The 57,010-nt window shown below is 35.4% G+C and overlaps 4 protein-coding genes across 9 annotated transcripts; 1 reads left to right on the forward strand and 3 right to left on the reverse strand.

The window, feature by feature from the left end:
• Positions 1 to 477: 477 nt before the first annotated feature.
• Positions 478 to 2,936, reverse strand: LOC118345023 (acetyl-CoA carboxylase 1-like). The gene is made up of 5 exons (XM_035686891.1): positions 2,664 to 2,936; positions 1,244 to 1,619; positions 933 to 1,139; positions 686 to 847; positions 478 to 519 (listed from the first exon to the last, which is right to left on the reverse strand). Exons 1-5 carry the CDS (start codon positions 2,717 to 2,719, stop codon positions 478 to 480), a joined length of 843 nt encoding a protein of 280 aa, XP_035542784.1. The 5' UTR covers positions 2,720 to 2,936.
• Positions 2,937 to 11,125: 8,189 nt separating this feature from the next.
• Positions 11,126 to 12,674, reverse strand: LOC108997228 (FCS-Like Zinc finger 6-like). 2 transcript variants are annotated; one of them, XM_035686890.1, is made up of 3 exons: positions 12,553 to 12,674; positions 12,123 to 12,447; positions 11,126 to 11,643 (listed from the first exon to the last, which is right to left on the reverse strand). In XM_035686890.1, the coding sequence occupies exons 2-3, from the start codon at positions 12,437 to 12,439 to the stop codon at positions 11,478 to 11,480; spliced, it is 483 nt and encodes a 160-aa protein (XP_035542783.1). In that variant the 5' UTR covers positions 12,440 to 12,447; positions 12,553 to 12,674; the 3' UTR covers positions 11,126 to 11,477. The 2 variants fall into 2 exon arrangements, with proteins under 2 accessions (XP_035542783.1, XP_018828953.1); XM_018973408.2 differs by lacking the exon at positions 12,553 to 12,674 and having other exon boundaries at positions 12,123 to 12,525.
• Positions 12,675 to 18,675: 6,001 nt separating this feature from the next.
• Positions 18,676 to 31,971, reverse strand: LOC108997206 (rust resistance kinase Lr10-like). Of its 5 annotated transcripts, none has more exons than XM_035686894.1 (7): positions 31,617 to 31,970; positions 31,027 to 31,436; positions 30,736 to 30,792; positions 24,681 to 24,719; positions 20,472 to 20,513; positions 20,273 to 20,305; positions 18,676 to 20,010 (listed from the first exon to the last, which is right to left on the reverse strand). In XM_035686894.1, the coding sequence occupies exons 1-7, from the start codon at positions 31,817 to 31,819 to the stop codon at positions 18,893 to 18,895; spliced, it is 1,902 nt and encodes a 633-aa protein (XP_035542787.1). In that variant the 5' UTR covers positions 31,820 to 31,970; the 3' UTR covers positions 18,676 to 18,892. The 5 variants fall into 5 exon arrangements, with proteins under 5 accessions (XP_035542787.1, XP_035542786.1, XP_035542788.1 ...); XM_035686893.1 differs by having other exon boundaries at positions 31,027 to 31,439; XM_035686895.1 differs by having other exon boundaries at positions 31,027 to 31,082; positions 31,617 to 31,968.
• Positions 31,972 to 55,455: 23,484 nt separating this feature from the next.
• Positions 55,456 to 56,409, forward strand: LOC109021081 (the record flags this gene model as incomplete). The annotated part of the gene is made up of 1 exon (XM_019003619.1): positions 55,456 to 56,409. A coding segment is annotated over exon 1 (954 nt), but the record flags the coding sequence as incomplete, so codon positions are not given.
• Positions 56,410 to 57,010: the final 601 nt, after the last annotated feature.

Raw genomic sequence — 57,010 nt, forward strand, 5'->3', positions numbered from 1 at the left:
ACACAATGACCTTTTGGTCTTGTAGATTCTGCCTTATCAAAATCGAATGGAGTGGCAAGAGTAGATGTTTTCCTCCAAGCATCATATCCTCCACCATATTCCCTTCCATAAAATCGCCTTATCTCTGATTAAAGCACATAAACATAGAAGGTGAAAAACCAAAAAGTTTACAGCGAAGAAAAAGAGCTTAAAGAAACCATAAAATACAATAAGATCATACCAGGAATCTGCCACAGAGGGATACCCATCCCAACTGCAACTTGGGCTGCTGGTAGATTGATTTCAGCTATCCACTCAGTAACAGGGTGCTCCACCTAATCAGGATTAACTCATTAGATATTAGGCTATGCTTGTTAATAACCATTGCAAAGACATCCTGCCCATGATTTAAACATCCAGCTGAACTCTTTGTATGATAAGCAGCTTAGTTCGAAATTGCATTGTTAGCAAGCCAGAGGATTTCAAATTGTTTGGTAACTAACAGAAGGCAAACAGTGTCTCCATATCTACTGCAGGTCTCTGCATCGGATGATTTTTTTCAAAATACAACTCCAATAAACAAACAACCCGCGTCCGTCGTTCTGTACCAGCAAGCCTTGTTTATGATTCATATTGTGTATGCAGAGAAGGTTTACAATTAGATATGTTGTCAGAATAATGCGGTATTGACATGCATGGAGCAAACCTTTCTTATGCCTTTACCACCACCACCCCAAGATGCCTTGATCATTGCAGGGTAACCAACAACTTGGCAGCTTGCAATCGCTTCCTCTGTTGTATAAACACATGCTTCCCTATATATTTCATCTGGAATTGTAACCAAGCAACTTTCTGGTGGAATTTTCACCTGGATAACAAACATTTTGGAGATTAGATGTGTAATGACCTTGCAAATAAATAATAGGGCATCAATTTATAGCGCATAGGTTTACATGAGAGCCACTCCATGATAGGGTGGGCACTTCTGCCGCTTGAGCAATCAATGATGAACCAATCTTGTCCCCCAGTGCTGCCATAGATGTAGCTGGAGGCCCGAGAAATATGATTCCCTTTGCATTCAGTGCATCTGGCAGCTCAGGGTTCTCCGATGCATGGCCCCAACCCGGCCAAACCGCATCAACATGGGTTATCTCTGCTGTCTGGGTAATGAAGAATTACAACGTATCAGGAAAGAAAGGTTACTATCAGTTCATAAATTATTTTACTATTTTTAAATACCAAGACAAGGATTTATGATTCACACCTCTACAATAAGCTGTACATTGGCATAGTTATTATTATTTGTCCCACCAGGAACTTCCACAAACTTATCGGCAATTCTAATATGTTCTGCATTTATTCTCATGTCCTCTGGAGTAGCCATGGCCACCAACAGAATTCCCTTCTCCGTGCCAAATGTTTCATACGCCCAAGTCCTAACACTACGTATAAACTTGACAGCTGCCATTCCATTGTTTGCAATCAATATGCTATGGATTGGCTTCTTTCCTCCAAGAGCATAGCAGAATTTATCGACTTCAGATATTGTAGCAGGGCTCCTGATAGAAATTGCCCCATTGACGTACCCGCTCCCATGCCCAACACCAGCCATTGTGGATATCCTTTGGAATCCAGACACGCTGCCCTGCCAGGGATGTAGAAGCAACAGTTCAAGTGATTGAAAGTTGAACAAAACTAATTGAGTTTCTCTAGCTGTATTCTTCAACAAACAAATGCAGATAAATTTTGAAGAAACTTCAAAAGACACACCAATCCTTACTAGGCATTCCATACTCCCCTTATTTCTTCCAGAGAATTAAACAAGAGTGAACAAATTTATACCAAACTAGAATATTATAGATTACGTTGAATTCAACAGGAAAAAAAAAAATTTAAATAAAGAATTACACAAGTGAGCTAAGGTTGCGTTTGGTTGCAGATAATTGGACTGATAAGGAATTCTTATTTTGCGGCATGAGGAACTCTTCCGTCCACTGATAGCTGTTTCAGCAAACTAGGAATACTGCAGATTTCATCCACTCCCAAATTCATTCCAAAGTCTATTGGTCCATGAATTGTACCATCCAGTCCCTCTTCTGAGCAACCAAACACACCCTAGGAGCACAGTTCCTCGTACGCATTATCGCATAAAACACCAATTGCAACGGAAAGGGCACCACGCAAAAGATAAAGCACGGATTTCTAACAACATAAAACCTCAAAAAGGTGAGAATTTGATTCCCAAATCCCCGCCAAAACAAGTTTCCACAAAAGTACAACCTCCCAAGTTTCCATAACCAATTCTAAACTAAAATTAACTAGCTTTCTCTGCCCAAAACAAAAATACAAAAAACCGATACCCGAACCAGAAACATACAATTCTTAAACGAGACAAAGAAGAAATGGGTTACACACCTTGGAGGGGTGGAAGAAGAGATGGAATAGAGGGAGCCGGGATCAAAATTGCTTCAAATTTCTTTCTGGGGATGAATTATTGTTTATAAACAAACAAGGGGCCGGAATGTGTGGAATTTTGTGTATACACGAATCGTGATCATGCAATAGTGATACAAGGAATTATAGAAAAAGAGAGAAGAGGTAGGTTTGGTTTTGGACAAGGCATGAAGGCAGGGGCTGTCGTCCTTTTAAGTTCTAACGACTTTAATGAAAGCTGCACGTGGTACCTGCCCACTTCCATCGCCACAACGCTCCTTTCATCTCTAGCCGTAGTAGTTCCCATCTACCTACTCTCTCTGTCACTCTTCCCAGATGACAATCTACTAAAACATGCGTCATTTCCTCCCTTCGACTCTTTGAATATATCTCTTAAATCCCACCTGGCGCACAAACCAAACATAAACGAATTTTATGTTTGTTTGGCGTCATCGTGACTGAGTTGGGTGGTGTTGTCGACCAACCCTTCGTCTCCTAATTAAACGAGTCACGCACCAAGCTCTCTCACCCTCAAATTAATTTGTCTTCATTTTACTAAACAGGGAAAACTAAACTATTTTATTACAATTCAAGTAATACACCATTCGCAATATTCTACAACATTCAAAATATCTAGCTTTAATCTGCCTCTATCAAGGGACTATTCTTCATTACAAATTTCTTTTGTAGTCTTATAGATTACATGAGAGAGAGAGAGAGAGAGAGAGAGGGCGGGCGGGCTCAAGAATGATTAATAAATTAAGAATGGGTTGGTGGAGATTTGACTAGTAAAGTAAGGAAATGAGGATATTAGTATTGGGATGGGGTTGGGTTATAGTTGGGAGTTGGGTTCGTCTATTGCCATCCTCACCAGTCACCATCCTGTGGTCTATTTTTAAGCTTAATTAAATGGATACGATTGATTATATATTGTTTCACACCACTCATTCAAGAAACGTTTCTTTTTGTTCTTTCTTTTACACCATAAATTTCGATTAGTTTATGGTTTGGTTTGGATAATGAGATATTTTGTTAATAGTAATAAAAATGTAATTATAGAATATTAAATAATAATAAAAAATATAGAAAAGGTAATAAATAATAGTAAAGTATTTTTAGAATATCTTATAAATGAATTCTTATAAAAATTAGTATCAACATAGATGACTATAAATATTCAATTATGTATATTTTATTTTTATCTAACTTTCTACCTATATTTAAGTATTTTGCTTATGTAATCATTGTAATACAAACAAATTTTCTTTTTTCTTTTTTTTTTTTACAGTTTTTTAGTTTCTTTATCTTTTCAATATTTTAAAAATAAAAATGATAAATATATAATATTTTTTACAATATATTTTATAGTTATATTTTCAAATGAATTGTATTATTATAAAATATCATATAAAAAGAACATTATTTTATAAAATTATTCTCATTTTATATCATATATTATAAAAAAATATCATGAAAAGTACTGTGTATATAGTTATTCTTTAAAAAAAAAATGATTGGTAAACCTGTCAGAAAGAAACACGTGAAGTCAACGCCGCCACAATAAAAGGAGTCTGAAAAAGTAGGTAAATAAAGTGTGTCCAGCTCCTATAAATTAATAATTATTTTATGAGTCTCGAATTTCGTTCCTTCAATTTTTGGGAAAATTCTTTCACTGGTGCTACAGTCACCGAAAATACCTCAAATAGTTGATTTTGTTTTTTTCATTTTTTATGTATTTTTTTAATTATTATAAATATTTAAAAAATAAATTCATAATTCATAATATTATTAAAAAATATTTTTTAATTATTAAATAAAAAAATTTTGAAAGAAATGTTCGAAATTCATTTTCAAAATTCTAAACATTTTTCTGACTATCTTCTTATTCTTCTATGAAATCTCGTGAATTAAAAATATATTTAGATTGAAAAGCTATTTAACAGATGTTTTATTGTAATTTGGAAGAATGGCAAGGTTTATTGAAAATATATTTAAAATTAAATTCTAAAAAAATAGTTTTTTGAAAGTTTCATAAGATTATTATTTTATTCTATAATATTTCAATAATTTAGATTATTTTGATATAACGATATTTAAAATTGAAAAAAAAATAAATTTTCAAAAACATTTTATTCCCAAAAGATCTCATCAATACCATTCTTCTTTCTACCAAGATATCATTCCTCCACCTCTAATTCCACCTAACTCCGCGACACCTACCCCAATTCAATGTCCTGTTATGGGACTTCCTTCCGGTCGTTTAATAGGTGATTGAGACCCCAAGCATGCTCTTTTTTTTTTCAGCCTTTTCTATTGAGTCTTATCTTAATTCATTTTATTTAATTATTATCATTTTTCTAAATTCTTATATAAAATATAATAAATAATTTAATTTTTTTAAATTTTAAAATAATAATAATATTAAAAAATAATATTTTATTATAATAAACATTTTAAAATCTCGAAAATTGTGAACGTCTCATTATTATAAATTAGGTTGAGAAGTGGCATCTTTTACTACTAGCACAAAGTAAAACAATTCTCATTCAAAGAACGCTTATGATGTCTCAATCTCACCCAACTTAACGAGTTCATTAGTTTTACACTAACATGAATTAAACCAATAAATCTTTGGCACATGCCAAAAATTATCTTCAATTGGAAAGAGTAAGCCATATCTAAGAGGTGCAAACACAGCTAATACAACGCAAAGCATGAGCAAAGAACATGAAACAAAACAACAAAGCGGGAAAAACAAAGAGAATGGTTATATAAGAGCCTCTCGGCTATGATCGATGAAGGAGAATGATAGGCTTAGGCCGCTTTTGAAATTTGGATTGAATTGAGATTAACTCAATTCAGTCTTATCTTAAACTAAGTCTAATATTTAAATATCTAACTCTCAAATCAGTAAATTATCTTAATTCAAAATTTATTTACACGTGAGATCCACAACCTTTTTCAACTTCTCATAAATACATCTAATTCATTTTAACATCCAAACATATCTAAATTTATCTTAAGTAGGCTCCATAGAATTCACTTTACTATCTCAACTCATTATTATTTATAAAGAATTCAACTCAATTTAATATCCAAACAGAATCATAATTGTTCCTATCTCTTCGATGATTCACCTTGGGCCTACAAGCCAGTTTGTATGTTCGAAATGGTGTGTTGGGTCGCGAGAATTCTGACTGGACCTGTAGAACTTCAATTCATCATTTTTAATCCGGGCACATGAGTGGGCCATTTGGCAGTTTTCCAACCATTCTCATAACTTCTGTGGCCCATGATGTCCATTTCTAACAGACGAACGCAGAACAAAATATTGGAAATCCAAATAAACGACACGTACGCACTTCTTTTATGCAGGTTGTGTAAAAACCAATTACAAACAACTTTAAAATGGGAAAGGTCGTTATTTTTAAGGTTGATTTTACGGTCAAATTAATAATAGGACATGCATGTCAAGGAAACTTGCTGTCCACAATAAAAAAGGAGGAAACAACACAAATAAATATAGTGGCACTTGCCTAAAAAAAAAAAAAAAATCTAGTGGCACTTGATGACAACATTGACAAATGAGAGTATCGCGTTACAGCTCTTCTTATAACTATTTAAACAACCATATTTTAAAGTATGAGTATGTTTATAGAATGATGGTATTTTTATAAGTAGTTGCAATTGATGAGTCCTATGGACCCTACCATTCATGTTTCATGTTTCATAATTCTCTATAAATTCAATTATGAAAGTACTTTGGGTCCAAAGTCACTAATTATGTCCAAATTATTTAAGTACTCCATTTTTATCCCAATCCTTATACTTATTGATGTGCATTATTGTCCATCAATTATTGGATTTAAATAAATATATAAAGAATTAATAATATGGACTACCATATGTATTCAATGGGGAGGAAATCAGTAGATCTATAATATAACTCTTGCCAAATTTATTATATACAATAGAACTAGTCATGGAATGTGCAAGTGTCATGCAATCATTTTGAAAAAAATAAGTAAATACAGAACCTACATAACAAAAAATTAGATTTTAATAGTGAACCCCACTTTTTTTTAAATGAATTGTGCAGTACTTGTGCACTCCACGACTGTATATAGCATTGCTTGTATTCTAATGCATGATCAAATTATCTCTGGTGGTCTCACATGGATAAAAACTAATAAATTCAATCCCTTCATCAATATTCTAATAATTTCAAATCTTCCATGCATCATTATTTGCTATTGCCCCACTAGAACCTGATCAGCACATGCTTTGCTACAATGACAATGTGGCCTCACATGAAGTGAATAATTGGATACTCGATCTTTAGCATCCATTTAGTAAAAACATTAATATTTAAGCTAGTCATTGTGTTTCCAAAAAATATTCAATTGATATAATCATTAATATTTCATGATTTTAAGTGAAATAAAGATGATCTTATTAAATTAGATTAATGTTAGCTTTAGTCATTTCATAAAATTAAACTCACAAACTAACATAACTAGTTAAATTGATGTAATACGTGATATTGTAAAACAGATCTAACATATCATATATAATGAGATAACGTAACGTCATACGAGAGTTAATTACTTCTATAATTTTATTTTTCGGTGATGACTTTAGTACTTATCATTAAACTATAGACAAAAAAAGGAAAAAGATTACGTACGTTATATCAGAAAATCTCAACTAGAAGAATCAACCGTATGGTAAGAAACCAGGCATTTTCTAGCGGTACTCGGCATGATAGCTAGCTTCTTGTACCAGATCTGTTCCGACAAGAAATAAAATGGTAAGGGACAAATGGACAATCAATGAAAATGGTAGGTACATTAATATAATTTATATGAATATAGAAAATGTTTTAAACATGTGGTAGGCCACGAGCATATATATATATATATATATGCATCCTTCCACTCTTACTTCTTGTTTCTATCTAAAACAACATTAATTGTTTGCACGAAGACAAACGTCTGTAATATTGTCTTTCTCCTGAAACTCTTTTTCTTTTCTATTTTTCCTCCTTCATTAATTCACCTTTGTATAGTTAGCCAACGATGCAATTATATATATATATATATATATATATATATATATATATATATGCAACGATCAACGAATTTCGCAGATAGACAACCACATATATATATATAAGATTTATTTCTATGTGAATTTAAAAATAACTGATCAATCATAAAAGAAATATTCTTTTATACTGTTTCAAGACATTTCTATATTTAAAATTTATATAAATTATTATTCTTCAATTTATTTATTTTTAAATAAATAATAAATATATACCGTGCAACCCAAAAGTAACTTTGGGACACCTTAGCTGTCCCTCATGATCTACTCTCAAGATAAAGGTTCATTAATTAGTTCTAACATTATAATTTAAAATTATGTAATAATGCAACCATTATCGAACTCCACTCGATCGATGTTATGTGGAGCTCTCTATCTTTTAAATTGGGTTTGAATATTGAGATATTTTTTTGGTATTTTTATGAATAATAATAAAAAAATAATAAAAATGTAATGATATAATTTTAAATAGTAGTGAAAAATAATAAATATTTGTGAGATATTTTAAATATCCAAACTAACCTTAGTCATTTTTATAGATCTTATTTAATTATTCAATTAAATTTAAACGGTTAAAAATTGAACTCTTCCCCCAAATAGCAAACTCACATTTATTTATTAAATGATGTGGGTTAAATTAAAGACAGTGGCAAGTGGAGATTAAAAAAATAATCGAAGTTCTTAGATTGGTTGTTGCTGACCCCAATGGTACTAAGTACGTAGAAAATATTAAAGTATTTATGAGTATGTTGAGTTAGTGATACGGCACATGTAATATTTTCTTAATTAAAAGTCAGTACTATTGATGGAAGTACCAAAAATATTTTTAAGTATACTTTTAATAGCACTTGATGCAGACACGTGCCCACAACCCCAAATTGCTTTTAATTTTATGTAGTTCAGACATATATTAATATTATCGAGACAAGTGCATGGTTTAAATAATATAGATCGACTTTAAAAAAAATGTAAGAGTTTTAATAAAGTAAGTAACTTTCAAGCCAAAAGTAGTTAATTATATAGTTTATAAAATTATGAATTAAATGCATGTCTCAGCCCCGTTATATGGTGCCTATGGTTTCCTGATTCTCGACAGAGTGGAATGTACGATTTGGCGCAGCACATGCATCTGATCTAATACAGCCTTGAAAGCAAATCCAAAACTATGCAGTTTTCCAGAAATAATGTTATTTTTAATCTAAGATGTTATCATCTTTAATTAAATTTGTTTATCATTTAAGTGCGTGCATGATATGCCAATGGTCGTTGGCTTAAATGGCATTGGCCCTAGTTTTTAAGTAGGAGAATTAGGGTTCAATCTCCCGCTCTATTATATATTTAATAAAATATGATATATATATAGAGTAATTTTTTTAAAGTATGATATATTTTTTTTATAAAAATTTATATAAAATTTATCTATTTCAGACTTGTAGGTATTTAGAATTATTCAGATTTTAAACCTTAAAAATAATGAACTTAAGAAACGACGACATGATATCCAAAAGCAACCCTCCATTCTCCAGTGTCGACGACTTAGAGCTAGCATGATCTAATGGGTTAATTACATGATATGAAATCATGACAGGAGACATGCCTTGTTACAAATAATACAAATTCTACATTATCGATGTAAGATTTACATTGTTTTGTATGTTAACTTTTATAATTGACAAACGCATATAGATCAGTACTCTATTTAAAAACAATTTCAAATTTATTGAAGCGAGCATATGCACGTGCATGGGCGTGTGCACTAATTAATAAGTGAAACATTGTACAATCATTGAATGCAAAATAAGATAATATACACATATATCTATAAAGAATATTATGTGTACAAGGGAAGCAAAAACAAACACACACTACGTGAAAGACAAATAAATAAAAACCTTCTCGATCTTAGGACTATATGCATCAATGTTTGCGAGTTATGAATAAATCCCACTTTGGCAAAAATAAAAATAAAAATAAAATGATCACGGGTATTCTTGTACTAGCTAGGCCTTTAATTGTATAAAAAATAAGTCGTATTTTTTTATCTACACACTATACATCATATTTATTTTTATTTATTTTTAATTTATTTTTAATTTCTAAACTAATAAAATTTTTCTACTCATCATCTATATACCAAATATTTGAAAAAATAAAAAAATAAAAAAATTATATGTAGTGTGTGAATATGAGTAAAAAATTTCTTGGTCTTGTACCTATGAAGAGAAATTATATTTACAATTATAGAGTACGTAAGTACCGCGTAATCTTTTTGAAAAAAGTGAGTAAATATGAAATTCACATAAAAAATAATAATTTTTTAATAGTAAAATATACTATTTTTTACAATAATTGCATGGTATTTACGCACTTCACGACTGTCTGTAGCATTATTTCCATATGAAACTATAACTTGTCAACAAAAGTTATGTAAAAGAAAGATAAATAAATTTTATTATTTATATATACATATTAACATAGAACGAGTTCAGAAGTTGTTCTTGTCAAATTACTTATTAGGAATCTTATTTATTTTCAACAATAAACGAACCAATTATTCGATCATAAAGTTGATCAAAAGCATATAAAGAAAAAAAAATAAGAAGTAAAAAACATAAAATTTGAGGATTTTTTTTACTTTTCCCCCAAATGAAAGACAAAGTTCAACACATAAGTAGTAATACTACCCGTATGGCTGTGAAAAATATCAAGAGTTGGTAAAAGAAACAAGCAAGATAATAAAAGTAAACCGGTGGTGTTGCTCAACATCAACAACAACTGTGTTTGTCGTGGCCACAGCTAGTGGAAATTGTATATACATATATACATACATCGGGCATTAATATAGCTCTAACATCCTTGTCACCCACTCATTCATCTATACTCCCAAAACACTCTGATTTCTCTCTCTCCACCCACGTGGCGATGTCATGTCAGAAAATAAACTACAATCACGTGGAGCCCGCATGTGGTATAATCATGTGGAGCCCAGCAGTGGGCCCGCATGACAAGAAGAGTGGGGACATTGGTATTCGTAGGAGTGGTCCAAAGTCCCACCTCAAGCATACTCCAACCCCGTCAATCAGTTCAAAATCCCCAACAAAAAAGAAAAGAAAAAGGAAAAAAAATCTAGAATAATAATAATAATTAATTGGAAAAAATTGACTACCCGCAGTCCCATCCAAATGAATATCTTTCCATTTCTTTCACTTGCATGGTGCGAAGTGGGTCCCATTCCATGCAAAGCTGACTCGGCCTCAGATTCCTTCCCCAACCCCCTCACCATTAATTCCTCCCATGGCCGCTAGCAGAATCTTCTTACCTCTCCCAAGTTTTCTTCTCGTTAATTGCTTTATTTATGATACATAAGACATTAGACTTTTTCGTGTATTTTATAAACATATTTATTATATATATATATATATATATTTCTACTTGCTTGTTTTCCTTTCTTTTAATCTTTTTTGTTGGCCATTTAATTAATGAGAAACCAGATAACCTAGAAGGAAAAACGACGGGAATCTCTTGGAAACCAGTGCCATTCCACTCGTGCTTCGATGGATATTGATTTTCTCACCAAAAGTAAGCATCATTCACGTAAAAAAGAGACTGGAACTTGTAAAATATGCAGATTTCTTCCATTACTACAAAAGGCAAAACACAGGAGGGCTGGGCAGAAACTAAACTATATGAAGAATTACAGTCCACGTACAGATCAGTACTTCTTGTTCATGTATGCGTACGTACGTCTGTATCCACATAAAAGTAACTGCTTCAATCCAAAATCTGAAAACCACCCAACCCCTTTCCAAATCGCACAAAAAAAGATATCTGCAACCCCTGCTCTTACTCTCTCGCAACATATAATTAATATTTCTAGTTCTAGCTAGCTTATACGTATATGCAATATCATATGCTGTATATCAGCAGGAACAAGGGTTGTGAAGGGTCGACCGGCGGAGCTACAAAGCGGCGACGGTCTCGCCTTTGGTGGAGATCACTTGGGGACGTGCGGGAATGGACGGCGCTGCTGCTTCTATCTTGGAAACCAATGAACAATTTTCCATTCTCTCATCTTGATTCATCTGTTGCTGCCGGCACTCCAGACTGCAGAAAGCACTGTCACCCCTATAAACAAACATAAAAGGTATCTATATATTAGCATGATCTTCCAGAAGTTTTTCAAGCTAATTATAGATGAACAAGTTTAGGACTTTTGAAGCTTTTGTGGTATATCAAACGTAGACTCCGAATAATTTGGAACATAAAAACTGTAACTTCCACATGAGAGATCGTTATGAAATTTTATCAACAGAAAATCCCGGAAAATTATGGAACAAACCGTCTTTAAACAGAAACTCAATCCCATTTAAGGATCGAATATTGAATTCCAAGCTGTCTGATAACATACATCATACGAAATATGATTCCTCTCTAACGTATAAATACGTACAGTAAGCTAGCAGTCTCCAATCGATATGGGATTACGCGCGCGTCGAAAAAGAAAAAACAAAAGAAGAAAAGATTGAAGAAAAATGAAAAATATCCAAGTAGCAAAATACGCAGACACTAATAACCCAAAAGAGAGGAGCGGGGAGAGAGAATACCTATACATGTAGATGTCGCGACCAGGGACCAAGCGGCGCTTGCAGAGGGAGCAAGACCTTAAGAAGTGAGCCGAGGTGGTCTCGACAAACTCGGCCGAATTGCGCCTAAAGTTTCTGGGTGAGACTGTGGCCGCCAGGAACCGCTGGTGATCTAGCCCATCATGACCGGGCTGTCTCTGGAGATTGAAGGGGTTCTGAGGATCGGACTGTGCAGCAGCAGCAGCAGCGCCGACGCTGGTCGTGTTTAGATCAAAGGTCATCTCCGTCATGCTCGTCGTCCTTTTCACAGGGTGGCGTTGCCTCTTCCCCAGCAACATCTTCTCCTCTGCAAAACTCAGCAATGTTGAAACAAGACGAGAGAGAGTGAGAGAGAGAAGGAGAGTGGAAGGTCCAAATGGGTGGTGCGAGAGATAAAAGAAGAGCCAGAGACCCAGGAGTGAATATGGACCGTTGATTTCCCGCTGATGCTCGATTTTGCATATGATTAAAAGTCACTCCACGTCATTCCTCCAGTTCTTTATTGCTATATATTTACAATCTTACATTTAATGGGTAAATGGGAGCTTTGGATACTTTCAGAGCTCCAATGGCAGGGGTCACTTTGAAGTGAGTGTTATAGGCCACCCAAATGTTGCCACGTCACTGAATAAACAGTCTGCAAAATCTACCGCATTTCGTGCATCAATTTGACAATGTGGCAATTTTTCATTTTTTTTCTAGTCATTTCTTTTTATTTATTTTTAATTTAAATCTCAGTTGCAAGTTGCAAATCAAGTTAAGTAATTTTTGACTCAATATATAGAAAACAATTATGCACAAATGTCGAAGTTTTGATCAATTTCTCTCACGGGAAACATCAATCGAAAAGTATTGAGTCTATTCATATTAAAAAATAATATTTTATTAAATATTTATTTAAAATTATTTCATTTCATTATCTAAACTGCATCTTAAACTTTATTTATTTCAACACTCATTAAAAATAAAAATGAGTTTTCACGTGAGAATATCATATTCTAGATCTAAAATGTCATATTGTGAGGAAAATGACATGCATATTGTAGTTTAAAAACAAATCAATGATTTTGACCTCTCCCGAACAAAAATAAATGAATAATAATATTATTAATGAGAATATAATATTTTTATCGTTTGTATCGAACTCATTTGTCAGCTCTAGTGGAAATTGTAGTTGGTCTTCGTATAAATTCACCAATATGTAAAAAAAAAAAATTAAAAAAAAAATAAAAGTATTATTTATTCACGATCAGGAGACGCATTTGCAGCCAATTTAAGGTCGAAGACAAGGGTTGTAGACCGACCGCCACTTGATTGGCTGTATGATGGGTCGTTCTCAGGTTGCACTGTCTGCCTCAATCATTTATATACATAGTGGGTTCCAGCGGCCTGGTCTGCCCACTTGCACTCCAACCTGTTTGGAATTTTCGAAATTTTCAGATGAAAAAATATGATTAAAAAAAGATTTTTCAAAGTACAACACTTGTGATCATCTTACAAGGTTCAAGTACTGATCTTACTGTTGAAACTGGTTTTATAATTAATTGATTTTTTAAATTAATTTTCTTAATTAATTAATTAATTAATGCTAAATAAATTGTTTTTAAAAACATGTTTGGACAACACATGATTTTAACCTACTCGTCGACACTAGATCATTTGATTATGTATCAGCGATATTAATGTAGAGACAGATTTAACAAGATCAAGAGCAAAAGACACCCCATATAAATTTCTCAATATCAATGTCGGCTAAAAGTAGTGGTCCCTCGCATGAAGTTCTCACCAGTACTTTAGACTTTAACGGCTGCTCTCTTGATTTTCTGTTCACTTTTGTTTCACTATCAGTGATTCGGTATTGACTATTGACCGGTCATTTAATTTCAAGGTTAATTAAATTTAGATAGTAAAAATAATCAGATGAAAGTTGAATAAAATATTATTATTATTTTAAAATTTATAGATTTTATTTTTTTAATAATAAATTTTATTTTCTTTTGAATAGAGTGTCCGAGACTTATACACCATAAGACTGTATCTAATCTTACTTATATTATTGATATAGAATCTTATGGCATTAGTAGTATAAAAAGTATTAATATTTTTGAACTTTTTTATGTATGTTTTAATTCAAGTACTGTAAGCGATGTATTTAAGTACAAATTTAAAGATAAAGAGACAAGATGAGAACGTACATATTGGAACAGATATAGGAATCGAATTAGAAGGGAATATATGCAAATTTGCGTGATTCCAAAAGATTTTGTAAGCATAATTGTGAGTAGCTTTAATCATGGAATTCATATCCATTGGGGATTACTTTTCATTAGATATGGTTCAATACATTCATTCATCAGCTAATTAGCGTCCTAATGCATTCTAGCCCTACAAAATAAGGTTATAGCATTATATAATATTCTTACATAAAGTTCACTGATCTTTGTTTCTCTGTTTGTCTATGAAAGGCAAAATTAAAGAGACACCGAAAGTGGAAAATAAAGAATCACCCATCACTATCATGAGGTGTTCATTTGTTAATCATCCTAATTTCTTTTTCTTTTTTTTAATAAATTTTTATTAATTACAAAGGCAGTTGCCAGTAGAAATGATGAGGGAGAAAATCCCCAAGGAACATGATCTCAAACATTAGTAATATACATTGAAAAATATAATAAAAACTAAAATGGAAAATGATGGCTGAATGGCCCAAATCTAAGTTTTGAAGTCTCTTATAAAACCAAATAAAGAATTAGAAACTTGCTAGAAATAAGTAACATAATTAGCACCAAAGGGGATAGGTAGGAGAGAAAGAAATAAGTGAAAAAACTAGTCATGGTGAGACCAGAGGCCAAAACACTCGGGCCGGATTGTTTTATCTCAACATCTAAACATCATTCAAACATACACTTTTCAATTTTAAATTTTTAACTTTTTATCTAATCATTATTTAATTATTACAAAATTTCCAAAATGTAAAAAATAATTTAATTTTTTCAAACTCTAAATAAAAAATTATATTCTAACATTATTTTAATTTTATAATATTTTTATTTCATTTTTTCCTCACATTTCTCAAAACTCCTTAAACCATCATAACTCAAAATATTTTACTATTATTAAAAAACTATTTCACTATTATCCCTAAATTTTTTTTTATCTCATTTCATTCTCTAAGACTAAACACCTACTCAGCGCGCCTTACTAATATATTGAAAGCATCTACATAATCATTATTTTTATTTTTATTTTGTGGGGGGTTTTAATTAATATTAATGGCTACATGGTGCTCCCCTAATTGATCCAGCTCAATAATGACGACTAAATAGCAATCACTTCAAAGTTATCAGGCCTACTCATGACTAGGACCTTTAAGTTTATCATTTTATTTTTATTTAGTTATACAGATAAAACGATAAAAATTAAAAATTAAATAAAATATTATTAAAAACCGAGAATAATTAATATTAATAGCTATATGGTGCTCTCCTAATTGATCCAGCTCGATAATGACGACTAAATAGCAACCACTTCAAAGTTATGAGGCCTACTCATGACTAGGACCTCTAAGTTTAACACTTCATTTTCGTTTGTTTACATATATGAGATGATAAAAGTTAAAAATTAAATAAAATATTATTAGAATATTATTTTTTTATATTATTTTTAATGTAAAATTTTAAAAATTTGAATTGTTCATTAATATATTTTATGTAAAAATTTAAAAAAATTGTATTAATTATATGAGAAACCAAATAAGGCCTTACCTTAGACTTTGGAATCTAGGCATGTGAACAGGCTTACAGCTTGAAGATGAGATGTCTATTATATATGGGTGCAAGTTGTTTCTTCTCAATAATTTGCCGAGAAAACGTTAAGCAAAGTGGTTGCTTAGGAGCTTCGAATACCCAGCTAGCTAGCTACACATTCACATTCAGAATTGCAGATATATACAAGTTGCTTCTCCTACAAGGACCCGTGAGACCAAGCCAGGTGTGTGTGTGTATATGCACCTACTAATCACAACCAAAATATCTGGCTGTCACCTTAATTTGTTGATATTTGGGCACCCATTTAGCAAGCCAAGCATGTTATAATATATTTTGTTGAAGAAGCTAGCATAACAATATCTTCAATGCTTACACACTATTGGGTCTGATTTTAAGATGGATATAAAATACTAATTTCTATGCATCTGATCTTCAATTTTTTAGGAGGATGGTTGCTGGTTTTCTCTCATGCATGCTGGAAACATATATGATCCAAACTTATACAGGCCTGAAATTCAGGAATGATAATCTGTACTTTGCTAGGCTGATCTTTTGAATTCCTTCGGGTCTGTATATCTTATATATATGTTGAAGATTCTGCAAATATGTTTGGCTGTCTCCAGGATTTGTACGTGTGCAATGTTAAAGTGGAGAAAATTACAAGATGCTCTGGTTTTTGTTGCAGATGTTCCCGCTCTAAGACCTCGGTTTGCATTTGTTCTTTTGATCGATTAATACAATATATATATACTCAGAGAAAGATGAACACACTGGCACTTATTGCACCAAAAGGCTATATCATTATTTGTCAGTTTTTCCAGCTAAATGCTTCTGATGATGTGAAGAGTAAAGTCTTCAATATGGAACTTGGCCTTGAAAAGAAACCCTATAAAAAAAAAGGAAATAATGGAGTAAAGTAAATAAAATATGGCAAGTTTGGTTTAAGTTGCGATCTCATTATGTCAATGACGAGTAATGAAAAAGATCAGAGAGGAATTTTAATTGTAATTTCTTGAGCAATCATTGATGTTTCCCACCAATATGAGCATGGCCAAAACTTTAATGATGTCCTCAAAAAGGATATACGACCACTTCATTTTCTATCAACTCCACTTGGTTTGTTGCTCAAGTATCATGTGTGGGGTAAATTTATGGTAGGTGCGGACAACAAGCGCATCATTGAAAGCAGCTAAAAGCTTCTCTCGTCATTGTGTGATTCACTATCATGAACTTCAAAGCAAGGGGGGCCGGGCCCTTTTAAATTATATTAATTTCTGTTTGGAAACTAGTAAAATTTGGACCCCAAATCGTTTCTCACGAAATTTCTGCTTTCCGCCACCATTATTATTATGTACAATAAATGTCAAATGCAGTAAGCAAATTGGACCTTAATTAGAGGGGCCTACGTACTTTTGAGTAATTAGTGAGTAAATGATCAGCATAATAGGAGAATAGCTTTAGTTACTAAAAATAAAGAAGCCCTACAAATTAACAACTGTGTAAACTAACGGTTGATATAACCATTCCTGATCATCCACTCCAAACTCCAATGGTTGTTCACGTTTCTAAGGGTACAGCCAGTAAGCCCACCCAAATGTTGCTTGTCGATAAACATCAAGTTGGGCCTTGGCAAATCTTTGGTATTCCTCTTTTGATGCTCATATAACTTGCCACTCGGCTACCCATTCACCTGTAACTTAACAACATTAACCAAGTGTTTTTAGACCAAGAAAACATGGCATCCTAATAAGGAATATGGTTTTGTACGTTGGGGAGTATGCATGGGAGACATTTGGACGTCATACCTACAAAAAAAAAAAAAATCAATGTTCGTTACTGGAGAAAAGGTTGTAATAGTGGACATCTATAACAGATCCCATTAAGCCTCTAGCTAGAGGGAAGAGCTCTCTCGGGTCACCTGGTCCTAGCTGGTTAGACAGAACCACATAAGCCTTGGAAGAGTGCTTGCGGACTGCATCTTGACCAGCCTTGTAGTGCTTGTTTAGGCAGTCTAGAGATGCTCCTGGTGCCAGAGGCTCATTAATGAGTTCGACTGCGTAAAGGCTCGGGCTCCTAGTTCACTTGGAAGAGTGCACTTGATCTGGGCAAGAAGTATTGTTACTTTATGCCACAGAATTCCTAGTTCAAAATACGACCTATTAAAGCTGATAGTCTTTCAACACACTTAACATTATTTACAGGGAAAGAAGAGATAATTATTAAAGGGTTGTGGGTTTCACAATATACAATTTAATGAGACAAAATAATTACCAGCTGCTTCATGGGTTTGTCTATAAAGAGTACTCACCAAACTAGCTACCTGAAGATTGAGCAGGTGTTGAGGGTCATAACATTTATAAAATTGTTTAAAAAATCTGTGAGTAGTACTTGATCTTTAGCAAAATGTTGTTGATCAATCTCAATAATCGGATTGCTGTCGATTGCTATGAGTAAATAATTTTGATCTATAAATGAGGTTCGAACTGATTTAAACCATGTAATTGGGCAGCAAGACAGATTAGTGAATTGGAGTGCTTTATTTTTTGACTTTGCAGAACTCAATTCTCACTTTTGTTTTGATACACAGTAGGCATACGATCGAATTTACTTACAATATACCACATAATAAATGTAGCTGGAAATGATAAAAAAATCTAAAATGGGACGTTACGACATTTCTCTCCAGTATATAAAATTGCTCTGTTTTGGATACCACGATGTTGTGCCATCAATTCGAGTAATTATCACGGAGTTTCAGGATATGGATATATGATGTTCGAAATAGTGTCTTTATTGGTTAAAATGCTATTGAGTGCCAAATATAGTACAATCCAATATACCAAAGTGGGGAAAAAATGTCTGATACAAACTGAAGAATAGCATCATAACTTTCTCAAATAAAACTCAATTATAAAAACAGAAACCAAATAGGAGAAGAGTACAGTTGTCCACATGCCTGTCAAGACTTGGATGATAGCTTTTCTTTTAAGAAGTTGATGGCAAAGTTTGACTTGACAGCCAATCTTCACTTGAATTATCTTCACCATCATTGATCACTCTCTCTGGTGATGATAAGGGAGGCCTAGAAGGTATTTGTAAGTGCTCAACTTTTCCTTCAAGCATTTCTATAACTTTGTTCATAGAAGGACGATTACTAGGATTCGTTTGTATACACCATAATGCGACAATGATCATCTTCTTAACAATCTCTTTTTCCTCTTCAGTGGCACAGGATTCTATTTCAATATCTTTTCCATAATTGAATTGATCATACACCCAGGAAGGAAAGTAAATCTGGCTTGAATGTTCTGCAAAAGCATTTATGTTCTTTCTTTTGCCAACCATTTCCATCAATAGCATTCCAAAACTATAAACATCAGCCTTGTATGAAATACCTCCAATGTTTTTGTAGAATAATTCAGGAGCCATGTATCCCAATGTCCCTCTTGCGGCAGTCAAACAAATAGTATTGTCTTCTATCGAATACAATTTTGCTAAGCCAAAGTCAGAAACCTTAGGGGTAAAATTCTCGTCAAGAAGGATGTTGTGAGGTTTGATATCGAAATGCAAAATCTGCATGTCACATCCTCGATGTAAATACTCAATCCCACGAGCCACTCCCAGAGCAATATTATATGTTTTCTCATTGTCTATGAAGAAACTTTCCTCCGATGAAAAAATATATTTATTGAGAGATCCTTTGGGCATGAAGTCATATACAAGAGCACGCTTTGATCCATGAACGCAATAACCAATGAGTTGCACCACATTAATATGATGAATCCTTCCAATAGTTGCCACCTCATTGATAAAATCTTGCCCATCTGTTTTTGACTGGCCTAACATTTTTACTGCCACAAGACATCCACTCCGAAGTGTTCCTTTAAATACTGTGCCATATCCTCCTTCACCCAATTTTTCCCTAAAACCTTTGGTCATCTTCTTAATTTCTGAGTAGGAGTAACTTATTGGCATGAAGTTATTTTGGCTTTGTAGAAATTCTTCAACACCGTTGTACATGGATAAGTGCCTCCTTCGCCATTTATATATCAAAAATGCAATCACAAATGGAGTGCCTAACACGCTAAAAGGCCCACGCCATTCTGGAAAGGAAATCACAAAAGTAATTATAAGAAAGGGATCCTATAATTGCAGTTCTAGTACTCTACCTGTTGTCACCATTGTGTTATATTTAATCTGGAGTGCCTAACACCCTTTTAAATTCTTGTGGTTAGGAACAATACTATTTCTGTTTAATTTCAATTTAATATTATTTCTAACTATTTTCTTGTTAATTTCGTAGTTTAAGGAACGATTTACTGAAACAATTAAAAGAGATAAAAAGTGAGAGATAAAGATTCTTACCGAGTAGTAGTCCAATTATTACTTCTATTACAACTGCAAAAGTTGTTATAAAAAATATTAATCTCTATTAAAATTTAGACAAGAATTTAAGTAAAAGAATTAATGTGCAAACATGCATTCATCATTTGAGATCCACCAAGCAAAATTCATCCAATTATATATTATACATCTCATATCTTTCTGATATATAAAAACTCACCAAAAAATGTTGAATCATGTTCTGTGTTTGGAATGAACCGATCTGGTTTGACAAAAGAAGAAGAAAAAAGTCAGTACTTCAGCATCTGAAATTAATCAACAATTAACAATCAGACCATGCCGCCATAATGTGATATTGTGTCGGATATTCACCAATAATTAAGTTTCATGATCTTAAAGATAAGTTCAACATTAACCCAGAGAAGCTCAATAATGGTACTACTAATTAATCGGAATTGGGCAATAGAGGAACGTGTAACATAGGAGGGAATTAAAATAGGAAAAGATTAAAAGGATAAATTATAGTACGTACAATCATGCATCTTATTTAAGCTCTAATACCATATGAAATCACTATTTGTATATTTTAAAAGGTTAATCTGATAAGAAGATTTATATTTAATTATTTATATTCATTAAAATACTTAGTTTGACATTTGAAACATGTCTTCTTCATATTCGTTAATTGATCATCGATGAGATGATGAAGAAAATAACGTTGGTAATGAAGTGATTGGTAGCCGAAACATCAAACCTGAAGATAGATCAACAATGGCCATTGATAATAGGTCAAAGCCAACAAAGGGCTAATAATAGGGTAAAAGATTGAACCGATAATGGGCTACATATGGCGTTGGTAAACTATAAAATCAGAATTAAAAAAAAATAAAAATGGGGCTAGCTGTGACTTCAAATAAAAAGAGTACTCACAACAGACTAAAATCTAATAAAAAAAATGCCTATAACTAATAAAGATACTTCAACGCATGAATTTGAAATGAAACATGGTTGAATGAAGAAGAAAATCTTGCGAGAGGCACGGCTGACAGAAGAACTTTGAGTTTTTTCTTCTTCAATCTTTTTTTTCCTTGGCTAGAATTTGAGTTCTTTCAATTATGCAGCAAAGAGGAATCAGTACTAGACAGGGTAGAACACTTCTAAACGACTAAAATGGTGACAAGTTATGTTCGATTAATTAAATACATGATGAGTTATATACATTGGAAAGCGTAGGGTGATTTTAATAATATTATATTATTTCAAATTTTTTTTCTCTTGAAATGATCGAGTGCCAGAAAGAATAATTAATAATCTGTCCATTAGTTTATTTCATTAAAAGAAATACTTTAGCCATAAATATTTTCATTAATATTGGTACGTTACTTCAGATGGAGATCACTAACCATGGGTGGAGAACACGGACGCAGAACAGCGTGCTAGCTGTAGCTAGTGAGCATAAAATCTACATAGATTTCATTAGTTTGGAATGCAGATTATTATTTGTGAGCTTGTATTTTTGGGGCGGTATATATATATGGACCGTTACATTTCGAGGCAAGAATTAAATTCTTAATTGAATGTGTGCACAAGTTATAATTTCCTTTTGAATTGTGACCCGACTTGTTAGAATATTGCCATATTTATGTACACGAGAAATATAAGTTGTTCTCTGTTAATTCCTTTTTAACTTGTTATTTATTATGGTATTAGAGTCACCAATTTCTTAGTGTCTTTAACAACATTTCTCCTTCGTTTGTGATAAATCTCATACTCAACATGTTATTTGATAATCTTTTCCGTTCACCACACGCTCTCAAGGCGTTTTCTAAGCATTTAATGGATCGCTACCCTCATTCTCATCATCAATCACATTCATTGGTTTACACTCATGCATTATACCACTTGTATAGTCATCGTATTTTCATAAACTGCCACCATAGATTGATTCCTTGAACTCTTGTCCATTTTTTGGTGCAAAAGCCACTCCATTCTAGCCAAACATGTGCTCTCACGCGCTGTCACAACTTCCAACACCCCCCGAATGCCTCTCCTCTCTCTCTCTCACAGAGCTTGGTTCACTCTTAATCTCTCTCACTCTCACTTCGCTCTCTATCTTCTCCTCCTCGTGTCGCGACCTGTCATGCATAGCCTCTGCCAAGGCCTTGCTCCACAGGCCGCTACCATATTGCCACTGTGACCGGGAGAGGTCGTTGCACCACATGCACAACCGCTCTGGAACACCACATGCACAACCGCTTCACACCAAATCCAGCCGATCAATGTCATAGGTTCAGTAATACACTCTCTTTCTTTATATGTTAAGACAGTGACCAACTTGTTTTGTGGAGTGATTGGACAATTCTAGGAATTTTGTGGAGTTTAATTTGTGTCGCTGGGTGGATTAATGGTTTGGTTGTTGTAATGTTTCAATGAGAATGGATGAGATTTGGTTGTTGACTTGGAGATGGAAGTTAGCGGGTTGAGATGAAGTCTTGGTGAATTCAATTAGAGTACTTGTAAGTCGTTAGGTATAAAACATGGTTTTGAAATTTGATTGGTTGGGTGTGTTATTGCCAAATTGTGAAAACGGATTTTTCTATTGGGAGGTTTGACCAGCTATGAGACCGTGTGTGGAAGTTGGGTCATTAGGTTGGGTTGAAAATTTTGGAGTTAGCATGTTTCTTCTTATTGTAGAGGTGCTTGTTAAATTCTATTAACTTATACATTTTACTAATTTTGTTTAGGTATTTATTGGTTTTGGCTCTATTCTACTGTGAGATAAGTGGGTTGTGCTAAAGTGTCCAGGTAAGCAGTGCTTCTATACTAGATTTTATCTAAAACTGATTGAAGTTGATTTTGTGAAAAACTTACATATTTTGTTATGAAACAACATCGTTTATTTTCTGTACTAGTCTTTGTATCTGAGCATTTAAATGTAACATTTGTAATGACTAGTGTAAACATGAACAATTTGTGTACTCTATTTCTCTACTGCATAAAATATGTATATAAAATATAAAATTTTGGTCTGCTTACATGATATTATTTAGTCGGTATACTATTTATGTTATTGTATTGTTTCTAAAAACCCTGAGGCGTTAAATTGATTTTGTTTTGTTTTGATTTATGGCTCTGCCATAGGATATAATAGTGGCATCTGCCCTGCCATGCCATGAGATGTAATAATGGTCTCTAGCCCTGCCACTAGATAAAATAGTGGCTTTTGTTTTGAGTGTAATCACTTCGGTGACAAATTGATTTATGCATGTTCTTCTTGGTTATCTGCAAAATGCACAACCCTTCCATGGGGTAAACTTGGCCTATGTTTTGAGCGTACTCATTTTGGTGACAAAACAATTATTTATGTTCTGTTTGGCTAATCACAAATATGCACAACCTTGGCATGGTGGTAAAGATGGTCTTTGATTATGTTTCAGATGTTGTTTCAATATCTTGTACCTAAGGTCTTTTGAATATATTATTATTGTAAAGAAATGCTTCTAAAATAACTACAACTATATTTTTGGGAACTCTCTGTTTCTGCATTATATACCTGACTTATGTTTACACACTAGTATAGTTTCGTTGCTTATTGAGTCGGTGGATTCACCCCTTTATTTCCACCATTTTTTTCAGTTGACTTTGATGGTTGTGACAGTTAGAGTAGATGGCATGTGAGGATTATAAGAGAAATGTGAGATAAGTGTCAAGTGATATAAGTGGATTTGTCTAAGTTAAGAAAATTTTTGCGAGTATTTAATTTATTATAAATGGTATAATTTTTGCAACATTTAATTTAGAGGACTTTTTGTATTCAAGTTCTTATTATTATGGACTTTAGGTTAAAGGGTTCACCCCAGATGCAGGGGTGTGATAATTGGCCTTTCAAAGCTTTCGTTTGTATTTATTTATGTTTTTAGCAATTCTATTTCTTGTATTTTATTTTATTATCCTCAATCACATGCAATATGTATTGTGACATGTTTTAAGTGACTGCAGAGAATTTAATCAAAATGAAAAGACAGTTAAAATGTGACATGTTAGCTTGTGTGACTGGAGATATATAACACATCAATAGTTATATATGTATATTATATAAATATATAATACTTTATTTATATAAGTAATGTTAGAAACTTAGATATAAGTCTAAATATTGGGCATGCCATGAGAAAGTAACTTTTTAAAGTTGGGGCCAACTTTTTTCTAAATATATTGCTTTGGGATTGCTCATTTTATGCCTGCAGAAATCATTTTCTATATAAATATATATATATATATATATGTATGTATGCATGCATGCATGCAAGTGCATTCATATATCTTATCTTATCTGCAAGCTTAAACTATTTTCATGTTTCTTCGCTTAAGGAATGATCTGTTACAAGACGAAACAGAAATAGATGCGAGAGATCCATAATATTCTTACCGATGGCCCAGTATCCAGTATAATAAGCTGCCTCAAGTACTGCAGAAAAGAAATAAGGCCGAGTGATCTGTAAATTTATATAGAAATCTAGTTTAACATCCAAATGCATAAATTTCAAATTACTAAACATTACTCAATATAAAATCTATTTATATGTGAAATTCATAATCTTTTTAAACTCAACATCTCTTTACACGCGGGACCGACAATATTTTTCAATTTTTTAAAAATACATTTAAACTCATCTTAACATCTAAACACATAAAAACTCATCTTAAGTGGCTCAAAACTCATTCCATGATTTAAACTCATTACTATTAATAAAAAACTCAACTCATGTCAACTCTACTTAACATCTAAATAGAGCTGAAGTAATCTTCAATTTTCATTGAAGAGGGTAAGCTACTTATTTAATAAATTTGAAATTTGTCCTTTTATTTTATTCATTGTTTCTGAGATGGAAAAGAGATCCAACAGTTTGGGATCACTTATATATGCCCGCGCACAAGGTTATACGTACGCACCTAGCTACCTTGTGTTACTACCAAGGAATCCCCAATCTGAAACTTACACAGCTTAAATGACCCTCTTAACGTGGCACCATTACATAGTGTCACGTGGTTAATTTATTAAAAATAAAAGAAAATACAAAAATAGATTCAAACCAAAAGTTGTGCGTCTGAAAATACAAAAAATGTTAAGAAGTATTGAGAATATTTATGAATAGTAATAAAAAAATAATGAAAAAGTAATAATAAAATATTAAATAATAATAAAAAGTAGATAAAAAGTCATGAATAATAGAAAAGTAGATGAAAAATACTTTTACTTACCAAAGATACCTGACTAGAATTCTAGGTTTGTTTGTCCCTTTTGTGTTTGTATTTTTAATTTTTTTTTAATAAACCAAGTGGCGTACATGGTACTCCACGGCAAGGGCTCAGTCACAATGTAGTGTCCTTTTTAGACGAATTAGTAAATTTTTTAGCTAGTTTCTTAATAAATTTGAAAATTGTCCTTTCATTTTGTTAGTTTTTTTTCTGAGATGTAAAAAAGGTTTAATCCAAGAGTTTGAGATCACCGATGCACGTGCACAAGGAAATAATACGTACCAGCTTGTGTTACCACCAATCAATGCCATGTATATTATACATCATCTAACATCTTATATATGGAGATATATATATAAGGGAAGCATGCGTGGAAACCATTCAAGCAGAAAAGCAGCACAAAAACAGCACATGATCAGCTCAATCTTCTGTCATAAATTCTGTATCAAAACTGATTTTATTTCCTTAGTTGTATATTGTAACAGTAGCTTAATTTCAGCATTCCCGTTACTTAGTTTCCAAAATAGTCTGTCAATTACTCTGTATATATTGGACAATCTCTATCAATGAAAAGTGTGGGAATTTATTCATTGAAATTCATTGCAGTATATTTTCTCTATATGGTATCAGAAGAGCCACCATCCAACGAGTCACCGATCCAAGTTACCACCATGTCTTCCTCCTCAGATCAAAACCCAAACTTCAACCTCAATACCCAACCTCCTTCCGCAGCAGAAAAACCTCTCATTGCTCTTAACATCACTGCACAAATCAATGAAAAGTTGACTCCCTCCACATTTCCTCAATGGCGTGCTCAATTTGAAGCACTCCTTATTGGCTATGCTTTACTAGATTATGTCGAAGGCAACCTTCAGTGCCCCACTTCAGCTGGCACCGCCGCTGATGAGCTGCGCAAGATCCATTGGATCCGACAGGATAAACTTATCCTAAGTGCCCTTCTAGCCTCTACAGCCCCGTCGATCACCCCACTCATTGCTACGGCAAAAACCTCCCATGAAGCTTGGAAAAAGCTCAACAATTTATATGCTAGTCGCTCACGCACTCGTGCTATGCAATTAAAGGAGGAACTCACCTTAATCCAGCGTGGAAATCGATCAATCACGGAGTACCTCCATGCGGTGAAAGCCTTGGCTGATGAAATCGCCATTATTGATCATCCAATTTCGGATGATGACCTAACCCTCTATGTATTAAATGGCTTAGGTCCGGACTTTCGGGAAATCGCAGCACCCATCCGAGCCCGAGAATCCTCTCTCGCCTTTGAAGAGCTGCACGATTTGCTGGTGGGTCATGAAGCGTATCTCAGACGCTTGGAAGCTGCAACGCAGCACCTGGTTGCTTCAGCCAATTTCACGAAGACGAAGCAGTCCGCGCAAGGGGGAAATTCCTCGTGGTCCTCCAAGAAATCTGATTCCTCTCGTGGGCCTCGCGGATCCAGCCCAGGTAATGGCACTCAACGCGATGGACGACGCTCCAACGCAAATTCTGGCAGGCCCAATAACTCCAGTCGCCGTTACCAGCCCAAATGCCAACTTTGTGATCAGTTGGGTCACATTGCCAAAGCCTGTCCACAATTTAATTCTCAGAATGTCTCTATCAATTGTGCCACAACCTCAAACGGAAAGGATAAAAATTGGTTGCTTGATTCGGCTGCCTCTCATAATATTACGGGTGATCTCTCCAATTTATCTCTTCATTCCGAATATGATGGAACTGATGAAGTTCTTCTTGGTGATGGTTCAGGTTTGGCAGTCTCACACATTGGTTCTTTGACCTTACAATCTCCCCATCGCACCTTTATATTGCGTGATACCCTTTGTGTTCCTAATCTTTGCAAAAATTTAATTTCCGTTCATCACCTCACTAAACAAAATAATGTCTTTGTTGAATTTCACCCTTTCTATTTTCTTGTGAAGGACAAGATCACGGGGGCGATTCTACTAAAAGGGGCATGTAACAATGGCATCTATACCTTCCCGGAATCAATGGTGCCGTCACAAAAAGTTGCTAATGTGCATGAACGGACTTCTATTGATGAATGGCACAAGCGTCTTGGGCATCCCTCTCTTAAAATTGTTCATCATCTTGTTAAGAATTTTTCTCTTCCTACTTCATCCAATAAAAAATTGTCGTCATTATGCTCTTCATGTTCTATTAATAAAGCCCATCAACAACCTTTTCGTGACACTAGTCTTCAAAGTAATGAGCCACTTGATCTTATTTACACCGATGTATGGGGTCCCGCTAGTTATACCGGAATTGATGGCTCTCGATATTACCTTATATTTGTTGATCATTATACAAAATATATCTGGTTTTATCCAATGGCCACTAAATCCGGTGTTTCTACTATTTTTCCTCACTTCAAAAAATTTGTTGAAAATCGCTTTCAAAAATCAATCAAAACCTTATACTCCGACAATGGTGGTGAGTTTATTGCTTTAAAATCCTATCTCTCGCTTCATGGCATAACTCACTACACCACGGCTCCCCATACCCCACAACAAAATGGTGTCTCTGAACGTCGTCATCGACATCTTGCTGAAACGGGCCTTACCCTTCTTCATGATGCAAATCTTGATTTCTCGTATTGGCCCTATGCTTTTCAAACAGCTTCTTACCTCATAAATCGACAACCCATGCCTCTTCTTCAAGGAAAATCTCCTTTTGAAGCCCTTTTTGGTCAAACACCAAATTATTTAAAATTAAAAAAATTTGGTTGTATTTGCTATCCTCTCACCCGGGCCTATAATTCAAACAAAATGCAGCCAAAATCAAAAGCATGTCTTTTCCTTGGCTATTCACCAACCCAAAACGCGTACAAGTGCTTTGAACCTCACACAAAAAAATTTTTTTCCTCAAGGCACGTGCTGTTTGACGAGACTCAGACCCTCTCCTCACTCCCTCAACCCGCGTCGTCCGTGCTAGCCCAAACACACCCAGAAAATTCCCAATCCCTAATTCCCCTTTTCGGTACCCAGCACCTTGAAGGCAGTTCATCAATGGAGTCCGGCGCACCTCCATCCTCGTCACCTCCGGAAGGTCCTCCTGCCATTGTTGCGTCCCCCTCAGGTAATTTCGGACCCTCTAGCTCTTCCTTTCACAATTCCTTGCATCATATTGATTCCAATTCCACTGATCCGAATTCTTACTTAGATGAAAATATGATTGCATCTCCATTAAACTTGCCGCCACACTCCACTGATGCTTGCGTCGAACCCATTCAAGAACCAAATCCCTTTTCATCCAACCCGAATGTCATAAATCCTCAACCCAATAATCCCTCCCAACGCACCCATACCATGACCACAAGATCCATGAATCAGATTTTCAAACCCAAACAAATCCATACTGTGTCCAAATATCCTCTCCCTGAGATCATAGAACCAACGAGTGTGAGTCAAGCCGTGTCGCAACCTCACTGGCGTGAGGCCATGTCCAATGAACTCACGGCTTTAATGAAACATGGGACTTGGGATCTTGTTTTACCTCCTTTGAACTGTAAACCAGTGGGCTGTAAGTGGGTTTTCCGTGTAAAAAGAAAAGCCGATGGGTCAGTGGACAGATTTAAGGCTCGCCTAGTTGCCAAGGGCTACAATCAACGTCCTGGTGTTGATTACAAAGAAACTTTTAGCCCTGTTGTTAAACCAGCAACTATTAGAGCTGTGCTATCTATTGCTGTCATGAATGGATGGGATTTGAGACAAATGGATGTCAATAATGCCTTTCTAAATGGTGATTTAACTGAAACAGTTTTTATGACACAACCACCAGGGTTCAAAGACTTGTGCAAACCTCACCATGTTTGCCGTCTGAGAAAGGCTATTTACGGGCTTAAACAAGCCCCACGGGCCTGGTACACAGCACTGAAAAGTGCTATTCTTCAGCTGGGATTTCATAATTCCAAAGCTGATTCCTCTCTCTTTATTTACAACCATGGCTCAAATCTCTGTTATTTCCTGGTTTATGTTGATGATCTTGTTATTACCGGAAATAATTCAATCCTTGTAGACAACATCATTAAACAGCTCGGTGACATGTTTTCTCTCAAGGATATGGGTTCACTTCATTTTTTTCTGGGGATTGAAGTGATTCCTACTCGGGCTGGGTTATTTCTCTCACAACACAAGTATGTTCGTGAGCTTTTAGCCAATACCAGTATGAGTGGTGCAAAGGATGTCTCAACACCTCTCTCTACCACTCAATCTCTCAAGTTGGTCGATGGTACTGCTGCTGTGGACAGCTCAGAATTTCGCCGCGTCATTGGCAGCCTTCAATATCTCTCTCTCACTCGTCCAGATATCTCATTTGCAGTCAACAAACTTTCTCAATTCATGCACAAGCCGACTACAAATCACTGGACAGCAACCAAGAGACTCCTTCGTTACTTAAAACAAACCATTTTCTATGGTATTCAGATTCACAAAGCTGCATCTTCTGTTTTGAAAACATATTCCGATGCCGATTGGGCTGGAAATGTAGATGATCGCACATCCACTTCTGCCTATATTACCTTCTTGGGCTCCAATCCTATTTCTTGGATCTCCAAGAAACAAAGAGCTGTCGCACGATCCACAACAGAAGCTGAATACCGGGCATTAGCTAATGCGGCTTCCGAGACAATGTGGCTGTCCACTCTTCTCAAAGAACTTGCATTTTCAGTAAAAGGACCTCCTCTACTGTTATGTGATAATCTTGGTGCCACCCATCTTAGTTTTAATCCAGTCAATCACTCGCGCATGAAACACATTCAAATCGACCTTCACTTTGTGCGTGACTTAGTGCAAAAAGGGAGTCTCCAAGTTCAGCATGTCCATACTCAAGATCAATTGGCTGATCTGTTAACAAAGCCTTTGTCAAAACAACGCACGGAATGGTTACGTAACAAGATTGGTCTTGCCGATGGAAGCACAATCTTGCGGGGGCGTATAAGGGAAGCATGCGTGGAAACCATTCAAGCAGAAAAACAGCACAAAAACAGCACATGATCAGCTCAATCTTCTGTCATAAATTCTGTATCAAAACTGATTTTATTTCCTTAGTTGTATATTGTAACAGTAGCTTAATTTCAGCATTCCCGTTACTTAGTTTCCAAAATAGTCTGTCAATTACTCTGTATATATTGGACAATCTCTATCAATGAAAAGTGTGGGAATTTATTCATTGAAATTCATTGCAGTATATTTTCTCTATAGAAAACTCACCTGCATATATAACTTCGGATAGATATCCTAAGAAAGTAAGGAAAGTAAATCGGTGGCCTGCATGGTTTGACAAAAAATGGTATAACATTAGCGTCTGGAATCTTCAATTAAAAATCAGGTCATTATATATAATGCTAGCTCATCATCAGAAGAACTCCAACAAATATATTTATATATATATATATATATATATCCCTTTAAGTGGTGAAATATCGAGATCACAATAATGGTGCTAATCAGATGGGAAATGGAAATTAAAATATATATTCTGATCACAAATTTATTACTCACCTTTGCAATGAACTTGATTATCGTAATCACGGAAGTAGCAACTATCGTATCGGCAGCTTCCACAATAAAGTCGGTACCATGAAAGTTCAAAACCATATGAGAATAAATTACGAAGGTCTGTACACGAAATATTATCATAAAATTCTCCGTACGTTGTCATAGACATTTGCTCTATCAAGCACGACTCCTCCACATACATCACATTCCTTCCATAGGAAAAAGTACGATATATGTACCTTTTGGAATATTGAGATAAAGAGGAGTTGGAAGACGACCAAGATCCATTCTTAGTATTAGAATTACAATTCGTTGGAATCACCCTCAAATTGTAAGGATGAGTCGGAGTCATTGGCTTTCCACAATTCACAATAACCACAACTTTTGAGAAAGATGGATCCAAGTGCTGAGGCCTACTGAAATTACCATTGTTTAGAAAATAACGAGGGATGAAGGAGTAATTATCCTCCTGAATACCTGCGTCTACAATTCGGATTTTGTAGTCGGTGTAATTGATTTGCCTTACGTAGTATTTACTACCATTATCGAAAGATAACAACGTATTGTTGTTGTCATCACATGAGAGCTCATACCTTTGATCTCCGCAGTTCGGTGGATCCCCTTTTAGTCGAAACGGATAGCTGATGTTGGGGATATTGCCACAAGAAGAAGGAGCACAGTGGGAATGATTATTCTTAAGTGTAGAAGCTGGAGGAAGAAGCTGGATTAGGACCAGAACAGTTATAAGGACCCTGAGTCCAGCAGGCCGGAATAATGTCATTCCTGATCTTTTCATCAACAATTAACAGAGAGAGCCAGAGAGGGAGATCAGAGAAAGAGAGAGAGGATTAGGAGATCTAGAGGTCGTGGTTTCCTTAGCTGTCTATAGACAAACATTCAGGTACAGGAGGAGGAGGAGTAATAGTAAACAAAAGCCCGCGTTCATGTTCACAAGAAATAGCGAGAATCGCATGGGTTGACGGAGTCAATTGTGATTACTGTGAGAGATGAGTCCAAATGAATTATTATTGGTAGTGGAAAGTGGCTTGTCGGCCAAGTTGTTGACTACGAAATTATATAGATTGCGACTGCTCATGATATTGCAGGCTGCAGCCACTTACCGAATGAAGACGGAAAAGAAAAAGAAAATAGCTGTTAATCGTTTTATACACGCCAACCTTTTTGTTCAGAAATTGGATATGAATCATGCGATCACACAGTTCTCCCAACCCGGATAAAGATAATTACATGATGCCCTCCCTCGTATAGACCAATCCGGCCATGTTTCGCAAATATGAAACTAAATTTTTATAATTTTATTCTTAAACGTCATTTAAACACTTTTAATTTGAATTTTTTAACTAATTATTACCTAATTAATCTTCATTACTCAAATACTAAAATTAATACAACTTTTACAAATTTTAAAATAAAAATAATATACAAACAACTTTTTAAAGTTATTTATTCAATTTTCTGTCTCATAATTTTTAAAAATCTAATCTAACATATTTATATAAAATATTTTTCTACTATTTACAAATCACATCCAAACATATTTCAGAGATTGTTGAGGATAAGTACTTTTGAGAGTTTTTTTTTGTTTATGTTTTTTTTTTCTTTATGACTTTTTGGCATGGTGAAACATCCCAGAAATGTTTATTGTGCACAAACATGATGTCGATTGTGAGAGATGTAGGATTAGTCTCGTGTCGTTTTCTCTTGATCAATATCATTTCTCTCGTATAGTTTGATAATTTAACAATGTTAATATTTGAATTATTTAAAAATAAATATTTGTGATGGATTATGTATAATTAAAATAATTATTTAAGATAAAAATAGATTATTTTAATAAAAAATAATCATTTTATAAAAAAAAAATTAGTCACAAATAAATTTTTTTTAAGAAAAATATATATATATATATATCTATTCTTTTTTGGACAGGACCATCCTATAGATGGATTTTAACGGATACAAATAAAAAACTACCACTTCAATATTTTATATTGAAAGGGGATGCAGGAGGAGGAGGAGGAGGCATTAGTGCGGCGAGGGGGCAAGAAGAAAATCAGAGAGAGAGAGAGAGAAAGGGGCCAGATTGAGAAGAAAGAGAAAAATCCTCTGAAATGCATACGACAAGCCAACCCATGTATGGCATATGTGGCACCTTTTTATTGGACTCTATTATATGATAAAAAATGGATTGATCTGTGTGAAGTTATTCTTTATATATATATATATATAGAAAGAGTTAATTTTATAACCGGTCAATCTGTTTTTCTGCAAATAGTAGCCTTCCAATGGGTGAGTTCCACGTAGCTCCTCACTTTATTTATCATGTATCCCCACTAAATGAGATCAGACATGCTGTCTCTCTCCATTCTCTCCCACGGAACCCAAACGTCAAACCCCTCCCTTTTCGCCACTTTGTCTTTTCCCCCCCTCTTCGCCATGACTGACGACGGCCACCTTTTCCACCACTCTCTCCTCCCTCTTTGTTGATTCTCGCATGAAAATCCCCCTTTCCAGAAACCTCTTCATTGCCAGAGATTTTTTTGAGATTTATGAGGTATAAAAGTCTTCAATTCAGGATTTTTTTACAGAGAAAATTACCTAAATGCAATCTGATAGTGGCACAGAGAGAGAAGAGTTGAGAAAGATAGAGATGAAAGCCATGGAAATGATTATTACTGGAGAATTATCAACTCTGATTCAAAAGATAAAATTTCAAAATTGGAATTATTTTTCCAAAAAAAAATCCAAAGTTAGAAGCTGCTATGTAGGAAGCTGCTGTGTTGAATGGTTGTAATCAAGGAATGCAATGGTTGAAATGAAGCTACGGTGATGAATTAAAAAGGAAGCACGACAAGTGTTTGAAGAAAAGCTCAAGTGAGCCACCAGGTTAATTATTCCCGTAACAAACTTCCTACAACCATGATAAACTTTCACAAGCTGGATTTGGGTATCTGCAAAATAACGGGTTCTTGATCATCTAGGCAATCAAGCTGGGTAATTGCATGGGCTTAAACTTAAAGTGTGGCATGAGTTAGAAAGTACTTTGAAATACTACCCACCGCCCCCAAATCGTTTCGCATATATAAATGATATATGTAGTTATATAATATGCAAACATCATGTATTTAAAAAAAATGAATAAATTTAAAATTTATATAAAAATTAATTAATTTTTAAATAATAAATAACATTTTTTTAAAAAATATGCCGTACTTGCACAACCTTTAACTGTTCAAGCATTACTGATCATAAAAAAATACAAGTTTAGAAAGTACCACAATCAAGACATTTTTTTTTTTGAAAAACAAATCAATTACAATCGTTAATATCTTTCCAGTACACTTTCGTGACTGATATGGTCTAGTCCAGACAGTAAATTTCTAAAAATCTAAATCTTTAGAGAAAATACCACCACTATTCACGACAGAGATTATAAAGATCCATACCCCGACAAACAAGATATTTCTGATCACATGAAATTTTGTAATTGGTCTACAGTAATATTTTTATTTTGAATGTCACGCAGGAAACTGCAGGACATTAATTTGATGTTAAGAGAACGTCCTAGTCGTTAATTAGATTAGTTTGTTAAGCTATTTTAGCCGCTCGTTGTGCCCAAGCTGGTGGCCGCCCACGTGTACGTAAGAATTAACAATAATTCGTTCCAACGCTTTTAAATGGATTTTGACAAATTTCGTTTAGAAAAGCTTATAGTCCTTTTGACACGAAAATTTAGTCCTAAAAGTTAAATTTTGTTGGAGGGGCTCTGTCCAAACAGTTTATGTTTCCAGTTTTATATTCAGGGGCGGCTCAAACATTTCTTTGATCTTTCACTCTTAAGAAGAGAAAAAGTACACAAAGAAAGAAGACCAAATTAAAGTCACAAACAGTTTTATATGTACGTACTCCTTCAACTTCTCCGGCTTCAAGCATTTCAACCACTTTGTTCATTGGTGGACGATCACTCGGCTTCCACAACGCAACTATATATCATCATTTTCTTACATATTTGCTTTTCATCCTTGTGACATCTTCTATTTCTATGACTTTTCCATCATGAAATTGGTCATAAATCCAATTAGGAAAGTAAATTTGACTTAAATGTTCTGAAAATGCATTCGCATTCTTTCTTTTGCTTACCATTTCTATCAATAACATTCCAAAGCTATAAACAATTTCATAGCTTTATATAACAACTCAGGAGTCATACATCTTAACTTTTCTCTTGCAGCAGCAGTCAAAGAAACAATACTATCTTGTACCAGATACACGCCTAGCTACCTTTTGTTCAGAAATTGGATAAGAATCACGCGATCACATGATGTCCTCCCTCGTATAGACCAATCCGGCCATGTTTGGCAAATATGAAACTAAATTTGTAAAGTTTTTCATAATTTTATTCTTAAACGTCATTTAAACACATAAAATACTTTTAATTTGAAATTTTTAACTAATTATTACCTAATTAATCTTCATTACTCAAATACTAAAATTAATACAAATTTTATAAATTTTAAAATAAAAATAATATTAAAAAACTATATATAAACAACTTTTTAACTTTATTTATTTATTTTTACAAATTTCAATTCAATATTTATTTTAAAAAATATTTTATTCATTTTTATCTATGACATCTTTTTTAAAAATCTAATTAAACATATTTTATATAAAATATTTTTCTACCATTTATAAAAGATATCCAAACATATCTCAGAGATTGTTGAGGATCTGTACTTTTTTTTTTTTTTTTTTTTAAATGACTTTTTGGCATGGCCAGACATCCCAGAAATGTTTATTGTGCACAAAGATGATGTTGATTGTGAGAGATGTATGGTTAGCAACGAAGGAGCGAAGAAGAAAAGTCGCACTTTCCTCCCACTTTCTTGAGCCCGTACCTTTCATGAAATTTAAGATTAATTTAGATTTAGTGATAAGATGTGATGAGATGAAATAAGATAATTTTTATAAAAAATAATCCCTCTGAATGAAGGACTTAAATCCAAAAAGATCAAGCTATAAAGACCCTAGGCCTCTTAGACGTAAACCCAAAGCGGGCTTGAAGTCCAGACTGAGAGACCGTGTACCGAGCTCACGACCATAAGCCTATTTAAAAAGGTTTTGGCACCAAGCTCGACTATGCCAAGGATCTTACCTCGTGACTTGGTGACCTACCGAGCCCTATCATAAGATACAGAGCAGACTACCGCCGATGGATGTAGGCAACTGGACATGTTCGATAATGGGCACGTCAGGCCTCCCTCCATTCAATATTTCACAAAATTAAAGTTTATACTTGCTCGCACCCACCCCTCCCTCCCTTCGACGGAAACACAACCCCTTTACGCGTGCATCAAGGAATTCTTCTCAGGAGTGTCAACCACGCGTCATGGACAACCCCTCTACGCGGTCGGATTCACTTTGAAGGAAGTTATTTGAATTTCACTTGCATCTGAGTTTCATTTGGGTGTCATTTCCAGGAAATACTATGAAAGCTTTGAATTTGATTGAAAATGAAAGCAATGAAGGAGCGAAGAAGAAAAGTCACACTTTCCTCCCCCTTTCTTGAGCCTGTACCCTTCATGAAAATTAGGGTTAGTTTAGATTTAGAGATGAGATGAGATGATTTTTATGAAAAAGAATCCATCTTAATGAAGGGCTTAGATCCAAAGAGATCAAGCTACAGAGACCCTAGGCCTCTCAGGCGTAAACCCAAAGCGGGCTTGAAGTCCAGACCGAGAGACCGTGTATCAAGCCCACGACCATAAGCCTATCTAGAAAGGTTTTGGCACCGAGCTCGGCTATGCCAAGGATCTTACCTCGTGACTTGGTGACCTACCGAGCTCTGCCATAAGGTATAGAGCATACTATCGTCGATGGATGTAGGCAACTGGACATGTCCAATAGAGGGCACATTAGGCCCAAGAAACATCGCATTCAATGCGTGTCAATTAACCCAGCACGCAAAGACGTGCTGCCGATGGTACGTAGAACTGCTCGACCATGTCCTAACACCTTGCCACAACAAGAGGGTGGTAGTTGGTCTAACCGAGCATGACCTGACATCCCACAATCTCCCTCAGCTATCTGGGTCGCGTCCTGACACACTGTTTATGATAGGAGGGAGTGGTAGCAGGTTTGATCAAGTACGACCTTTTTTGTTCATAAATTGAATGACAATCACAGGATCACATTCTTTCAACCTAGTTTACACGCTTTCCCTCGTATAGACTTATCACTTATGTTTGCCGTTATGAAAATTCTCAAAATTCTTGAAATTTTTAAAAAAAAATTATAACTTTATTATCAAATATTAGTCGAACATAAAATAAATTTTAATTTTAAAATTTTAATTTTTTTATCTAATTAATCATTACTCAAATACCAAAACCAATACAACTAATTTTATAAATTTTAAAACAAAAATAATATTAAAAAAATAATATTTAAACAATTTTTTAATTTAACTTTTTCATTTTTACAAATACCAATACAATACTTATTTTTAAAAATACTCTCGTTCAATTTTTTCTTCCTAACTTTTCAAAATTCAATAGAAATATATTCTCTCAAATTATTTGATTATTATTCATAAAATTTTAAAATATTTACCAATTCAAAAACGAATCTTTGAAGATCGTGGAGTACTTTTTAGAGACTTTCTCTTGACTTTTTGACATGGCGATTAGAAATGTTAGCACATGCACAGAGATGATGCCGATTGTTGAAGACTGACATTGTGAGAGGAAAAATGGTAGAATGACCCTTATGAAATTGGTACCGGTTTATAGGCCAACTTGTATCCTACGAAATTATATAGACTCGACCCTTATGAAATTGCGGCCAATTACCTTGTCAGGCTGATTCACGATTCACATGAAGGAAAGAAATTAGCTGTTAATGCACTGTTTTATACACGCCTACTTAATTATTTGTTCAGAAATTGGACGCGAAATGCACGATCACATCCTTTCAACCCAGATTACACGCACCCGTATAGATTAGGTTAGATTTGGATAATGAGATAATTTTAAATATTTTTTAAATAGTAGTTAAAAATAATAAAATAAAAAATATTAAAATAATAAAAAATAATAATAATAAAGAAATAATAATTAATAATAGTAGAGGCTAGGACACTTCAGGGTTAGAGTACAACGAATGGGATATTCATTCAAACTTTTTCTTCCTAACTTTTCAAAATTCAATAAAAATATATTCACTCAAAATATTTCATTATATTATTTATAAAATTTTGAAATATTCACGTATTCAAATATGTCTTTGAAGATTGTGGAGCAGTACATTCGAGAGATTTCTCTTAGGGTGAGTTTGATTATCAAACTCATCTCAATTCATCTCAACTAATCATTACAATTTTTTTAAATTTCAATACAAAATATAATAAATAATTTAATTTTTTTAAATTTTAAAATAATAATAATATTAAAAAATAATATTTTAACAATATTTTATCATCTCAACTCAACTCAACTCAATTCACTTCTACGTCCAAACATTTTTTGGCATGGCGAAGCATCCAAGAAAAGTTTGCACATGCACAGAGCATCATGTCGATTGTTGAAGACTGACACTGTGAGAGGAAAAATGGTAGAATGACCGACACTTAGGTCCTCATAATTTTTTTATTTAATGATTAAACAAGGCCGCGTTGAAGAGAAGTTCACAAGAAATGGATGCATGGTTTGACGGAGTCAATTCAATCGTAAGTACTGTTAGAGACGAGGTGAAATGACTATTGGTACATCTCTCACAAATTAGCTGTTAATGCACCGTTCTATTAATTATTTGTTCAGAAATTGGATGCGAAATGCACGATCACATTCTTTCAACCCAGATTACACGCCTCCATATGTACTAAGATTATAGGTTGCGTGTGAATGTTAAAATGAGTTGAGTTGAGATAATAAAATATTATTAAAATATTATTTATTTTTATTATTATTATTTTAAAATTTGAAAAAATTGAATTCTTTATTATATTTTGTGTTGAGATTTAAAAAAGTTGTAATGATGAGTTGAGATGAGTTGAGAGGAATTGTGATTCCAAACAAAGCCGGATTAGTGAAGTAATCTCAAATATTATATGAATAATAATAAAAAAATTATAAAAAAATATTAAATAATTATGAATAATAATAAATAATAGCAAAAAAATAAATATAAATAATAATAAAATAATAAATAATAATAGACTAAACTAGTCCTAAGGTTCGGTTTGGATATACAATCATTTTATTTCATTTCATATCATATCATTTAATCATTATAACCTTTTAAAATTTTTATATAAATATAATAAATAATTTAATTTTTTAAAATTTTAAAATAAATATAACATTAAAAAATTATTTTTTAATTATATTTTATTTAATTTTTAACAAAATATTTTATTTAAAAAAATATTTCATTTAATTTTATTTAAATTATATATCTAAACGAGACCTTTGTATGGTCAGGCACAGATCATGTTTGAGAGTCTTTCTTTTGACTTTTTGGTTGGGGTGGGCTTCGACTCCGACGGAGTCGGAGTTGTCATTTCCGACCTCTGACTCCGATAAAAGTCGGAGCCGAATTTTCCCTCCGACTCCTACTCTGAACGTAGTCGGAATCCGATTCCGATCGGAGGTCGGAGCTCCGAACTCCGATCGGAACTCCGACTGAAGTTCGGAGGGAGTTCCGAACGGAGGTCGGAGCTCCGACTCCGAAAAAATTTTCCGAACTCAATTTCTGAAATTATTATTATTTAAATTTTGTTGTTCAATTTCGTTTCAGATAGTGAGCAATATATATATTTTTTTTAAAAGTGAACCATCTACAAATATTTGGTTTATTCAAGAGTTTTCAATAATTTAAATATTCGTTCTGATTTTGTTACTGAATTTTGATTATATCTTTAATTTGTTTTATGTCCGCCTGAAATTTAGTATTAAAAGTGCTCATGACTCATGAGTTGAAAATTATACAAATTTAAAATTTTATAGAAAAGAATAATGATACGAATTTCTATAATTCGATTAATTTCAATTGGATAATAAATTATAAACGTTTGAGAGAGGATGGATAAGTACTAATAGAAATTATAGAATAAAGAGTGCTTATCCCACGTCTTTGCTCGGGATATAACTACATAAATATAACTATATAAATAGTTTAAAAAGTAAATAACATGTATGATGTAGCCATAAGTTATAACAGTCTCATTTATAACGTAATAACAATATAACTCAGTCTTGAAATATAACTACATAAAAATTAAACATGAATTTCACTCAAATACTTTTTGTTCCATTGGTCATGCCTGAAATGCACGATCACATTCTTTCAACCCAGATTACACGCCTCCGTATGGACTAAGATTATATTTGGGTTAGTGAAGTAATTTTAAATCTTATGTGAATAGTAATAAAAAAATATTAAATAATTACGAATAATAATAAAGAATAGTAAAAAATAAATATAAATAATAATAAAATAATAAATAATAATAGACTAAACTAGTCCTAAGGTTCGGTTTGGATACACAATCATTTTATTTTATTTCATATCATCTCATCTAATCATAATAACTTTTTAAAACTTTCATATAAATATAATAAATAATTCAATTTTTTAAAATTTTAAAATAAATATAATATTAAAAAATTATATTTTATTTAATTTTTAATAAAATATTTCATCTTATTTTATTTAGGTTGTGTTTGGATGTTAAAGTAAGTTGAGTTGACTTGAATTGAGATGATAAAATATTATTAGAATATTATTTTTTAATATTATCATTATTTTGGGATTTGAAAAAGTTAAATTGTTTATTATATTTTGTGTTAAAATTTGAAAAAATTGTAATAATGAATTGAGATGAATTGAGAATAATTAACTAACCAAACGAAGCCTTAAATTATATAACCAAACAAGACCTTTGTTTGGTCAGCACAAATCATGTTTGATAGTCTTTCTTTTGACTTTTTGGCATGGCGAAGCTTCCAAGAAATGTTTGCCCATGCACAGGGATGATGTTTATTAATGGCGAAGCATCCAATAATTCAAGGATCATGCTACGGTTCCGTTTGGCTTAACATATATTTTTATATGTGTATGTTTTTAAGAGAAAATATATTTATAATTATGATTTATTTAATTAGTATATAATTATTTTGAAAAAAATGAAAAAAATATGGGATCCAAATAAAAAAATTATTTTTTTAATAATAGATCTCATTTTTTTTCAAAGCGATTATGTGATATTTACGCACTTCACAGTTATATGTAGAATTACTCTTTTTTTAATTTATTTTTTATATAAATTTCTTTTACACTTTTAAATATTTTTAAAAAATAAAATAAATTTAAAATATCATTAAAAAACACTTCCTTAATCAGAAAGTAAAAATAATTTTTATTCTACTTCGTGATTTGAGAAGTATTTTTTAATAATATTGTATTTTTTATTTTATTTTTTTAAAATATTTAAAATTATTAAAAATATCTATATAAAAAAAACTAAAAAAACACATAAAAAAACACTAGAGCCCAGTGGGAGCCCCCAGCGGGGCATCTAGCATTTTCCATAATTCAAAAAGCATTGTTACGTTCACTGAAAATGGGTCCCGGATAAGGATCCTGAACGGTGAATTTCACTTTTTTATTTTTTATTTTTATGTATTTTTTTAATCATCATAAATATTTAAAAAAAAAATAAAAATTTTACAATATCATTAAAAAACATTTCCTCAATCACTAAGTAAAAAAAATCATTCGGGACACAAATTCGAGACCCATTTTCATAATACAAAGTATTTATCTAACTCAAATGTTTGATTTTTTTGGCTTGGCAAAGCATCCGTGAACTATTTGCTCACAGATAATATTTAAGGTCGATTAATATATTAATAAATTAGAGGTGTATATATATATTTATTTAATATATTAGAGGTGTGTATATATATATATATATTTATATGTATGATTATCCCATTGTGTATATCATGGATTTGTATCTAAACATTACCGGTATATTTTTTTCTAAGCAAATTATGGGTATATTTGAGAGTTATATGGTACAATAATCAACATGAGAGGAGGCCTCAACATACATTTCAAACCAGTAAATATAATACAAGACATAAATAAAAAAAAAAGAGGGATTTGGAGCCAATGATATGACCACCACCCATTGCCCACAAGAGGAAGCTGCTAGAAGTAGTTTTGATACAGAGCAAAAATAGACTGTAATATTGTGACTAGAAGTCGTGGTGAAGTGATGTGTGCTGCATTTCCCTGGTCTGGACTGGCTACTGGAGACTTCCACTATCACTTTTCCACGATCTTTAGTTAGGGGAAGCAAAAACATAAGAAGATAGCAAATTAGAGAAGCACCGAATCATAGGCGAAAGACTTCCACTATCTCTGAGTTAAGATATAATGGGAATTTATTTTCCTGGTGTAACGGGCATCAGAATCTTTCTCGTAGTTGGGCTCAGCTTGATCGTATTCTGTTAAATGTGGTTGGCATGGATGTTATCTCTGATGCAAGCTTCTAGTACCTGTCACGTACTACGTCAGACCATGCTCCGATGGTTATTAACTTGGAGAGGAGTTCAGAGCCTTACGGTTTCCCTTCCTTTAAATCTCAACAAATGTGCAATTTCGCATGAAGGCTTTATGGGTCTTGTTTCTTGGGTATGGATGGAGGAGGCGAATGGCTCGGGTCTTCTCATATTGGCTAGCAAGCTAAAACATTTAAAAGTTGCTCTGAAGGTCTGGAACAAGCAGGTGTTCGGGAAGACACAAGTTCATATTGCTGAACTGGAAGCATGAGTCCAGGGGTTAGAAAATAGTCTGCAAGAATGTTTTTCGCCAGACGTGGAGTTGGATTTATTGGCTTCACAATTGAAGTTAGCGGTTTGGATGGATCGGGAAGAGACACGCCTAGCCCAACGAGTGAAGGAGACGTGGTTGCAAAAAGGTGAGACGCATTTTGGGTTTTTCCGCACTGCGAGTAGGAAGAATAGGTTTTTAATTAAGAAGATGAGGCTTGGAGATGGAACTCTGCTTACCTCTCCCGAGCAGATCCATGCGGGTGTAGTCGATTTTTTTGCCAATTTCTTGGAAGCTCGTTTGGGTACAACTCTTCCAGCCTTGGTTGGTTTGGTTGATCTTGTTATTACCAATGAGGAAAATCATGGATTGTGTCGTATTCCTTTGCAACAAGAGGTCTATGAAGCGCTTTGTTCTATCCCTGTGGATAGCTGTCCGGGGCCGGATGGTTTCAACTCGGGGTTCTTTTGAAGCTGCTTGCACTTTGTCAGCAATGACATGACGGATGTTGTGGCTAAGTTTTTTAGAGAGGGTGTTCTACCTCAGTTTTACACTGCTTACGATTTGGTGCTTATTCCAAAAGTTGAGAATCTGGGGAGCTTTGACAAATTCCGGCCAATTAGATTTTGCTTAGTTATTTATAACGTATGTTAAAAAATCCTTGTAAATCATATCTAACCCTTGCTTGCTCGTATTATTTATCTTGGACAATGTGCCTTTATTCCAGGGCCTAGCATTTATGAGAATATTAGCTTGACTCAATGGTTGATTCATGGGCTTAATAAATCAACTCGTGGGGGAATGTTGTGCTTGAAATTGATATGGTAAAAGTGTATGATAGTATTGATTGAGACTTCCTTCTTCATGTACTGGCTTCCTTTGGGTTTTCTATTTCAGTCTGTGATTTAATAAGTCAGTGTATCTCTACTCCATGGTTCTTTAGTGTTCTCAATGGCATTCCGAAGGGATTCTTCAAGGGTGGTCGTGGGCTACGACAAGGTGATCTTATCTCTCAATACTTATTTATTATTATGGAAGAGATTCTTTCACGGCTGATAAAATCTCATGTTGCAATGGAGAAAATTCAACCTTTCTTTTATCCAAGGAATTTCCCTGTGATATCTCACTTACTATATGCGGATGATATTGTTATATTTTCTAATAGTGAAAAACGTCAATGAGAGCAATTATGAAGATTTTGCAGGATAATGAAGCCTGGTTGGGTCAGATTGTGAACAAGGCTAAATCTTTGGTGATTTTCTCCAATAAAATTATGTTGGCAAGGCATCATGTGCTACTGCACCTAACAGGCTTTATTGAAGGTAAATTACTTTTCACTTACCTGGGGCTTCCTATTATTTATGGGCGATTGTTGACGCACCACTTTGATGATTTAGTTAATAAAATCCGAAGTAGATTATAGGGTTGGAAAGCAAAATTGCTTTCAAATGGTGCTTGGCTCCTATTGCTCAAACATGTGTTGTAAGGTATCCTGATTCAATCTTTATCTATTTTGCCTACGCCAAATACGGTGCTGGATAAGATTAAGAGACTCATGAGTACTTTCTTTTGGAGTGTTCAGGAAGGAAAGCTAAAGAGGAAATGGTGTTCGTGGGATGTGATGTATAAACCAGTTTTGGAAGGGGGTGTGGGTCTTCTAAACCTCCATGAAGTTAGTTAGGTTCGCTTCACTTGTAGACACATCTATCGAGAGTGGAATGCAGTTGCTGATGTGCTAGTGAAGTCGGGTGCTAGAGGGAATAATGTTATCTATTCTTCTGTGTTGGAGCTTTCAATGGAGGCTAGATGTGAGATCTCCATTTTTATTAGTTATAGTGTTATTTTATTTGTGTTATTATGTTGTTTATACTCTTGGTATTTTATTATTTGGGTGTGTTATTATTTATTTTGATATGTTGGGTTTTTATTATTATTATTTTTATATGTGTTATTTTTATTATTGAGGTTATTTTTGTAGTGGTTTTTTATTTATTTTTGGGCTTGTGTTTATTTTTGGGCTTATTATTTGTGTTTTAATTCGTTGGGCCGTGTGTGTGTGTGTTGTTAGTTGAAGCCCAGCCCGTGGCCCGGCCCAGCCCGCGTGAACCCAGCCCTCACTAAACCAAACGGCGCCGTTTGGGTCAAGATGAAGCCCTAGCTTCATCTCTTCTCTTCTGCGCCGCCCCCTTCATTTCTTCTTCTCCTTCTTCATTTCTTCTTCTTCTTCTTCCTGCGCGCAGCACGCAGCTGCTGCCGAACGGGACCCAGCCGTGAGCCACCTCCACCTTCATCTCCCTCTCTCGTGTCGATCGGCATGCGCCCCGAAAGCTAGCTGTCAACCCGTGGCAGCACGCGGTTGTTTCTCCATCCGCAAGCTCCTCGGTGGCGATGGGCATGGCTTCCGTGAGTGCTGCCGTGCCACGCGTCCGCGAGAAGACTCCCTTTTCTCCACGGCATGCTGCCGTTATTTCCTTCCTCCTCCGTGCGACACGGGTGCCATGCGAACCGCCGCATTTGGCCTATAAATAGGCCACGGCTTCTCATGGTTTGGGGATCCCGAATTGAGTATTTTGTTTGTGGAATTTTGGAGTGAAATCGAGTAACCTTGTAAGCTTTCCGAGTGCGAGTTGATTTTAAAATTGTGAAATTTTTTGTGTAATCCGAAGCTTGAGGTTGTTTTGGCCGTGTTTGGTGTTTGTTCTCATTGAGGAAATTTTGTTGGTTGTTTCCGTGAGTGTGTGGGCTGTCGGGCAGTGTTGCCGTGTACCATTGTTGCGCTGCCGCTTGTACAATTGTCCATTTCGTCACGTATGTAATTTTCTCTAGTAATATTGTGTAATTTCTCAAGTTTATAAATAAACTGTATTTATTGGCTTTATCAACTGTTGTTTAATTGTAAAATTTGTTGGTTTGTTGGAAATATTGTATTTGTTGAAATGTTGGGCTTTAAACGATGTTATGGAAAAATGGGCCTTGGGCCGTTGGAGTTATTGAGGATTTGTAATTTAATTAATTAAATACATATTTTAATGAACTGTTGAAAAGCGTATTTATCGTTTTATTAAATTGTGCGGTGATGTCACGAAGTCTGTTGGATATTGATACTGCTGCGTGTGTTTCACGACCCCAAGCCGAGATGGGGCATTATCTCGGTGGAGCTTCTCTGGTCACTCGGGAGCGTAACAGACTGATGTGACGTCCCCTGAGTTGTCGCAGGGCGACAACGGGAACGGACGAGACGGTAACGCTCCCGTACCGATTCCATGACCTTTGGCTGGCGAGGTTAGAGGATGATCAGCTACGTACGCGCTAAGCGCGGAACTGAGCATCACTTGTTACGAAGTCTCATGCACGGACGTTACCCGTGATGTGACGAAGAGAGCCAGGCCATGCGGATGGTCCCTAGGGGAGACCGTGGCGCATGCTTAATGACTAATAATTTTGATTGGACCAAAATGTGATTTTTGGTGTAAGTGATTAAAAAGTGTATTTTGGGAATAAATATATATATTTGGTATTATTGTGAATTATGTGCCTTTGGGAACGCGTGTTACTTTTATATCTCTTGAATGTTATTTCGGTTAATTATGTACTGAGATGTCATAATCTCATGGTGGTGTTTTACCCTACGGTTCCGTTTTATGGTTCCGTAGAATCTGACGCAGAGCCTGAGTATGAACCCGAGGAATCAGCTCCGCCAGAGGGTTGACTTGCTGTGTTACTGTTCAGTGTTATGGGATTTGTTTCCCCTATGTTATTTTCTGTATTTATTTTATCTGTCGGATGACTGTTTAATCCTTGTAAAGTTATGTTATATGTTTTAAAACAAATTCTGGTACTGAATAAAGAAAGACTTTTTATTTCTCCGCTGCGTATATTATTTTTGTACACTTATTGCATGTTATACACACTCTGAGCACTGGTCGATGGGGTGCGTGATCCGTGTGATCATCATCCCGGTGTCACGAACTCCACTAAAATAACACGTGGGGGTCGAGGGCGCCACACTAGAGGTTTTATTAGACTTGATAAGGGCGGCTTGCCTTATTTGAGAAGGAAATAGGTTAGGTTTCTTTTTACATGTCTGAATTAGTTTTTGATTTATTTAATTCTTTATTCAGGCTTGTTTAGTTTTTTTTTTTTTTTTTTCCTGAGTCTTGTTGGTTATTTGTTTAGGCTTATTAGAATTTGTTTTTGCTAGTTTTATTATGTTTTTTTTTTTGGCTTGTTTTGACACTTGGTTTTGGGTTAGTTTATAGTGTTATATCTTGTAAACCTTCAAGTGTAATGATGTTACCACGGTAATCCTCCACTATAAGTGAGGGCTTATTAATAAACTTGGGACGGCACCGCTATGTGTGTGGCTACCAACTCCTCTTAAAAAGAAAAAAGAAAAAAAAGAATAGGTGATACAAGGAGAGAGTCATTTGTTAAATCATTTGTGTGGCTATACCTTTCTCCCATTCTCTGCGTTTCCACTTGCCTTTGTTGACATTCTCGTTGTCCACCAAACCTTTTCCTGCTGTGGTTTCCTTCCCTTTCTTCATCCCCTTCAGTTTCCTCTCTGTTTGTCAACACAGGTGTTGGTATCCTTTCAGTACACGACCCATGGGCCACTTGGATCTCCTTACTGGGTTTGACTACCACCCAGCCCATCAATTGATCTTCATCTGCCCGCCCTTCCTCCCTTCTTTCAGGCCCCTTCTCCATGTAACTTGTTCTAAGATCTTCTATACCCTCTTAGCCCCACCCAGAATCTTTGCCCAAATTCGTATCTGACCCATCCTTCTCCACCACACCGTTCTCCTTCCTCCCTTTCATGGATTCACCATCTTCCTCTTCCCCTTCCATCCCGCAAGCTTTCACTTCTCCACTCTTCAGGAATTCTTTTTCCGACTAGCTGTTCTGACTACGAGTAATGAAAAAGATCCGAGCGGAATTTTAATTGTAATTTCTTGAGCCATCATTGATGTTTCCCACCAATATGAGCATGGCCAAAACTTTCATGATGTCCTCAAAAAGGATATACGACCACTTCATTTTCTATCAACTCCACTTGGTTTGTTGCTCAAGTATCATGTGTGGGAAGCAGTCGTTGACGTATGGTGTAACGCCCCGCACCCGGAAGGGCCGGAGAATTACTACCTGTCACTAACAAACCTGTCTCTCCAAGCACTTAAAACTCCAAGGACTTCATGATTAGCACACAACTCATATTTTTCCAAATAACCATAATAAAACTCAATAAGTTATCATTACAAAACATAAACCAAAAGGGGTCCACAATCTCCCAATAACCTCAAAAATATAACAATACATCTTTAGGTCTCAATAGGTCCAAGCAACATAAAGTACTTCAAATACTCAAGTTAAATCCATCTACTAACAATGGTACTCTAAAGTACCCAATCCTTCCATCCATATCTAGCCAGCTTCAATTCTATTCCTGACCCCCAGCTGGGAAATCAATATCATCTGAAAATATTTGAAGATAAGGGGGGTGAGTTATCAACAACTCAGTAAGCAGAGAACATATACTAGCATGTAAACATGAGCCTTTTCAGAAAGTTCAATATGCAGAAACAAAACGCTTTATTTTTATATGCAGATCTCAGAAAACATGTTATCAGAAAATCAGAGCGACTTTTCAAACATTTCATACTCAAGTCAACGATTCATATTTGAGGATCCATTTCATATTCAAAAACACTTTGGCATAACATAACTGAACATATTCATCTTATCATATCATATCATATACCATGTTTAACCCCCGTGGTAGGGTTGTGCTATCCCCAGTGGCCAAACCAGGCAGTATCATGTGGTGAACTTCCCCTTTTTCAATCTCGGAGCCCCGAGTGTGCACACAGGAAAGAACACGTAAAAAGACCACTTTGTTTCCAAAGTGGGTGCACTCATATCATATCATGGTGGTACCAACCATATCACGTGAACAGTATCATCATATCAGAACCATATTCAGAACAGATAAGTATGCCAAAGTTTTATCATATCCATATCATATCAAAACACGTGCGAAACATATTCATATCATTTCTATTTGATCAAAAACAGATCCAAATCATTTCATATCACATGCATAAAATTTCAATGATATCATATTCGCTCTTTTGCATATTTCAGAAACATGTCAAATATTACTCATGTCTACACATTTCATGTAAAAAAAAAAACATTTCTTTTCTCTTTCATATGTATCTCATGAGGAAATGCAAAACATATAATGAGGTTGTTTTTCACTTTTTATTTTTAAAACAACATGCACATTTTTACAAACCAACCTCAGTTCATTTTTTTTTATGCAATTCTAGCATAGGAACCCCGCTTGCTTGGACTTTTCAGCTTTTCAAAATTTCCTCAATAATGCCGAACCAAAATTAATCGTCACCTATAAGATAATCACGTAAATTTCCATAAGTCTCCAATCAATCTCGTATTTTGATATTCAAGCCTACAACTTATAAAATAGTCCATTTTTAATTCCTCAATTTCACAATTCTCATTATTCTCAACATCACTTTCTAAACTCATCAATATCCGACTTCGACTAAACATTTAATTCTAACTTATTTACGAATGAGATCTTACTATAATTTCTAATACTAAATACATAACTATGTTAAAACCATTATAAGTAGAAACTCTTACTTTTGTTTAAATAATAACGAATATATATATATTCTTTTTAAAAGGATTCAAAATAATATTTTGTGCTTATTGACCATTCCAAAAATATTTATCAGTATCTACTTAATAACCATTCAAAAATAAAATATTTCTCTTAAAAATACTAACTTAACAAGATAAACTCATGCAAAATTTTCTATGAGAAACACGTGCGGCCCATGTTCTGATTTGCAAGAATATATAAACAAAAACCATTTATGTTCTAAACAAAAAGGTGAAAAGGGTAAAACACTACAAGTCACCCGAGAGTCAGACACTTCCAGTTTCCTTTTTAAGTAAGAACAACAACAACTAAGACAGTAACTAAGTAAAAACATGAACATGCAGAGGCTCAAATGGGAGTAACGGCAGAAGCTCACTCACGAAAAGCTGAGACAGTGGCACGGTGGGGGTGCGACGGAAACAGGGTTGAGACGGTGGTGATATCCTCGACGGCGTCGCACAGGAAGAGAGGGAGAGAGACCTGAAACCGAGAGAGAGAGTGGGACAGTGAGAGAACGGGGGAGAGACCGAAAGGGAAGGACCTCAACCGGAAGTGCACCAGCTTACCGAGGGAAAACTGAGGCAGCGTGCGGTGGACCAGTGTGATGGGGAGTCCTCGCCGGCAGTATCTGTGGGGCACGGCGCGGAGGAGCTCACGAAGGAGTGCGACTGCAGCGGCTTGGACGCTGCTCTGTTTTAGACAACTAAAACAGAGGATTTTCGGGGCTAGCAATGGAGGCTATGGAGGCGTTGGGAGGTGGCTACAGGCTGAGCTTCCGCGTGGGCTAGGTCCGGGGGAAGGTGGCGATTCGTTGGCTGGGCTGGTGCTCTGCCTTTCGGTGGTGCAACCGAGGTAAGGTTTACACGGAGAGGGTGGTGGCGCCCGGCTTGAGAGGTGGACTTTGTGTGGTTGTCGTTCCGTGTGCGTGGACAGCGTTCGGCGGAGAAAAACGCCTTGGCATGGCTGTGCGGGTAGCTGGGCTGCTGAAAGAGGCTTGCGGTTTGGAGCCTTAAGGGTAGGGACGGGTGCAATGGCCACGGTTCTAATGTGCTGAGGCGTGAAATGAGGGCTGCGGCACATGAACTAGGGTTGAGAAGACTTAAACTTATACATAACTATAAGTAGAAAGTAGAACAAACCTAATTAAAAAGGAAAGGATGGACGTGCATGAAATAGAACTAGCTGGACGCCGTGCGATGAAGTCTGGACCCGCGCGATCTCACGGCTAGGCTCTGAACGAGATTAATGTATTGCTTTCATCTAAAGCTTCGGGTCTCTAATCAACTAAAAGAAAGTAAAATAAATAAAATAAAATATACTGCCAAAACATTTTAGGCTCAAAGTAACGCACCAGTTCAAAGGGGTCTGGCAATGCTGGGTCTTACAAGTTTCACTTGGGAGTGAGTTTTCTCTCTCTCTAGATAGAGTGAGTCTGAGGCTAGCTTGTGCTGGTCTGAGTGTGATGAGCATGGAGGAGGAAATGTCAAAGCAGTGGGAGAGATAAGTCTCACAGAGGAAGAAAAAGAAGGAGTTGCTCTAAAACTCCAACCAACAATATCTACTATGAGAACAAACCACTTCTGCCTACTGGTTATGATAGTGGCAGAGAAATTCATCAACAGGGAAGCTTTCAAGAGTACTATGTCAAAAATATGGAAATGTGATAGCTGGCTCCAGTTTTCAGAAGTTGGGTCTAATAAGTATCTGATTGAGTTCCAAAGTAAAAAGGATTTGGACAGGGTGATCAATGGCAGGCCGTGGTCATTTGATAGATGGCTTTTATGTATTCAACCTTTCAACGGGTCAATGTCCATTAATGAAGTAAGTTTCAGCAAAGAGGAATTCTGGATACAAGCCTACAACCTGCCATTCGACTGCATGAATCAAGAGGTTGGAATCCAGATAGGAAACAGCTTGGGAAGGTTTATCAAAGTCAATGTAGATGAAAGAGGCATTGGATGGGGCAAATTCTTGAGAATAAGGGTGGAACTTGATATCACCAAAACTCTCCTAAGGGGTCTGTTTATTAAAGTTGATGGGAAGAAAACATGGGTGTATTTCAGGTATGAGAGACTGCCTTCCCTCTGCTTCAAATGTGGAGTGATCAGACATGTTAAGAACTCATGCTCAAACCAAGAGGGCAGGGAAGGGCAGAGTCAATATGGGGCATGGTTAAGGGTACCTATAGTAAGGGAGAACGAGCTGCTATTCAAGAAATATGGTGAAAGTCCTGATCATTCACCCAAGTCTGAACCATGGTCATGGTGGAAGGGGAAGGAGGTCAAGGATGAAGACAACAGTGGTAAAGCAGATTTCATGGAAAGGTGTCAGGAGCTTTCAAAGGAAACTGATACTATCAAGGGAAAAGGTGACGGGAAAGGAAAGGAGCAGGTACTAGGGGACATGCCAAAGTCAAAGTCTCAAACTGAAGACAGAGCAATTGGAATACTAAAACATCCAAATACCGCACCCTTAGGCCAAGACGCGGAGAATAGGGAGATGTTGGGAGTGGTGGAGTCAGGATTAAGTAAGGGAAAGACTGTTTCTAAAGAGACTAGATGTGACTTCAACTCTGACAGAAGAACTTCAAAGAGCACAGAAACCTCGACTGACCTTTTGCAACAGGTTCAGGACTTTAACCAGTATGTCTCCAACCAAGTTAAAGTACTTGATCAAGTCAAGAAAACTGCCAGCTGGAAGAGGAGGGCACGAGACATATGCATAGGGAGAGGCTCATTGGTTAAGGGGTCTGCACCAGCCTTCCATACAGGTAACAAAAGAAACAGAAGTCCCCCACTAGCTAGTGTGGATCAGCTCTTAACAAAAAAAATTAAAACTGAAAAAGATGACAAACTGGTTTATCCTCAACTTGAAATGGTGGAGGCTGTGGAACAGCCCCACCAAGACTCCACAGCCTCCACCAAGACAAATGAGTTGCCTCAGTTGGAACTGTCGGGGGCTTGGGAACCCCCAGACAGTTCATGAATTGCACCTTCTGGTGCTTAAAAAGTCCCCAGCATTTGTGTTCCTTATGGAAACAAAGTGCAGAAGAATCAGAATTGAAAGCCTCAAGAAAAGTCTTAAGTTAGATAATAGCTTTGTAATTGACTGTAAAGGTATGAGGGGTGGTCTTGCATTCCTTTGGAGAGATGAAGTGGAAGCCGTAGTGCACACTTACACTCAACACCATATCTCTCTTATGGTGAAGGGGGCTGAGGGGGGGAAAGGAGTGGTTATTGACTGGTTTTTATGGCAATCCCAATACTAGTAGAAGGAAGGAAAGTTGGCAGCTTCTCCAAGCTATTAATCCAGGAAGTCCAATAGGGTGGGTGTGTGTTGGGGATTTTAATGAAATATTCAACTTTAATGAAAAATGGGGAGGAGCCTTAAGACCTAAAGCTTAGATTGAAGACTTTAGAGCTGCGGTTGATGCTTGTGGTCTATGTGATATGGACTTTATAGGAAACAAATTCACATGGAATAATGGAAGAAGTGGTGGAGCCTTTACCAAAGAAAGATTGGACAGAGCTTTTTGCAATTCCAATTGGAGTGAGAGCTACCCAAGTTCAAGTGTTAGCACCCTTTCTACCTTGTGTTCAGACCATTGCCCACTGCTAGTCAGGTTTGAGGGGAGCCAGGATCATAGGACCTAAAGGGATAGACTATTTCGTTTTGAAGCACATTGGGCCATGAGAGCTGGTTATCAACACCTGATGGAGGAAATCTGGCAAAACAACAAAGACTCAGGGAATAAAGTGAATGATCTTAAAGAGGGGCTGAACAAATGCAAACAAAAACTTTTGCAATGGGATAAAAGAATGAAGGGTAATTCTAAACAACAATTATCAGAGAATATGACACTTTTGGATGACCTTCAAAAAAAGAACAAGGGCCACCTTAATGAGCAAGTTAAGCAGGTTCAGAAGGCTATAAACAACCAGTTGGAGGAAGATAATCTCAGATGGAAGCAAAGAGCTAAGCAAAAGTAGTTGAGAGAAGGTGACAGAAATACCAGATTCTTTCATCAAAGTGCCTCATTCAGAAGAAGAAACAACAACATCAAAAAGTTAGTGAACGAAGAAGGACAGGAAGTGTATACCACAGAAAGCATAAGTTCCCTCTTCCAAGATTATTATAAAAACCTTTTCTCAACATCTTCACCAGGAGACTTCCCTGAAGTTTTGAATTCTATGGAGCCCCGAGTCACAGAAGAAATGAATGCCAATATCACAAGGGTTTACACTCAACAAGAAATTGAAGAAGCCCTATTTCAAATGGAGGGCCTTAGCTCTCCTGGCCCTGATGGATTTCCTGCTGTTTTTAATCAGAAGCAATGGCCCCTCATTGGCAAACAGGTTAGTGAAGCCATATTGCAGGTGCTGAATTCTAATAGTAACATCTCTGCTGTGAACAACACCTTCATTGCTCTAATTCCCAAGAAAAAAAACCCCACCAAAGTCACTGAATTCAGACCCATCTCCCTGTGCAATGTAATGTATAAGATCATTTCTAAAATGATAGCAAACAGACTTAAATCAATCTTGCCTCTCATCATTTCCAATTCCCAGTCTGCTTTTGTACCAAATAGACTCATCACTAACAATGTAATAGTGGCTTTTGAAGCCTTGCATACGATGAAATCTAAAATGACAGGCAAAGAGGGGTATATGGCTCTGAAACTCGATATGATTAAAGCCTACGATAGGCTAGAGTGGAGCTTCATCAAAGCTGTGATGTGCAGAATGGGTTTCTGTAATAAATGGATAGACTTAGTGATGAATTGCATTGAAACAGTATCATATGCCCTTCTAGTTAATGGAAAACCTCAAGAACCTTTTTATCCTTCTAGAGGGGTAAGAAAAGGTGATCCCCTATCACCTTATCTTTTTGTTATGTGTGCTGAGGCCCTTAGTTGTCTTCTGAAAAAAGCTGAAGGTGAGGGTTGGATACATGGGGTACCTATTGCTAGAGGCCAAATAAGAATTTCACATCTATTTTTTGCTGATGATTGTCTCCTATTTTGCAAGGCAAATGCCATAGAATGGGGCAGACTTTTTGGACTGCTGAGAAAGTATGAATCATGCTCGGGTCAAAGGCTCAACCTGGAGAAAACTTCTATAATTTTCAGTAAGAACACAGCAAGGATCACACAGCAATATATTTTGTCCATTGCAGGGTTGAGACATAGCTCGACTTATGAAAAATATTTGGGATTGCCTTCAGTGGTGGGAAGGCTCAAGTACATGACTTTTAAAGGCATCCTAGACAATATTAGATAAAAAATCAGCAATCACAGAGTGAAATTACTGTCACAAGCTAGGAAGGAGGTCTTCATCAAAGCTGTGCTTCAGGCACTTCCAACATACACAATGGCTGTTTTCAAGCTGCCCAAAACCTTGCTCAAAGATATCAACACTGTGATTAACAACTTTTGGTGGGGACAGCAAAACAATGAGAACAAAATTCACTGGATATCTTGGAAGAGGATGGGAAAAGCAAAAGCTGAAGGGGGGATGTGATTTAGAAACTTTGAGGCCTTTAACATAGCTATGCTAGCAAAACAATGTTGGAGACTAATCCAACATCCAAACTCTTTGGCTGCTCAGGTAATGAAGGCCAAGTACTTTCCTAAATCCACTTTTCTAGAAGCAAAACTAGGTGCGAGACCCTCATATATATGGAGAAGCTTTCTATCAGCAAGATCATTGATTGAAGCAGGGTCCTATTGGAGAATAGGCAATGGGAGTCAAGTGAAAGTCTAGAAGGATAAATGGATCCTCTATCCAATTCCCAGTAGAGTTCAAAGCAATGTTAGTGGGTTGGGAATTAATGCAATTGTCTCTAGTCTAATTGACCCTCACACCAAGCAATGGAGGAGTACTATGGTGAGACAGCTTTTTAATCAAAGAGAAGCTGGGATTATCCTTAAAACTCCCATCAGCTTTCTTAACAGCAAAGATAAGCTATTATGGCAAGGCACAAAAGATGACAGTTTTTCAGTTAGAAGTGCGTACCACAAGGAGATAGAGAGAACTCACTTCCAATCAAGTCAAGCCTCAAGTAGTTCCTCATTCACAGCAGTCTGGAAACAGCTATGGCAATTAAAAGTGCAACCTGGGGTACTCCTATGGAGATCATGCCTCGAGGCCCTTCCAACTAATTCAAATCTTTATAAGAGGAGATTAGTTGAGAACCCTCTCTGCCCAATCTGTTACTTGGAGGCAGAAGATTCAGCTCATGCACTATGGAGATGTGAATCAGCTAAAGATGTTTGGAGCCAATGCTCAAAAAGCTTACAAAAATGTCATCAACCTCACGTGACTATGATCCAACTTCTAGAAGACTTACTTCAGGCTATGGACAGTCGAATCATCCAAGAGTTTGCAGTAGTGGCTAGGAAGATATGGTGGAGAAGAAACAAATTCCTCTTTGAAGGCACCTTTGCACACCCGAATGCTGTAGTGAGGGAAGCGAGAGGAACATTGGATCTGTTGATTGAAGAGGAATCAAGATTGGGTCGAGGGCAAACTAATACACAAGTGGAGGATTGGCAGGCTCCTCCATCAAACTGGATCAAGCTAAATTGGGACAGTGCAGTAGACAAAGCAAATGGTGTAATTGGAGTGGGAGTAGCTGTTAGGGACAGCCTTGGTTATACCATTGCTACCAAGAAAACTAATAAACTCCTCTTCCCCAATCCACTTCTAGCAAAGGCCTTTGGAGCTCTCAAAGCTGTTCAGTTTGGAGTGGAACTTGGTCTATCCCAAGTTGTTGTTGAAGGCGACTCTTTGCAAGTCATCAATATACTGAGAAGTGATAAAGAAGGTTGTAATAGTGTAAGTATGTATGTTAGTGAGGCAAAACTGATTCTTCAAAATTTTGCCAAGTGGGAGGTTTCTCATGTTAGGAGAAATGGCAATACTATGGCTCACTTGTTAGCAAAAGATGCTCTTTCCATCCATGATGATATTGTAACCTTGGGGGTTCTTCCCTCTTGTTTTCCTCTGGATTAATTGAATGGAAATGACTTATGATTCAAAAAAAAGTATCATGTGTGGGGTAAAATGGTAGGTGCGGACAAGCAGAGCATCATTGAAAGCAGCTAAAAGCTTCTCTCGTCATTGTGTGATTCACTATCATGACCTTCAAAGCATGGGGGGCCGAGTCCTTTTAAATTATATTAATTTCTGTTTGGAAACTAGTAAAATTTGGACCCCAAATCGTTTCCCACGAAATTTCTGCTTTTCGCCACCATTATTATTATGTACACAAAATGTCAAATGTGGTATATAAGCAAATTGGACCTTAATTAGAGGGGCCTACGTTTGAGTAATTAGTGAGTAAATCATCAGCATAATAAGAGAATAGCTTTAGTTACTAAAAATAAAGAAGCCCTACAAATTAACAAGTGTGTAAACTAACACTTGATATAACCAT

This window comes from Juglans regia, unplaced genomic scaffold (genome assembly GCF_001411555.2).
Source record: "Juglans regia cultivar Chandler unplaced genomic scaffold, Walnut 2.0 Scaffold_120, whole genome shotgun sequence".
Taxonomy (NCBI): domain Eukaryota; kingdom Viridiplantae; phylum Streptophyta; class Magnoliopsida; order Fagales; family Juglandaceae; genus Juglans; species Juglans regia.

Coding starts and splice junctions, on each gene's coding strand:
- LOC108997228 (XM_035686890.1), bottom strand. CDS start 12,439: ATGTTGCTGGGGAAGAGGCAACGCCACCCTGTGAAAAGGACGACGAGC. Junction 11,644..12,122: donor CGCGACATCTACATGTATAG/GTATTCTCTCTC, acceptor GTTTGTTTATAG/GGGTGACAGTGCTTTCTGCA.
- LOC118345023 (XM_035686891.1), bottom strand. CDS start 2,719: ATGGGAACTACTACGGCTAGAGATGAAAGGAGCGTTGTGGCGATGGAA. Junction 1,140..1,243: donor ATGTACAGCTTATTGTAGAG/GTGTGAATCATA, acceptor TTCATTACCCAG/ACAGCAGAGATAACCCATGT. Junction 848..932: donor TATCATGGAGTGGCTCTCAT/GTAAACCTATGC, acceptor TTTGTTATCCAG/GTGAAAATTCCACCAGAAAG.
- LOC108997206 (XM_035686892.1), bottom strand. CDS start 31,819: ATGAAAAGATCAGGAATGACATTATTCCGGCCTGCTGGACTCAGGGTC. Junction 30,793..31,026: donor TAATCAAGTTCATTGCAAAG/GTGAGTAATAAA, acceptor CAAACCATGCAG/GCCACCGATTTACTTTCCTT. Junction 20,514..24,680: donor TACTGGATACTGGGCCATCG/GTAAGAATATTA, acceptor TTGTCAAACCAG/ATCGGTTCATTCCAAACACA.